General features: G+C 44.7%; 3 protein-coding genes and 3 non-coding genes across 10 annotated transcripts in view; 4 read left to right on the forward strand and 2 right to left on the reverse strand.

Moving 5' to 3' along the window:
- Gtpx (phospholipid hydroperoxide glutathione peroxidase Gtpx) overlaps positions 1-4,471 on the forward strand; it is a 6,030-nt gene extending 1,559 nt beyond the window's left edge. For both annotated transcript variants that reach the window (XM_077644537.1, XM_077644535.1), the window contains 4 exons: positions 522-669; positions 1,779-1,924; positions 2,269-2,353; positions 4,210-4,471. In XM_077644537.1, coding sequence (XP_077500663.1) covers positions 522-669; positions 1,779-1,924; positions 2,269-2,353; positions 4,210-4,242 — 412 coding nt within the window. In that variant the 3' untranslated portion in view covers positions 4,243-4,471. The remainder of the gene's footprint in view (positions 1-521; positions 670-1,778; positions 1,925-2,268; positions 2,354-4,209) is intronic.
- Positions 4,472-7,730: 3,259 nt separating this feature from the next.
- TRNAK-CUU (transfer RNA lysine (anticodon CUU)) lies at positions 7,731-7,803 on the forward strand. The gene has a single exon. It is a non-coding gene; the product is annotated as a tRNA-Lys (tRNA).
- Positions 7,804-8,241: 438 nt separating this feature from the next.
- On the reverse strand, positions 8,242-8,332 carry TRNAY-GUA (transfer RNA tyrosine (anticodon GUA)). Its single transcript is given in 2 exon segments — positions 8,242-8,277; positions 8,296-8,332. It is a non-coding gene; the product is annotated as a tRNA-Tyr (tRNA).
- A 2,181-nt stretch (positions 8,333-10,513) lies between these two features.
- On the forward strand, positions 10,514-44,852 carry LOC144110339 (glycogen debranching enzyme). Of its 2 annotated transcripts, XM_077643191.1 has the most exons (23): positions 10,514-10,787; positions 11,522-11,578; positions 13,319-13,480; positions 15,203-15,425; positions 17,528-17,861; positions 19,197-19,415; positions 20,606-20,714; positions 21,596-21,756; positions 24,300-24,484; positions 28,737-29,996; positions 31,777-32,057; positions 33,275-33,408; positions 34,379-34,512; positions 36,676-36,857; positions 36,937-37,039; positions 37,926-38,151; positions 39,039-39,150; positions 39,907-40,042; positions 40,365-40,477; positions 41,800-42,017; positions 43,632-43,729; positions 44,269-44,356; positions 44,445-44,852. In XM_077643191.1, the coding sequence occupies exons 1-23, from the start codon at positions 10,667-10,669 to the stop codon at positions 44,715-44,717; spliced, it is 4,929 nt and encodes a 1,642-aa protein (XP_077499317.1). In that variant the 5' UTR covers positions 10,514-10,666; the 3' UTR covers positions 44,718-44,852. The 2 variants fall into 2 exon arrangements, with proteins under 2 accessions (XP_077499317.1, XP_077499318.1); XM_077643192.1 differs by lacking the exons at positions 10,514-10,787; positions 11,522-11,578 and adding an exon at positions 11,931-12,132.
- On the reverse strand, positions 16,250-16,323 carry TRNAL-CAA (transfer RNA leucine (anticodon CAA)). Its single transcript has one exon. It is a non-coding gene; the product is annotated as a tRNA-Leu (tRNA).
- Positions 44,853-54,201: 9,349 nt separating the features above from the next.
- On the forward strand, positions 54,202-62,116 carry bic (bicaudal). Of its 3 annotated transcripts, XM_077644377.1 has the most exons (7): positions 54,438-54,630; positions 54,805-54,860; positions 56,570-56,683; positions 58,066-58,174; positions 59,154-59,246; positions 59,804-59,860; positions 61,639-61,906. In XM_077644377.1, the coding sequence occupies exons 1-7, from the start codon at positions 54,585-54,587 to the stop codon at positions 61,752-61,754; spliced, it is 591 nt and encodes a 196-aa protein (XP_077500503.1). In that variant the 5' UTR covers positions 54,438-54,584; the 3' UTR covers positions 61,755-61,906. The 3 variants fall into 3 exon arrangements, with proteins under 3 accessions (XP_077500505.1, XP_077500504.1, XP_077500503.1); XM_077644379.1 differs by lacking the exons at positions 54,438-54,630; positions 59,804-59,860 and adding an exon at positions 54,202-54,328 and having other exon boundaries at positions 61,639-62,116; XM_077644378.1 differs by lacking the exon at positions 59,804-59,860 and having other exon boundaries at positions 54,297-54,630; positions 61,639-62,116.
- Positions 62,117-67,598: the final 5,482 nt, after the last annotated feature.

Below are 67,598 nucleotides of genomic sequence, written 5' to 3' on the forward strand. Positions count from 1 at the left end.
TATTTTGCTACCTCTTGGAACCAGCGGTAGCCCAATGCAAATTTCTTCCTTAACTCTCTAGCGTTTCCTGTTCATTTCTCTTATTTTGCTACCTCTTGGAACCAGCGGTAGCCCAATGCATATTTCTCCCGTTTGCCCTACCCAATTTTTCTAGTAGAGCCGCCTTACAAAATTCTAGTCACGTCAGCCTACATTTCGGGACATTTCCAATACCTCTGTAGTTATGTATGCACGAAGAATCGTTAAGTGCGTGCATAACTGTTTTATATTTATGCCACTGAAAACCCTAATACCAAATTCAGTAAGCTTTTATCTGTCTAGGTGCCATTACGGAGCCAAAGTGCAGCTAAAGTATCCGTGTAACTATTAAAGGCGTCTTGCACTATGGCACCAAAGTGCAGCTAAGGTATCCTTTATGTTACCACTTATAGCCAATAAAGGTGTCTTTCACTATCTGTGCTTTTTCGTTTTATTCCGAGGAAAAGGTACATGCATTTGTTTGCACTTCTGTTAATGTGCAGAGGTCACGTGGCGCTCATCGTCAATGTTGCGTCCAAGTGAGGCAAGACCAACAAGAACTACACGCAACTCGTCGAACTACATGAGAAGTACGCCGAGTCTAAGGGTCTTCGCATTCTCGCCTTTCCCTGCAATCAGTTCGGGGGTCAGGTATGTACCAGTGGAGAAAACCCGCTCAGGCTGCTTGGCCCTCCTTTAATATGTCGTACCAAGATTGAGTTTTTTTTTTTTTTCTAATATACAGCAAGCGTAATTGCAACAGTTTTAAGCCAGAGGTGCGATTCTATATTTTATAAAGTGAAGGCTGTTTGTTTGTAGTCTTGATGTATTAGTTTTCCTAGAAGCCAGATGCAAGGAAACCATAAAAATTTCCATACACTGGAAAAGGCAAGCGCTCATGCAAGAGTAAGGCTTGTAGTCAGTCTTCAACCCTTTACTGTCACTACACGTGCCCCACCCATTGAAGGGCAGCAGTTCCGAAAAAGTGCGAAGCTTTTTATGCTTTGAAGCCATGGCTTGTCATGGTGCCTGATACTAATGCTCATATTCTTGGAAATGAAGTTGCGTGAATTCAGTGGAAGTGAAAAAAATTTAAGCACAACTGTGTTTCTCTTCTAGCCAACACAAGTTCAGCTGATGGCTTTAATGAACCCAAAACTGACAGAAGAAATCTGTGTTTGGTGGTGTATTAGAATGCTATCATCTAAAATAAAATTGTCATCAAAGAACCAAAACAGAGGAGTGGTGATGGTTCCTTTATAAAAAATATAATCGAAAAGATGACCGTGGGCACCATATGCCCCACGGAAAAAAAATAAAATGAAACAGAGGAGGGGTGATGGTTCCTTTATAAAAAAATATAACGGAAAAGGTGACCGTGGGCACCTTATGCCCCACTGAAAAGGGGATGCCTGAACTATCCTGCGGCTGAAAAGTAAGATACGGCACAGACAAGGCTGAATGATGCCGTAAGTTATGGGAAGGAAAGATCACATAAGGAATAAATACTAGATAAGAAGCAGCAGAGCGGTAGGAGCAATAAAAAGGGCGCCCTGTAAGAAGCATTGTAGCCAAACACGCCCCCTTCCACTATGACGAAAAGGGTGCACTATGAGGTGTTCCAGATAGTACGAGTGGCAGCGATACTGTATCGCACTGCAGCACCTGACATCTGTGTGCACAGATATAAGGAACATTGCTAACTAGCTTCAAAGCGTTTTCACTGCACTTGCAATGTTTTTTTTTTTTGCAATTTTTAGGAGCCCGGAGATGAGGCAGCGATAAAAGAGTTTGTGAAGAAGTACAACGTGCAGTTCGACATGTTCAGCAAGGTGGACGTCAATGGAGACAAGGCGCACCCCTTGTGGAAGTACCTTAAGCACAAGCAGTCTGGGTTCCTAACGGAGTGAGTGCAATCATCACACTGAATAACTGGCCATGAACGTAGTTATTCTGCACTAGTGCATTCCTGGTGCAAGTATGCACCTGTAAGCTTGTGGCATCCATATCTCATGTCTGAAAATGTCACTGCACTAAAAAGACAACCACATTAAAGATGGGACATGCACAGGACACGTGGTTGTCTGTTCTTTTAGTGCACTAACATTCTTTCCATCATGAACCATTAACAAATTGCTGCTTTACCCCAGTGCATCCCTATCTCCTGTTGTCATCTGGTATTGTAAAAACAGAGCCTGGCCTCCAGCTGCTTCTATAGCTTTATTTTTTCTTTCATGCTGTTCTGTTCAGTGCCATCAAATGGAACTTCACGAAGTTCCTTGTTGACAAGAATGGGCAGCCCGTTCACCGTTATGCACCCACCACTGACCCTGCGGTGAGGCCCAATATTTTTTTTATATTCTTGTCCTGCGTGTGCCTGGGCATAAAGCCAGTGAATGGTGTGAATAGGCTCATCTTCATGGATAGGCTGTTTCTTGTATACACAATGGCATGCTGCTTTTTGCCTTGTTGCCGTGCACAAGAGCTCCACTTCGACAAGCTACGAAGCATAAAAACAACAAAGTAGAGGTGTGCAAACAAATTTTTTGGTTGCGAAGCGAATATGAATAATAAAAATTAGTTGCAGTCAAATCGAATATTTTCAAGTGATTTTGAATGCCAGTACAGCCAGTTCAAACTAAAGGCAAGTGCTTTTTCATTAAACACTAATAAAAGAAACATGTTGGAAACAAATCTTGTTTCATCCTGCATTATTCTGCAAAAGTATTATTTTGCATTGAATTGCAAACAAATTTTGCTTGCAATACAATGCGAAAAATACTTTGGATAACAATTGCATTGAGTGGAAAAACTGTAATGTCATAGTTTGACTTTATACTTATATGACAAAGAAGCCTGCTGAATGCTAGCATGAATGTATCTGCAGATACTATCTCCTTACTGAAGGGGTAAAGTGGTGATTATTGGAGGGGCAAGGCTTGGGCACTGCTGGCAAAACACAGCAAGCTGGCTCGCGAAACGGACATAAGCTACAACATGTGCGATATCACCGGACTTCAAGCCCCATGATGGACACAAACACCGTCGCAAACCAAAGGCGCGAAAGCAAAACTACGCTTTAGATGGCCCCAGTTTGCGGGCCACATCGTATGCGGTATGGTAGCTCTGGTTGGCTTCGAGGTCGATGTGTTACAGCGATAGCTGTTTAGCGCTCGTCCTTGGCGTTCTCGTCGGCATAACACGTGGGTGCGTCAGTCAACCTGAGTCGCATAAGCCTACGAGTGGTTCTGCTCGGAACAGCCACCTGACAGTGCAGGGGTGCATCACGTGACTGCTACACCAGTACGCCAGGACTGTATACCCAAAACTAAACACCTAAACAGCTATCGCTGAATCTCCTTGCACAGTCGTAACCATGCTGCGAGTTTTTGTCATACTCGTACACTTCTTAGGCCTCTGTGACCCAAAATAAGCAAGCAGTTTTTAGATTCTAGTTAATGAAAACAGAAAACTGTCATAGCGGTTGCAGTGTCTCTTGTCCTAGTGTTCTAGACTAAGAAGATCGTTGCCAATCAGGTTCACGACCAGTTGACTGCCTGGCGCAATGCAATGACGTGCTGCATGGTGTTGCACTTAGTTTTCCGATCCCTGCCATAGGTTCTCTGAGTGGCTATCAGCACACTGATTTTATGCAAGGCCTAACATTATCGTTCGCAGGCTTTTACCGCATGCTGGCGGCCAGTTATGCGACGCTTTTACCGCGTGCCGACAGCCAGTTATGTGAAGAAACACAGGCTGGCACATTTTTATATTAAGCCTTCCTTTTTTTTTTTTTCCAGTCCTACCATAGTTATGTGAGGGGTGGGCAACCTAACTTGTGTTACTGCTGTTTGGAAATCTCTTGATGTTTGGCCGCAAGTTGAGATGAACAGGAATTTCAAAATTTCTTAATGTTTAAGAGGTTTCGAATAGTGACAGTGCGAATTGAATAATGAATACTATTTGGAAACTATTGCAAGTTTCACACGCTGCTATAACAAAGAGCAACGTTAGCAGATAGTGAAATATAACAGTGAACAGAAAAGTTGCTCTGAACTATTAATGCAATTTACTCAGCACAAGTTCGAGAGTGAAAAATCAAATGAAGATTGCTTCTAGGCTGTGCATTTACCTTCTGTATGATTTATGCGTGTCGTCTGAGTGAAACTGCTTTTTTTTTTGTTATTCCAGGACATAGAGCCCGATCTCCTGAAGTACTTCTAAGCTGTTGACGGCAGGCATGTCGAGGTGTCCACAAGTGCGGAAGCTTCCTGGGCAAGAGACCATATGACGGGCAATCTACAAACTGCATCCTGCGGCCAGTTTGCCTTGATGTTTCTCCACTGTCTTCGGTCGAGGAGGAAGCCACCTTTGTAGAAACTTCGAAAGCCTTGCTGCTGAAGCTGGAAGCCTATGAATGTTATGTTCAAGCAATAAAGTTTTAGATCTAGAATGTTTTAGACCGGACATGTCTCACTGCTGCTCTGGAAGCAAAATTGCGTTTGCTGAGCCGCTGCACGAAAATGTTTAAAAGCAATTTATGGGGGGGGGGGGGGGGGGGGGGGGGGGGGGGGGGGGGGGGGGGGGGGGGGGGGTTGAGTGAAACAAAATAGTGCGAGAATCTCGGTGGTTACTAAAATTCATCTAGGCAGTGCCTCTTAAACGGACAAGCAGTTCCACAACCCCCATTGAAAATATGACCAACCAGGATGGTTATATACAATCGCTATCACCACTTCTCAGTTTCAAAAGTATTCGAAAAAAGATGGGCACCTTTGGTTGAGAGATTCAGCTCAACACAACATTTTGGTATGCCTAGAAGCTTTCCAGGCCTGTCACACTGTTTTGCATGCTGTGCTGAATATTATCAACTCCTGGTACTTCAAACCTGGAGGCAACCGAAAATTTGCTTGAATTAAGGCTATTCTTTTGTACAGCACTATACACTGACAGTGGTAAATGTCCATTCATAGATGTTCAGCATCCCACAGTGGACAGTATTGTGGGATGTGCTAACTTAAAACAATAGGAAACAGGCAAGCCTCGTTCTGGTGATGCATTCTGACCAGATAACTTTTCTTGGCGTGGGCAACTATATGTCTCTTGCAGTGTTGAGAAACAAGCACAGCACCACCATGTTTACTTGTTTTTTTTTTACAGGATTTTTACAGGGTAGCACATTTTGGGAGATGGTTTCACTTTAAAAAATGTGTGCTTACTGCTTGACTAAATGAATATGAATTTTTTTTTGCAAGACCTTTATGGCTATATTGTTATTACTGATACACGACTATTCTACCTGTTAAAAAGACAGTTTCATCAGAGCTGGGGAGCCTGAGCTTCATTGCTTGGCTTGCTTGTACAGCAATAGTAGCTCAGTTTTCAGCTGAAGAAGTCATGCTCTGCTGAGAGGTCAGCATGTTGACACATGTACGTTTTGCTTCCTGCACATAGTTAATTGGTTCTAATGTGCAATGTGTAGGCATGCATGCACTCATTATGTTAAAATAAAAAAAGTCCCAAATTTTTGTTAGGGCTCCAAGAGTGCACCTGGAAGCAAAACTGGAATGTGTAGGCACATTATTAATGTACAGACTGCAAGTATTACGAGCCTATGCAAATAGCACAGTACTGCCCTAGAGCATTTTGTGGTTGTCCTCAAGTGGGAAATGGCACACATAGCCAAAGCGGAGTATTGCCGACATGGGCAGTGACTAATGCTCAAAAGGGCCTTGTATTAAAACAAGATTATCTTCTTCTGGGCTCATGTGGGCAATATTGTGTTCTATCGACTCTACCATGCCCACACTGCAAATCAGGAAAGCGCTTAGCTACCATAAATGCTTTGCATATAATACATATAACCTTGTGTGCATCCCTGAGTACCACTCTTAGAATTAGCATTTTTTGGTGCGTGTGCCGTAGGGAATGGTGCAGGTATGAATAATGCCTGTACGCAGGCCCACATACTCAGTATATACAAACAGAATTATATACAGGATGATTCACCGCAAATAACCCATCATAAGCATATATAGTAGACGCATGACAGAGGTGAAATTTTCAAAGGACTGCTTCAAATATTCATTCTTTTGATCTGCAGCACGACACTGGAATAGACTTCCAGAAAATTGTTATATATTCAATCGTGAACAATTTTGATCCTGCCCTGAAGAAGTGTACAAAAATCCAAGCTAATGATGTTGTTGTTATTGCGTAACTCTTGCCACCAATATATATTTGTGTGTGTACGTGTGCGTACTGATTGTGTATTGTGCAGAACAGCACACTGGATGTCAGATGTATGGCTTTCTGCGTATTTTGGCATGTCATTGTATGTTTTATAATGCCCCCTATCTGGGCACAAGTGAATAAATAAAATAAATGAATAAAACTCAATGCTAATACTTTTAATTGCTCTGGCAGGCGGCATACATTTCTGCGTACAGTATCATAAAATCAGCCCTTAATCAGACATTTCATTTTATCTGTGCTTGCAAACAACAAAAAAAAGCCGCCTGTTACAGTTGACTGCGATCCTTTAATCATTGTTATTATCACTACTTACGAAATGGCAAGTGGGCTATAATACCATGGCATTATGGTAAAACATATTATTGCCCTGAAGCAGGGTTTGCGTATGCTCTGAAAATCATATGTAGTAAAGCCCATGGTCGATTAAAAATATCTGTGCGGTAGTGTGTATCTAATTACGGCACAAAGCAGTTAAGGATGGCGACAATGTTTAATTGTCGTGTCTAGGAGCGCGGGAATGATGTGATCAGGAGGCGGTTGGCTAATGCTGCCACCCTTGGATTTATTAGGGGGGGGGGGGGGGGGCAGCCCCCTTCCCCCAAACGAGGAATGTGCGAATGTTAGATGTATACAAATGGCAGTTTTTCGCCGAAATGGGACCTACCACCTGCAACCACTCCTTCAAAAGCGTCCACCCCTGGCAGGAAGTCGCCTAAAAGGCAGGAGGAACTTTGCTGATCTTGAAATTGAGACATGTATGCACCAGTGCTCCGAGTTAGCTGGTTAAACTGTATGTATAAATCACGAATACACTATTGGCTTTTGGTTTTGGGGGAAAGGAAATGGTGCAGTATCTGTATCGGCGGACAGCTGAATCGTGCCGAAAGGAAGGGATAAAGGAGGTACTAAGAGAAGAAAGAAGTGCCGTAGTGGAGGGCTCCGGAGTAATTTCGACCACCTGGGGATCTTTAACGTGCACTGACATCGCACAGCACACTCCTTGTACAATGTTCTCTGTATGCCAATTGAGAGTCCGACGTCAGACACACGGGCGACGACTGCGCGTCATCGTAGTCGTAATGAGCGTCCTTCCACAAAGAGTTTAGCGTAAATACGATAACAGTTGGTTAGTCTGGACGCTGGTAATGCAAAGCAACTTTGCGCCTATCCTTGCGCCAGCGCCTTTTTGAGCACGTATTGCCGTTGACGTCGTGCGAAAAACAAAAATTGGTGTAGTGAGGGGAGGGCAGCAGTGGGACTGCCAAAGAGTTTCGGAAAAGTGGGATTGCAACAAATATAGGATTGAGAAGGTATTCACGAAAGCAAGGCGAGAACCTTCGCCCAAACATCTCCTATGCACTGCGTGTTCTTTCCCAAAAAAAAACACAGCGACTTTTTTTTTTGTAGTTTGAAAAACCTTACACTGATATAGTCTTTTTTGACCTCAGTACATGTCCGCCCGGCTAGCTCAGTCGGTAGAGCATGAGACTCTTAATCTCAGGGTCGTGGGTTCGAGCCCCACGTTGGGCGCATTTTTTTTACTTTTTTTTTATAAGCATCTGAAAAATACAAAGCGCAATTAACGTTACATCAGTCATTCATTCATTCATTAGTAATTTGCGGAGGTACTGGCAATGTCCGAAATGCAGCTCGATGCCCACGGAAGCTCTCCAAATGTCAGCCCCGCAGTACTAAATTTTAGCAAATGATAAATAGATTGAATGACCGAACAAAACGACCGCTGCCTGCATTTGCGTAGTCAGAACAAAATGGCAAAAGCTTGCTACATCTTGTTGAGTGCATGCGCCAAAGGCGGTGGCGCCACGCATGGCCTCTTTCATTTGTCTCCAGCAGAATTTGAACACTTGGGTGTATGTGGCGCTGCATGTGCTCTTTTTTTTTTTTTGCACGGCAAAACAAACTATGAGAAAAAATACCACAGGGAAGGAAAGGAGGAAAAAAATTCCATCCGTCGAGCCGGATTCGAACCAGCGACCTATGGATGTCCGCAGTGCGTAGCCTCTACAGTCCACCGCTCTACCAACTGAGCTATCGACGGCGACGAACTGGCTTACTCATTTTTTGAATCAGCTTGCCGTAGGTGACTAATGTGAGAAACAAGAAATTTTTTTTTTTAGAAAGGGAACATATATTAGGCCATTATTTTTGCGGTTACATATAAAGGAAGTGCACTGGAATTACAGTCGACCCTCGTACTCGTGGGAGCACAGCGCCAATTCGAATAAACCGGTTGTTCGCATTAAGCGATTTTTAATTATTGGCTGTTCACTACATGTGCCGCCCGTCCAAGATCGAGTTGTCCATATATCCGTCTCTATAAATCCGCCGCTTTCAAAAGAAGGCCACCGGGGAACATCTGCTCAGGACGGGGAGATTGCATGCAATGTCACAGTTCCCACTCTTAGTACATTTTTTTTTTATAAAAGCCACGCCCGAAAAGGATGCGAACGCTCGGCTTTGGCGGGAAACAACTTTTGGGAGTTCCGTTTTGGCGGGAAAAATGGTTTTGTTCCTTGAGGAAGGAACCTGGGAAGAGCTGATCCGGAGCCACGACCCGGATCAGCAAAGACTCATCATCCGCCAAGCGGAGACAGCTTACTACAAGGTTCCCTCCGCGGTCTCCGGTGCTGAGAGTTGGCTGGGAGGCACCGCCTCCTAATTACTGCGCCCAGACCGTGAGGCCCCATGATGACGGGAATAAAGTTCATTCATTCATTCATTCATTCATTCATTCATTCATTCATTCATTCATTCATTCACCGTCTGGCCATAGTCCTGCCTGGCTTAGGGTGCGGAACAGCCGGAGGTACCGAAAAGGCTCTGTAGCAGAGGTTGGTGGGGATGGGTGCGATTGGCTGGTAGTTACCCCCCCCCCCCCTTCCTTCCTTCTAGCAATGCTCAAGTTCCCAGAATCTCCCGTGCTGTCACAGCTTGCTGTGAAAAGCAAGCAAACTTTTCAACGCCGTTGTTGGATGATGCACTCTGTAGAGGTTAAAATTAGTTGCCTAAGGATACGTGATATTTACAGGCTTCTGTCCTAACCTGCCACACTCATGCATAACGGAAAATAGCGCAAAAGACGGGGACAAGTGAAGAAAACAACAGGACCAGCGCTAACTCACAACTGAAGGTTTATTAACAGGAAACCAGGAATATAAACAGCGCAATCAAACCTTCAGTTGTGAGTTAGCGCTGGTCCTGTTGTTTTCTTCACTTGTCCCCGTCTTTTGCGCTATTTTCCCTTAAGTATGTATCACCAACTCGCCCGTCTTGCCATTGTGTTGAACACCCATGCAGTCTCCTCCTCCTACTACACCCAGTATACCTCCACCCTACCCTACCATCTCCTACCACACCCAGTATCCCTGGCTACCTGCCCCTCCTGGGGCAACCCGCGCCCACCCACAACCATCTCTGGATCCTCTGGGCGTGCCCCAATCCTCCGGGTGAGCGCTATGCCCATATTCAACCCAACACCCGATTACTGGGAGGCCTGCTTAGTCAGTGTCACTCTCGACGAGTTGCGATGGCTACCCCAGGGGGCTTACATGGTCGCCACTGCCACTTGGGCCTCGCACTGAGAAACCCACAGAGGGATTGATTTTTTTTATCTCTTCCAATAAAGTTATTTCCTCCTCCGCCCGAGCTGCTGATGATGGTGATGATGACGATAATGCGCTTTCTTTTTTGTTCGCTGAATATTTTATTAGACATGCATTTAAAAGCGGAGATGGAGGATGAGAAGGAATTTAATCCACACTTCATGAAGAAACCTGCGAAGAGAGAGTATGAAGCGGTTGCATTCTTCTTCTTTACTCCATGCATTCTCTTTGTCAACTTCGCTCTTGATAGTGTGGTGGATGATTTTTTTTTTCTGACTTGACAGAACGTGTTGCTCTCCCACGTGGATATTTTCAGCTGGTCCTAACATGATATTCCGATTGACACCTCTAGAAAGGGGAATTTATAGAACAACGCCCCTCTGGGGTCAGCTGTCATGCAGTTACCGACTCAGAACTTTTCCACAGCCCCAGTTCAACTGATCCCAGCTGGGACTACCGTGTGCGTATGCATGTATTTTCCACAGCCCAGTTCAGCTGACAACTGATCCAAGCTGAGACTACCATGGGCGTGGACGTTCAGATTTATATGAAGGACAAACGAAGACAAGGAAGATGGCTGCATGTTAGGCGGTCGCGGACGATCTCACGTGCGCCTGCCGCGGCCGTACGAAGGAAGCCGACGGGTGCGAGCTGTGCACCAGCATGGCCGCCGATCTGTAGGGGCCCGCTCACTCTTGCCCCGAGTGCACTGGGGCCGCGGGATCGACGCAGCCGCTCTAAATTGGCCGGCGATATGGTCCAAGCCGAAGATGACAACTTCCAGCTCCGTGGCGCATCGCAAGTCCTCATGCCCCTACGATGAAACCTTGAATTCGGCATCTTACAGCAGTGGCATCTTTGTCACGCTCGCGTCTGCCAGGGAACGCAGGAGTGAGTATGCTCTCGATTGCGATGCATGTCCACCCTGACAGGGGTTGAATGCGCTCAAGCAACTCCACAATTAAAGTGGGCACTGAGTAATGAATGCTTCGTTGATTAATTGTGAGCAACACTATAGAGGCGCTGCAGATTGCTGGCAGCGTTTGGAGGATTGCCACCCTCCCACCATTTTTCTGCTTTACGGAAATAAAGCGGCCGCCGTGAGTGCAGTATTGTGAGTAATAAACATCTTGCCTGTTGCACTGATATCGGAGACAACAGCCTTCTTTTTGTGGGACAGAGGGAGTCAAGAAAGCTACGCTCAAGGCAGAAAAGAGTAAAAACAGCGCAAAAGAGAACGGAACACTAATACAAGAGTCGATACACCACAAGCGCTGACAAGCAACTGAAGTTTTAATGAAAAAAAAAACTCTCTCTCTGCGACAGCTTACTGCCTTTTTACTCTCATACAGGCGTAATAGTGTTTAGAGTGTAGGAAAAATGCAGTGTGTATGTTACATGTTCCGCCTCAAATTTATTTCACTGTGCTACCTTTCTCGTGCGCGCGGTCCGCAAAACTGTGTAGGGACCACCTCTAAAACCATATTCAAGGCATATAATGCAAGAACAAATGCAAAAACCACGCAACCGGTGCGTATATACATCGCATTATGTGATTCGCGAGGTCGCTGCGTTCGTCTGCATGCCTCACGAAGTTCATGCAGCTGTTACTTCTTGTCTTCCAGAGCATCTTATGAACCAGTTTTTCGCGAGGAGATTTTACCGAGAATACCGAAATCCGAGTAAGTATATAACATCGAGCGTGCCGAACGAAAAAGATGTTGTCAGGATCAAAACTCAAAAAGACCGCTGAAACTTAGTTTCGTTTTCGGTGCGAGACCAGGACCACCAGGACTACCTGTATGACATACGCCTTCGAAGCAAACCTTGTCATCAGAGAAACAGGGCAGTCTCTGTGCAATAAGCGATACGAAGAACGAGGTGTGCGCGTTGACAGCTTCTTTAAAACTATTTCGTTATTTCGTGAGAGTGTTTAACAGGAAAGAAGCGTATAATTTCAGCCGCGAATGCGGAGTAGACCGGTCTTGATCGTCTCTCTTATTTGTCTAGTACATCGTTAGTTTCGGGACATTTGTTTACTTTTGCCGCCCAGCTCACGTGAAGGAAGCTTAGCGGGGTGACCTTTGAGGTTTTTTTTAAAGGCGGCCTCTCTCAACTGTCAGCTGGGCTTGAGTGTGTTCACCCTCGGAGGAAATCTAGAACACCTAAGAATGCATGCCCCGTAACTTTTACTTTCCCTGACCTCTCGGCGTCCGCGCGATCACCCTTGGCTGAGGTACGTGGGTGGGTTTCGCTCTGTGTCAAATCTGTTTGGTTGAGCGTTGCCCGGCGCCGGTTCTCCTGGAACGCGGATTCGCTCTTGTTCAAGTAGCCGATTTTGAAAGTGAACGCTATTATAGTCGCTATGAGGAATGTCACTAGTCTTCATCGTGCTTCGCAGTAGAGTGACATAGGCAAGGAAACATTGGTGAGTGGGAGCGGCTATGGTATCGCTCGTCCTTGATCGTTTGACGTCTCCGCTAATCTGACGTTGCCTAGTGATGATATCGAGGTCAGTACACAATGCAGGGTTGCATCTCTTTTTTTGTCGCTGTTCGGTTCGTCTTCGCAGAATCGCTGCATGTTAACATGTTGGCTTATAGTTTATACCTATTAACTGCTGGATGCTCCAGTGACGGCTATCTCCCGACTGCTCTGATTAGAGCGTAGTCGCTGCAAATAAACGTGGTTAGCGCGTACTACCTGCGCTGTACGCTACGAGATTGTTTGATTGATTGCTATTTTGCGTCAGCGTCTTCTTAGAGCATCTGTCTGGAACGTTTGTCTCCTAACGAAGTGCGATTTTTGGGGTTTTAACTCGAGTTAGCTGCGTTTCGACACCATGCAGATCGAAGTGTAGCAGTCATATGCGGCTGCGGTTGTATTGTCAAGTGACTACGCAGTTAAAATATTCTCTAAATGTGGATATACGCCTGTCACCTTTCGCACTACGTACTTACGTTTTAAAGGAATTGCGTGCAGTGCCGTTTACACCGCGATCATTGGACGCCGGTTAATTAGAAGAACGCACGGCGTGCTTTTCAAGCACCATATCTTCGGCTTACTGTGCACGCAGAGGTTAAGCATTAATTTAATGACATTCACAGGGACGTTGTAGTTGTGCCGCCTTATCCACTACAGCAATAGTGGAGGGTGTCGCGTTGAATTTTTTCACTCCACGTTACGGAAGTGGACAGCTGCTCTTTCAAGTGCCAATTAAGACATTAATTGCACGGGCGTGCGATCACATTGCGTTACATCACTTATTTGTTTCAAAGATCATTTTTTGGTTGGTGTTATATTACGGAAGGTTACAAGGAAACGGAAAAACAAATGAATCGTTCACACTTAGCTTCATAGTTGTTGGCCGGTCTGGATTTCATCCTGCAGAAAAGTAACTGTCCTTTGCTTCTGCTGTACAGACCCCCGTATTGTAGCGTCTCTGGAATCCAACGGTTTGTTGGAACACGCCATGCACATTGCCAACTGGTCTGAGAATGAATCCACAAGGCCAACCTTCCCCATCAATGTTTTCCCACTCAACAATGGTGTCCTGGAAAGCACCATCTACAGGCTCGCCAAGGGTAAATAACATTTAGTTGTTTCCAGTACCAAGTTCTGAAATGGATTGTTTGCTGTGTTGTTCACGTGAAACTTTCCACAGCTGTTTCATACTTTTTTCTGGTGAGTCAGCCATCATGAGCATGGGTGCTTATTCTTCAACTGGTGTGTTTGGGCACAAACTTTGCATAATTTTTTTATTGCCGTTGGAGGAGAATCAGCTGTGCTTTTTGAGTGATTAATATTTGGTCACTGAAAAACTAAAGCAACTACAATACAACAATTCTTCTATAATTTTGAGTGAGGAAGTAGTAAGTGGGTGATTAAAACGCAAGAAAGGTTCTGACGAAAACTGTGAAAGAACTCGGTTTGCTGGAGAACTGGCAGAAAAACATTTTATGGTGAACGTCATTTAATGATGTGCACATCAGTACATGTTCCCAATGTCGTCTTAGTGTTATATGCAATGCGGAGAATTTTTAATAGAAAGCTAGATGCTAGGTATTGCTCAGCTAATTTTGATCCAAAGTGAGAGGTGTTTGACGTGTCTTGCTGTTGCTTGTAGCTCAGGCAAGTATGATAAACTTAATATATGGATCTCAGTCATACTCTTTGGGCAAACATATCGCTTCCTTGTCCAGACTTAATCTACTGCTCTGTAGCTGGTTTATTTAGAAAGCTATGCATTTAAAGATAAGAATATGTAAGGGCTGACTAGGCTTGATCTCTAATATCCATGATGTTCACCGACATGTACTGGCATCACAGTGCTTGTGTCCTCTATGTTTTTTTCCTGTGGGAGTAGTAATCAAATTCTTGCAGCTCTGAGAATTGGCTTAAACCTTTGCTAACTATTATGTCTATATAGACTTCAAATTCTCAAAGGAGATACCAAGGAAAAGTATATCTGGTTTTTGTCCCGTTTTAAAATATTCACATTAAATATGCATCAACAGATGGTGCCAAATGCATGCTGTTAATTTTTGGATAGTAGTTTTCACACCTGATGAGTCTTGTTGCTCGTTAGTTTCATAAATATATTACAGGAAATGGAATTCTTTTCTCTCCGCTTCTCTTGAGCATGGGTGTGGTATTGTGGTAAGACTCAAGTTTCAGGGGCACTGCAGTTGACTGCTTTTTGGCAGTGAGGAGGATGCGGACCACAAATACCTTAAATTTTAGGTGGTACTGAAAGTAGTGACAGTGACTCGATCCACAAGGTGAAGATTAGACTCTGACTTTGAGCCTAGCACTACAGGTGTAGCTCTGCCTTCTGATGTTATGGATTGACTGTCTGTCGAATCTTTTTTTATCAAAACTGAAGTGCTTAATATTAGTTGAACCAAGGTGTTTTTGTTTACACAAGGTATCCAGGTGTCATCTTTCTTTTCTTATCAATCTATTTTGTTTTGTATTTGTGATCTTGCCTGCTGATGCAACACTGCACACTTGCGTAAACCACTTTTGTCCCTTCAATATTTATCTGCCCTAGTGGGCGGACCATTAACATGTCCTCATTTTTTTTCTTAATGTCTTGTAATGCTTTTTTCTTTACTATGTACGCCCACTCCTGCCTTAGTCCTTGTGCAAAGGCTGGCAGTACCTGTGAAATAAATAAATAAAACGGGGAGACCATTCCAGCTACCTTTTCATATGCCTCACCTCTGTCCTAACAACTCGCATGTGAAATTCTGGAACCGTTTTACTGCACCAGTCTGATGCACATACCAACTGTTTCCTTCCAGACACCAAAGTACGCTTCATCCTGGGTCCTTCACTTTTTGGCAAAGACGTGAAGTTGTTCATAAATGCACCACTTGCCGCTGGTGCAAGCTTCTCAAGGACCCAGTACAATCCTGTCAACTGGTGCCATGACAGCCACAACCCTAACGATGAGACTGCATACTTTGCCGATGTCAGCTTCAGCCTGGCTGGCAGCTTTCATTACTACTTCACAATCAACAATGAGTAAGTTTTGTGATGAAGTAGCTTTTGATCTGCTATAACCGTCCCATTAGCTCATACTGCAGATGTAGAAGAAGGTGGGAAGATGGGTTATATTCACTTGCAATAGCAGCATCTGATAAGATATGCCATTTTTTTGCAAGCCTGTGATCATTGTGCAGGGACACAGTAAAATACTTATCTGTAATATATATATATATATATATATATATATATATATATATATATATATATATATATATATATATATATATATATATATATATTACTGCTTCTCTGCACAATGATCACAGGATTGCAACAAAACAGCTTATCTTATCAGATGCTGTTACTGCAAGTGAATATAACCCATCTATATATATTACAGATAAGTATTTTACTGTGTCTCTGCACAATGATCACAGGCTTGCAACAAAACAGCATATCTTATCAGATGCTGTTACTGCAAGTGAATGTAACCAATCTTACCACCTTCCTCTAGTTTATATATATATATATATATATATATATATATATATATATATATATATATATATATATATATATATATATATATATATATATATATATATATATATATATATATATATATATATATATATATATATATATATATATATATATATTAGCAGACAAGATAAAGTAAATGAGGGGCCCGTTTGACAAACTTATGAAGGGAGCCAACAGTCACCGAAGCAAAGGTGCATAGGGGAACGTTATTTATTATTATTTTTTTAAATGTGTAGTGCTTATCAGTGAGATAATATTACTTAGATTAATAAATCGCTTAAAGAAAATTACTTATAAAGCAGCAGAAAAAACAACCATGCCGCCGGTGGGATCCGAACCCACGACCTCCGAATATTGCGTCCAGTGCTCTTACCAACTGAGCTACGGCGACGGCTGTCCAATCTGCTGCTCTCGTGGGTATTTATGTTTATTTAGTGTACGCGAACCTTGAGAGTGTTCACCAGCGCTACACATTTAAAAAAATAATAATAAATAACATTCCCCTATGCATCTTGGTTTCGGTGACTGTTGGCTCCCTTCATAAGTATATATATATATATATATATATATATATATATATATATGTGTGTGTGTGTTGTGTATGTATGTATTCATGTATGTATTCATGTATGTATTCATGTATGTGCGGTCATATGGAGGGATACACCTGTAATATCAAGGTTCCACAGAATGCAGCTTCAGCTTTCTTCATGTGATTTCTATGTCATATAATAATTATCGTCTTATGGTGCAAGTTGAGAAAAATGGTAAAATTTCCAGGTTTTACTGGGGAGCATGCAAAGTTTGAAAAGAAAAAATTTCATCCTCCCAAATAATTAACAATGCAGTTTCTGTCGAGACCTTATTGTATCTCCAGGTTGTGGCTCAAGGCTTGTTTTAGGGCTTTATTTATACTGTCTTTATCTTGTTCCTGTCCAAGGATGTCATTATGTAAACAAATCGGTGTGTTATAGACATTTTAAAGCACATGCAAAAGAAAAGCCTATATTTGCACTGACCAGTGCCATACTAGAGCAGCAGTAAAATGCCGAGACGTCGACCTAATAATTGGTTGTTGGGGAAAGGAAATGGCGCAGTATCTGTCTCACATCTCAGCAGACTCACCCTAAGGGAAGGAATAAAGGAGGGACTGAGAGAAGAAAGGAAGAAAAAGGTGCCGTAGTGGAGGGCTCCTGAATAATTTCAACCACCTGGGGATCTTTAACATGCAATGACATCGCACAGCTCATGGGCACCTTTGCGTTTCATGGAGGCGAAAGGCAAAGGCGCCCGTGTGCTGTCCATCTCAAAAACTACTTTTTCTGTTCATTTCGCATTCCTGGTTTGAAATTGTTCTGCGGACGATTTTGCACATTTCGGCACTTTATTTTAGTACCCAATTTTGTGCGTACTGTGTATTCTGGATGGGCATTTGACAGTATATTTGATGCATGTACAAATGTACCCTCATTTCATCGGTATTAGAAGGCCCAATTCCTTTAATATGATAGAACATGCCTTCATTTCCATCATAATATCGCAGCATGTGCTGGCCAGTTGTTGGTCTCTTCAAAGGCGCGGCCTGACGCTCGCAGGAAAGAACATGCAGGCTCGGGCTACTTCCTGGTCGACCCTGTGCTGCGGCGCGGCAAAGACCAGGAGGTGCTGTCGCTGGACTGCATCCAGTGCCAGACGGTGCTCACCAAGTGCCTGGGCTCCTTTGACAGCTGGAAGCAGACGCTGGAAGTGAGCCGCGAGAGCGGCTACAACTTTGTCCACTTCACGCCCATCCAAGAACTGGGCGACTCGCTGTCGTCCTACTGCATCCGCGACCATCGCAAGCTGAATCCCATGTTCAACAAGCCAGACCGAACGTACACCATGAAGGACATGCAGGAGCTGGTCACCATGATGTGCGACGAGTGGAAGGCAGGTGTCGTTATGCGTGGCTTCGCTCTAGCTGTCTTCAGCCGGGGGTAAAAAAAAAAATTGTGTTGTATAGTATGAAGCTTAATAGGATAGAACGTTGGGCCAGTTGGTGTAGCAACATAGTTAAAAAACTTTGCGCAGACTTAACACAGGACGGGAGGGAGAAACACGCACTCGCACGCACGCACGCACACATGCGCTCGTGATACCCACAGGTGATACAATGGGTACAAGCTTTCCCCTGGCCTGGTGCTCGGCTTAATCAGGGTGAAATGCTTGGAAAAATGGATCTTTGACCCCACCTTGAGTAGTGGAAAATACCTTGTGCCATGGTTCTCTTTGGCCATAGATGCCCTTGCGGCATAAAAATTCATAATCATTGATATAATGTGAGATGCAATCTGAAACCGCTGAAGTGAGAAAAAAGAAAACTCATTTAGATTCGTGTAAATATGATAACTGCATTCGCAAAAGAAGGAAATGTTATAAATAGGCCCAGCGCTTTCCGGTTTTGACCGTAAAGCACCGACAAACATCCGTCGTTATAAAAAAGAATTACGATATCAGTTGAAACGGAAAAGCACTGGTTTCTAGGTGTGCTTGGGTTAGCCAACAATCTTTTCTAGCCAACAAACAGACCTACAGACTTTCAATGTGGGACAAATGCAGTCTGATGAAGGTTCAGTCAGAGGTCCAAAATTGCCATTGTATAACTTAGGGTCAGTGCTGTTATTGTTGCTCCGTTTTTTGGAAACTAAATTGTTCAACTACCCCGTTATGTCCAGAACGCCTTTTAACATCTCAAGTACTGATGGTGAAGAAGCATATTCAAAGTTAGGTGCTCTCAGCACAAGTCGACAAGCTTTGCCAAGCCTACTACTACAGCCATCTGTGTATACCGTGCATGCAAACCGAATGAAGTAAAGAAAATTGACGCTCTTGGCATCTGTTTCATCTCTTATAAACTTAGCTTTTTCATCGATAATCACCGCTGTTAGCGTTAGTACCGTACAACTACATGAAAAGCATTGGCTTCCCAAAAAGAAATAAACACCAAAAAGCATCTGCCAATATTTCTCAGAAATAAGCACTTTAAAGTCCATGGCCTAATTATGAACCAACTAACATTTTAAAAACTTGTACTTGTTTACCGCAACCTTGTGTTAAGCACATGGTAGCCTTAGTCACATCTGCATCCTTGACACAACATTGCAACCATGTGAGGGCAACTTCTACAGGTTTTTCTTCTGATAGCTGAACTTTTTGTGACTCCGTTGATGTGTGTTTGGCTAGTGCGGTGACATTGTCATCTTGCAATGCTACATCGTGGTGCAGATTCTGTCGTTGACAGACGTGGTCCTCAACCACACGGCCAATGAGACGCCCTGGATCAGGGAGCACCCCGAGTGCACATACAACCTGGCGAATACTCCACACCTGAAGCCAGCCTTCCTCCTTGATGTCGCCATTCACAACCTGACCCTCGAGATCGCTGCGGGCAAGTGGGAGTCGGAGGGCATCCCCCCAGCCATCACACTCGAGGAGCACCTTGACGTAAGTGAGCCCTTTTAACTGCAATAATTGGCACCGTTGCTAAATTTACAATGCAGATATATGCTTGGCACCACGAATTCTAAGGGTACAATCACGAGTTTGCTTGCTGGATAGTAACAGGAACGAGCCAGCATTCATTGAAACTACGGGAATCATAGGAAGTTATTACTAAAATGAACTCCCAGGACCAAGAACATGTGGTTTATTCGAACTGGCATTTTGATTTTTGGTTTGGTTTTGTGTTATCGAGAGTCAATTGTTTTATTGTTTTGTTTAGTAGAGAAAAGTAACTAGGTAGTTGTTCAGATGAAAGATGTTCTTGGCTGAAGGTACAAGAAATGGCTACATGCTACTGGTGGGAATGGAACCACCTGCAAGCTGTGCTTGTGGCATGCGGTGTTCCACCAACTAAGCTGCAGCGTAACTGTTTTGGCGGGCTGTGTAGGAAGAGATGGTTACAGTGGGTGCACACAGTTGTTGCGCATGTAAAGTTTTCAATTTCACAAGATGAAGCACTGTCTGTTTCTGCGGTTGTATGAAGAAGGCCAAGAGTCGCTGAAACCGAGGAAAGCATATGGGGCGTTTAAATTTTTTCAAATGTTTTATTAATTTTTAAATTTAAGAACATTTTTTTTTAATAGAAACGTTCCCTCTGCTTTCCTTAGTTTCAGTGACTGTTGGCCTTCTTTATATATGTGTCATCACAATCCCCTGGCTGTGCTTAGTAGCTCCTGTTAGCTTTTTGAGGTGGTGTCATGAAGTCATCACTTGCAATCTCATGATGCCTGATGTGTGGACTTATGAGGCACTAAAGTATATATGGAAAGCGTTCTTCACAAATGCTTCGCTAAATATGGAAACTTGGATCTACCACTATGCATTCAGGACTGTACTGTAATTGGACAAATTGCCGGGCTAGTTGGTAATGATCCATTCTTGTTGACAGCGCGTTAAAGCACAGGGACAGAAGAAACACAGAGGACGACGCCGTCCTCTGTGTTTCTTCTGTCCCTGTGCTTTAACGCGCTGTCAACAAGAATGTACTGTAATTGTAGAGTTAATTTTAAATTATATACAATTTGGACATTGCTATACCTAAGCCCAAATCCACCTTAGGTGTTTGCTTATTTGTCCACAGTGTAGAAATGCGTGTGGGGCTACCAACCATATTCACCTTGGCTTGGTTTCAGGCACTGAGGCGTGTTATCAACCTGAACTGGCTCCCGCTGCTAGAGCTGCATGAATTCTTCACCATCAATGTTGACAGCCTTGTAGACACATTCAGAGAGAAGGTTTTAGGTGAGCACTCTGTTCTGTTCTTTAGCAGTTCAGTACCCTCCTCAAGTTTTACTACTCTAAATGTCCTTTAATAATGTGCCAGGTATATATTTTTTTTTTTTAGAGGGGGATGGATTTTAGGACCTAAAATTGATGTGGTACTACACCGCAAGAAAATTTCAACTTTTAACCTTTGTGTGGAATTCATACATCTTTGTAACACCAATGCAGGACTTCTTACGGGGCGATAAAGCAAAACTATTGAAGAGGTGCGTGTAATATGGTGTTTTACGGTATGTGTGCAGTAAGTGGTGCTTAGTGTCTTACTTTGCAAAATGGCCTCCCCATGCTTGGTGTTTCCACAGACGCCTTCTTCATTATGATTTTATCATCTTGCTTCTCAGGGAAATATCAGCGACAGATTGTTTCCAGAATTCTGGTTGCTGCTAATAAGTGGGAAAAAAGGCAACTTTAGATTTGAGCGCTTAGAAAGGAGTGGCGAACTTATTGCCTGTGTTGTAACAAAGCTCAGCCTGCCTGGATTATGTGGTGTTTTGGTTCTGTAAGTGGCTGAAAAATGGATGGAATGATTTTTATGCACCATCTCCCTGAACATCTCCCAGGGGCAGCCGAACCTTTGAAGCATGCGTACTTGCCTGTTCACATTCAGGATAAGAGAAAGATACACATTAAGAGCTATAAATGCTGACGGTACCTTCTCACGTCTTTTTAACTGCCTTCACATTTTCGGAATCTGTTACCAGAGCGCCCAGGGCTCTGACTTTGGCTTTAATTTGATCTGTGTGAGTTGTGTTGTGTATGTGGGGGATGTGTGTGGTGGGCTGCATTTGGTTTTATTTCATCGGTTTGCTGCCCTGCACGGGACCATACTTGCTTTCCAGACATGGGACACCCAAACACGGGGCCCGTGCCTGACGGGGGTAATCTGAAAATACTGCACCACCCGGAATATCGGCGAAATGGCGCCACCGTAGACATGGACAAGGCCTTGCAGATTTTCAACCGCAACTGGGAGCCGAGCAGTCCTGATGCCCCTGACCAGGTATTTGTGCCTGTGTTGCAATCTCTGCACCACGCTGTGTTTTCGCTGTGTCTGTGCAAGTGCACAGAAATCTCGTTATCACTGGATGTAGGAAAACAGTGAATTTGATGGTACTGGATAGAGAATGCCTGGTGTCTGCAGCATTCGTCTTGCTTTCGCCCTTGGAAACAGATGTCACCACGGTTGCTTCAGTTCTGTTTCTGGTTTACAATGAAGTAATTCGAAGCAAGATGGCGAGTTGTAAGTTATTCATCTTAAGAAGGAAGCTTGGTCGTTTTGGTTCGTGCTTCCTTCTCAAGATGAAGTAATTTGAGTAGGGGTTGTCCGAATATTCAAAGTTTTGAATACCAATTGAATACATTTGTTACTCAGTTCTTATCAGTTTGAGAAATTGATATTAGAAAATTTTTGTAAATTCGCCAGCGATTCGAATACTGCCTCAATTTTCGTAAATACAACCGTGGCAAAACCACAACATCTGGGAATACTTTATTCGATGATCAAGTTTAAAGCGCTAGGAAAATAGTACAAATGCGTCCTCTTCACTTTCTTCTCCTATCACATCCTATCACATTCGGACACTGCTAGGCTTGGACGTTATGCGAAATTCCACCAGGGGGCTTTCCCACATTTCACACGTGCTGGGAACAAGCCAGCTCTCCTCGCACTTCGGACAATCACAATGCGGAACTAAGCACATGGTTTTGTTTGACCCTTCCGAATTTTGTTTTATACCGAACACCCACACCTAAGTCACTCGTCCTATCTTAGTCTACTGTGATATGTGGAAAAGCCCACTTGTGGAATTTTGCGTGGGGCTTTCGATAGGGGGCCGGCCTAGCCTAGGTGCTGGTGGCAGGGCAAACCATCGCGTAAAATGCCGCCTGTCGCTTGCAGACACGCTTTATGTTCTACTATTGGAAAAAGCTGGGAATTTTTGTGTGTATATTTGCGACCCCATATTTCACAAAACTAACATGAATCGCTCAAAAACACCAGCAATTCGACACGCCGCATACTTCCATGCTGGTGGTATAGCAGCCCTATTCTTCAAAGAAACACATTTACGCCTTATTAATTATATTTTTTGTAATCCAATGTTCTTTCTGCAAGAAAAACCCTGCTACACTCTCATTTAGCAAATATGACAACGCATGAGAGAAGAAAACAGTTCCATCACCAGACAGCACTTCCCAGGCGCACTATCAAACATTTGGACAATCATCCTTATATCTCGTTTTTAAAAAACGGTCCTTCCTTCTAAGAACGAAATGGCTCTACCAATCTATCCAGCAGGGATTTCAAACATAGCCACCATGACCAAATTCATGAAAGCACTTCTACACTCTTCGAAATAAACTTTGAAAAGTTACGTGCACATTCGTAGGTGCAGTGCCGCAAAGAGCTTTTGCAAGGTGCATTGTAACTCGCGCACCTGTGACATGTGCGCAACGTTAGGTGTGATGACGATTGGCAGGCCCCTGTCGCGAGGCCATAAAGACTCTGGTGGAGTAGTTTCATTTTCTCATTTTTGCCGCCAGCCCATGGCGACAGCTGCTATCAGCTCTGCATTCCTCAGCCATCCAAATCCAGCTGCGCGCTGCTTTCGGGCGCCGACGGACGTGTAGTCTCGTACTTAAACAAAGTCTCGCATATTGTTAAAAAAGTTGCCATGTCAATGTTGTCTTTTCTGCTCCCACAAAACTGCAGTCATTGTGTGCCCTTATCTCAGCCAATAAGAGCACAAAGAAGAAATGCAATGTCAAGCACCAGAGCATGTTCACAAAATGTACTACCAACGTTGTGTACTATCTCCCCCTGTCATGTGGAAAGGTCTACATCGGCCAGACTGGCCAATGTATCAGCAATCGCTTAAGACAGGCACTTCACCTCACTGCAACCGTATAACACAGCCAATCTGCCTAAAAATTGCAACCACTGTCAAGACTGTAAACCCCCCTCTTCAATCATGTCAGAATCATCGGCTGCGGAAGCACTCAGAGCTAGAAATCCTGGAATCATTTAAAAATCAAAAAGTTAGGCACTGAATGCGTCAGCGACAGCTCTGTACAGTTTACTTCAACAGAATTCCATCTCATGAATGGGACGTAGGTTGTCACATGCAAGATAGCAGACCTAGACTATCAAATGTTTTTGTGTTATATTTTGTAGACGCTGATGCCTACGTGTCTGTGTAACCGGCTCGGTTGTGACGACTTTCACCGAGTAAAATTCAGTTGTGCTTCCAGCGTTGCCATGTCTACTTCTTGTGAACACGTCTTTTTCTGCTTATTTTTTCCATGATCATTCACCGACTGGCCCATCAAGCTACACTTCTTGAAGCTGTGCTTAAATTTCGCATTACCGACTGTCGTAACTGTCTGTCAATTTATTTCTTTTTGAGAAGGTTGGTTAGAGTTTCTCTTGGCACATGCTGTATTTTACTCAAGCCAGGCAGGTGTCTACCAAAAATGTTTAGCTTCGCATCATATTCTGAGGCTTCGACATTTTCCTCCATCCACATCGTGGACTCCTCTAATCAGATCGGCAGGTGCTGTGCTGAGTTCAGGCGTTGCCTGGAGCACCTGAATGGCATCGAGTGGAACCTGCTTCACAGCCACCTGCAGGCAGCTGTGGAGAACATCATACGTGGCTGCCGATACCTGCGCATTCAGCCAGACGGCCCCAAGAAGACGGCCGTCTCCAAGACGAATCCCCTGGTTGGCAGGTGAGGTAATGCCAAGTGCAGATAAGGCATTTAACTCATTCCTGTGCCGAGGCTACCAGTATTGCCATTTGAGAGAGAGGGAAAATCCATTCAACCCCATATACAGGGTGTTTTCTCTAAGACTTCACAGAATTTTTAAAAACAGACTTTTTGAGTTAGAAGAGCGCTTTTTTCAGCATAACATTGTCAGTGGTGTAGTACATCCGAATATAGCTGTGACGTGCTAACCAGCTGGCTGGTTAACTAATATTGAGTAGTTCACTTAACTATTACTGCCAGGCTCCTTAATTATTGACAGCCGTGTAGTCCACGGTAAGTAATTGCGATATCTGTTTTTAGAATTTCGAAAACGCAGCTACCCTTGGCGCTGTGGCTGAACGAACTTTGGCTGCATCGCTCCAAAATACATGTGCTTTCGAGCAGCTTGGAAGTAAATCAACCTGTCCAGTGCGCGTAACTCGCCGAAATAGCCAAAATTTGTTGGGCCAAAGAGCCGATGGTAACTGTGTTTTCGAAATTCTAAAAACTGATATGGATAGTGCTTTAAGTGGGCTACACGCCTCTCAGTAATAGCCTAACAGTAATAGTTAGAAAGTTGACTATGCAATTTTAGTTAACCAGCCTACTAGTTACCACGCCTTAGCTGTATTCTGATGTACTACATTGCTGACAGTGCTATGTGGAAAAAGTGCTGTTCTAACTCAAAAACCCTATACTTAAAAATTGTGTAAAATCTTAGGTGAAACACCCTGTATGCCTACCGTCTTACATGTACAACACCTTTTTTTTTTCTGCACAGTAACTCTAAAACTTCATTGTGTAAAAGCTTGCGCTCGCTAGCCTAGGTTCGAGACGGTCTAAACTTTTACTGTGCAAGGGCTGTGTTGTGTATGTTCAGTTTTCTGCATTATATGCGTTTAAAAAAATTAATGTGGATTAGCTCAGCTAATCGAGGATATGCAGAGTGAAAGATGGCGTTCACTGTGTTCATTGGCGTTGGCATTTACAATGTTGTAGACGGCGATGGCATTGAGGAAAGGAAGGGCGCATAACTGGCTCCCTGGATATGCGAACGCCTCATTCGTGCTTTGATACATGTGGCGGTGGTGGGAGAGAGATGTGGCCTGAATGCATTAGCGCTGACAGCGTTGTGGCTGACATGCGGCACTGCAACAGTAGCTGGGCCGCAGCGTTCATTTGGTGATCAATCTCTCGCGATCAACCGTTATCTGCATGCCACCTCCTAGGGTGGCAGGGAGGGCGCGCTGCCTATCCAATGTGCAGAACGCAATCAAAGCAGGCTTTTGCAGTTGAACACCAAAGTCACGTACATGAAAGCGAGATTGAGGTCTCCACTGACGGAGCCGGTTGTGAGCCTTTCCTTTTGTGAAAATGAACGGCCTTTGCAAAGTTGTGAACGCCAATGAACTCTATGAATGCTGTCTGCTCACTTGCTTTGTTTGGTTTTTGAGGAAAGGAAATGGCACTGTAACCATCTGGCATATCTCCTTGGACACCTGGGTGGCTGTAAAGGAAGGGATAAAGATGCACAGGACTGACTAGGGAGCCAGAGAGAGAGAAATATCGGAGGTGTTGTGACATCATGTGTCACGTGCCTCCTTGGAGCACCGCCACGGTGAAATCGCAAGTTCGCAGCCAGTAACGCTTTCGCTTTAAAAGATTCACGAGTCTTCCCTGGACGCCATTTTTGAAATTCAACCCTATCGACCACATTGTAGTTCTTCAAAAAAAAGCAAGTCATTTTTGCGCATTGTTATATGGAAGCCACCGTGCCTGTTGAGAAATGTCATAGTAAAATTGATGTCAGATATTTAAAGTTTTACCACACACAACAGGCAATTGGCTTGGTATCGTACATTGTCGGACTGCTCAAAAGTCGGCGTCGAGAAAATTATTTCCACCAATGAAAAAATGATGCTGAATTGTAAAGTGAAAGAAACATTTTATATCGAAAAATATTTATATTTTAATTTTTTCAAATTTCTGATGTTTTGGGCTAACAAAACGCCAAGTCTGGTGTTTTGAAGCCGAGATAGGTCTGATGTGCGTAAGCAGAGTTATCACAGTATGTGTGAAGAAGCTGGGTTGGTGGAGTGAGTCAGTTCACCTACGATGTGCAGTAATTTTAAAAGGGAAATTCGATGCAGGGAAATGGTGAGAGGGGTTTGCCTTACCACTTCAGACAATGAGTGATGAGTAATACAGTGAGTTTGTTTGGGAGCTGTGTGGTAATTGCTGAGTGGCAGTGGCATTCAGTTGCTGAGCTCTATTTCTCAGGACCAACTGTGGTGATGTGCGTTTCAGTGGATACAAAAGGGAAAATAAAAATGATGGTCGATTTGCATAGTTAGGCCAAATTCGAATTAGGTGTGCTAGCAGATCGGTTTTCACCTTGGTTCCGGGGTTCAGATCCAGTGTTCACAGATGGCAGTGGTTTGGATAGCGACAATGGGTTAATTTCCATGTATGCAGAATCGGTCTTTCTCTGCATTCATAGAAATCTGGTAGTCTTCCTACCCCTCCTGGTGCAGTGGTGCAGCTGTCAAGCGATGTGCCACTGCCCTTCTGTGGCAGGTGCTGCCATCGGTAGGACTTGGTTTGCTTGGGTTTGGCTGCGACCCAGATTGCTCTTCCCGAGCAGCCTCTCATGATTAATTGAACTGCCGCCTGACACGGTGGGCAGGTTGCTATATATATTGTTACGTGACCACCAGCCGAAGAATGAGACGAGTTGATTTAATGGCCGCTGGCCTAGCACAAGCACTCTGTCCTGCACCACTGCCAGCTTCATCTTCGTGACACTACCCGGGGCCACTGAGCGATTGTAATTAGAGGAAATCGACGAAGGGACGCGGGAAATAATGATGAGCTTCAGCAACGGCACAACAGCAATGGCAAGGTGGTCAAGTGCTGGCCGCCACAATGAGAGATGAGTGAATGAGTCCCGGTTCACGTGGCTTCGGGTCGCAGGTCACCAGGAGCCGACGGTCGAGGCCCTTGAATGCACCAAACAGCATGGGCAGGGGGGCAGTGTTCTCACATGTGGGCAGTGTCTCGGGTCGGTCAGGTCGTAGGTTCTGGTAGCGGCGTTGTCGTTCTTCTGGTCCGGGTAGGGGACGGGGCTGGGGTGAGCAGTGAGGTTGGTTCAGGTCTGGTGGGCTGGGGCACAGCCGGGCGGTGCGGACCAGGTATGCAGGGCGCCGAAGCTCAGGGACCAGGATGGCAATGATTACCCCGCATCGCACACCAAGTGTTATGTAATTGCCAGCCGAAGAATAATGGCAATAAGATAATTAAATGGCCGCTGGCCTAGCGCGAGCGCTTCGTCCCGCACCAGTGCCAGCTTCATCATCTTCGTGACTAGGTATATACCTGGGCAGGTAGCCTACCACCCAGTGGGCAGGTGAGCAGCCTGCCACTAATTAGGCTCCAGAGACACAATGGCTAAATGTGGCGATGGCTATTATAAGCGTTAACGCACTAAAAGCAGCTTCAAGTACTGTTTCAATGCACAGAAAAGCATCGCAGGTGGTTGATATTAATCTTTGGGCCCACCACTTTGGCATAGTTGTCTTTCACAGGGTTGCTTCAGTACGTAAAGTTATGCTCCTGCAGATTAGAGGGTAGTTGTGAGGCATGCAAGTAAATTGGTGATATAATGGCCTACTTTTCTGGAATAATTCATTGAGGGCATTATTCAGTGTTGCTGTGATTAGTTTCAGAAAGCCATCTTTGCTTGGTAAATGAAAAGTGCTTTTTTTGCTCTGCTCACATACTTAAGTTTGCGCTATAAACAAAATAATTGAACAGCTTTTAGTACAATTTTGTAATCTTCCTGAAATAATCATGAAGTTACAGAGCTCTTTTCAACATGTGGGGCTTTGCAATTAACTGAATTGCCTTTCTGAAGTAATATTGCTATGTGTGGCTGTATGTGCTCCTTGGTATGATTTCACATAGTCACTCAGTGTAGGAGTGGCATCACAGCTGTGGTTTCAAAGAACTTTGGCCTCTCTGTGGTAATGAGCGTGAGTTAATATGCTGACTAAGACTTCATTAATACAAAGGTACAGTCCCAAAAATTTAAACTACAGTTGACCCCCAATAATTTGAACTCTGAGGAGACCACAGATTTGTTCAAGTTATGTGGTATGTAGGTGCATTATTTAGTGTGCTGTCTCAATTGTGCGAGTTTATCTGTAATCTTTTACTGAAAGCTTGCAACTTGCAGGTACTTTGTGGTCAATACCCATGTGCCTGTCCTCGACGTGAAAGAGGCAGAGAAGCTCATGTTCAGTGACAAGGCTGCCTATGTCATGGCACACAATGGCTGGGTCATGAACGACGATCCACTGCGCAACTTTGCCGAGGCAGGATCGAACGTGTACCTTCGTCGTGAGCTCATTGCCTGGGGCGACAGCGTCAAGCTGCGGTACGGCAAGTCACCCGATGATTGCCCATATCTGTGGCAATACATGAAGGACTATGTATGCGAGACTGCACAGATATTCCACGGCATTCGCCTCGACAACTGCCACAGCACTCCGCTGCCTCTTGCCGAATACGTGCTGGACGCTGCACGTCAAGTCCGGCCCGACCTCTACGTGATTGCTGAGCTGTTCACGTCAAAAGAAGAGGTTGACAACATATTTGTTAACCGGCTCGGTATCAACTCGCTCATCCGCGAGGCTATGAGTGCCCACAATGCTCACGAGCTGGGCCGGCTCGTGTACCGATACGGTGGTGAACCCGTTGGCAGCTTTATGCCGCCACCGATCCGCTGCCTTACGCCGTGCATAGCACACGCAGTCTTCATGGACATCACACACGACAACCCGTCTCCGTTTGAGAAGCGGTCGGTGTACGACTACCTCCCGAGTGCGGCCGTCGTGTCCATGGCATGTTGTGCAACGGGCTCAAACCGTGGCTATGACGAGCTCGTTTCACATCACATTCATGTCGTTGATGAGTTTCGTCAGTATCCTATGTGGTCAATGAATCCAACGGAAAGGCCGTCATGCGTGCATTTGCACTCTGGAATCATCGCTGCCAAGCGGGCGCTGAACAGGCTGCATTATGAGCTTGGTGCGCAGGGCTACACGCAGGTCTTTGTGGACCAGGTCAACCCTGACACGGTTGCCATCACGCGGCACAGTCCGGTCACTCATCAGTCGGTGATTCTGGTGGCCAGGACGGCGTTCCAGATGCCCGAGAAGCCTAACGAGACAGGATGCGTGCCTCCGCTGTGCATACCGGGAGTGATTGAGGAGGTCATCTTTGAGGCACGGACTGTCAAGGTCAACAAGGACAGCAAGTCTCTGGAGGAGAAGAATAAGGAATACATCACCGGACTCACTGATTATCGGCTGGAGATCCGGGAGCACATCTCACTTGTGGAATCCAAGATGGTGGATCTCAGCGATGCCAGTGAGCAGAACCTCCAAGAGCTGGACTTCTCCACCTTCACGCCGGGTTCTGTCATTGCCTTCAGGTAAGTACAATACAAGAAAATGTCGTCCTGTGTTGATCACTAGAAACTTTTGGAAGCTGTTCTTAGGATCTACTATGAGACTATCATTGTCAGTGTACATTAAAGAGTTCCAGATGGTAAAAATTAATCCAGAGCCTTACAACAGTGTCTCTCATAGCCCAAGTGCAGCTTCCCTCAACTCGAAGTCTTTTCTCCTATTTCCCTCTACTTGGGCCTCACGGAGCACACCTCATTTATCTTGGCTGGCCGTGTCATTTTTTCGCATTTTCTGACTGCGTGAATTGTTGTTTGGCCACTGCGATATCAGTCTAGCACCTTAAACTTCAGCTTTTGTTTGATTATACGCACGAGGTATGTCGACTCGGAAGAAGAAAAAAGTTTGAACTCACTTCTCTTATAAGTAGCCATGCATATATAGCTCACTGCCTTTAGGGCCTCATAGGGCAGCTGCGACAGCAAAGCCATTCTCTTTTTGTTTTATTCCGTTAATCCTTTTGGAAACCACTATCCTAGTGTTACCACCTCTTCTTGGGAAGTATCATTGCCTTTATTACATCTTGCATATCTGCACCAAACTGTTGTGTTTTTTTGCTGAGCTTTTCGGGCGACTTAGTGCATCATTATGTTCTTGCTTTTTTTTCTGTTATTTAGTTTAGATATCTGTCTTTTTTTTCCCCTACTTTCCTGTGCATGTAGTACATTATTAACATTACTACAATCAAGCCCACTTATAATGGCTGCAGGTATAACGAGCCCTCACTTATTATGAATGAGGTGGTACTACCATCAAAATATGCATTACAGCAATAGCACTTCATCTCAGATACAGCAAACAGTTGTGGCCGCACTACTCGGTTATAGCAAATGAGAGTAAACTTGCCTCTGCAGTTTAAAAACTCGCTTCCACCAAGTGCAGAGACCAGACAGTCTCTCAGTCCCAGCAACACTGCTCCAGAAAGAACTTGGCGACCCAAAACAACTATAAAAAGGCGGTATTGAAACTGGATAACCACCGAGCAAGCATGCTGAGGCCGAAAAGATAATCATTACGTGTGCACTTGCCGGCTGGGCAAAACATCCAAATTGGAAGCAGAAACGCGATTCAGCACACCTCACACGGGGTAACACATTAGCTTGGGCTGATTAGTAAGGGTTTATTTTGAGAAGAAAAAATAAAAAACAAAAAACAGACGAGTCGCAATTAGAATCATCACAGGACAAGCACTTCGGTCAATTGGGCTTATGTTCAACTGTGTGTCGGGAAAACCATGGAAAAAAATAAAAGGCTGGTCGCCATGAATAGGACATTCATGAGGCAGCTTAAAAGGACATGAGGAAAAAATTAAGTTGGCTTGTACTGATAGATTAACATGTCCAAATGGCAGAGAGGTTATTTGCACTTGAAAAGCTACAAAAGAAATTAAGCTCTGGTATCATTGCGAAGGGCCGTTTTCGCAAACTGCAGGGACATCTAGACCGGTTAAGCAGGTCTCTAAAGCTGAGCTACACCACCATTCATTTCCTAGTATTATTGTTTGGTTGTATGATGTCGTCACATGTTCAAAGAGTAAACTGAAACTGGCGTCACGAGTTGCAATCTTGAGGCAAGAAAAAAATATTCCATTTCTAAATCCAATTTTCTCAGCAATAAATCCATCTTTTGCTGCCAAACAATCGATTTTTACTAAGAATAAGAATTGTGTGGAGTTGTCCCTGCTGCCCATTTTGAGCACCATTTTAACTGCCCCCTTGTTGTCATATGGTGTGTTCTAATATTCAGAGTGAACCTCCACGCGGTGAGCAAGGGCGCTGTGCAGAGCATCCGCAAGCACCTGTCCCACCTGGGCTACATTTCGGGCCCACAGCTGGAGTCTGGCGCTGGCGCAGCTGTGAACCCATGTAGCGACGAGGAGAACATTGCTGCCATCGCCAAGGCTCTCTCCCTATCGGACCTGAACCGGGTGCTCTTCCGGGCGGAATGCGAGGAGAACGCTGAGAACAGAGGCGGCGGAGCTTACAACTTCCCGAGGCATGGCAGCCTCGTCTATTGCGGCCTTCAAGGTGAGTGGCTGCTGATACCAAAAATTCTGGCTCCGGCGGCCACATAGAAATGCAAAAAGTGGCTGGCGGTTTAAAGTGGACACCACTGACACCTACCTCAAAGAGCATTTGAGGTGTCCACTGACCCGGGGAGCGAGTTATGTGCCTTTCCTTTCCACTGGTTTTGACCACCGCCTACTCACAGTGTGATTGAGGTGTCCAATGACCCATTTACACTGGCTACTCAGCTTTGCACTGACACACATTGCTGAAACCCGGGGATTGGGGCTAGAAGTTCATTTGCACTAAGAGTCCCATGTGCTGTGCGATGCGATGCGATCACACATTAAAGAACCCCAGGTGGTCTGTACTCCATTTCGTACATCAGGTGCAGCACTGTCAAAGCTAGCGCTCTTGTTTGCACTGCCTTCATCCTCGATTAAAAAGTAGTGCGTTCCTTGTGGTGAGTAAAAAATAATGAATGGTTTGCCTGCAGGCTTATTAAATAACCTGATACGCTTGTCATGAGTTTGATTAAATGTGCTCTTATTGCTGATGACACGCTGTCCACTGTCGTTTTCTTGTGCCACAGGCCATTTGGCCGCAAAACAAGTGTGGAGTAACGCGCGTCCCTTTATTTTTTCGTGCGGACTACTTCTGTACCTTTCACAGCATTGTACCTGATGTATGAAGCAGAGCATAGTCACATTTTATAAGACAGTACCGATATATCCTACTCGTGGCATTGAACAGTGTATAGGCACATGTACTCATTACGAATCAATAAAGGTGGCAATGCTCATGACAAGTCTGGTTTTTTAAAGCAGCTGAAGAGTCGGATTTTGGCTAATCTGTGTAAAGAGCAGGCTTGTGAATAACAAGAGTATGCATAGAATAGTGAGAGGCAGCTAGAAGCTCTTGAATAACAGGCTGTTCCGTGTTTTCAGACGTAACGTAGAATTATATCCAGCTACGTTGCTTTCATGAAAATAGCAAAGGAGAATGCAACATGATGCTGTGTAATGTAGCATCAGTGTTTATATGCATTGAAGTTTCATTATACATCTCATTCTATGCTGAGGTAATAGTTTTGTTGAAAGTACCATCCCTGCTTTTTAATTACGTACTACGTAGTTCCATATACCTGTTCAAAGCTAAGTGTCATCTCATTTCGCTGCTTTGAAACGAGATCAGGCTTTGACTGGAATCATGTTCTTTTTTTTTTTGTCTTTCCACAGGTGTCATGTCCCTGCTGTCTGAAATCCGCATTAAGAATGATCTTGGCCACCCCGTGTGTGACAACTTGCGCGTTGGCGACTGGCTCATGGAATACATTGTTAATCGCCTGGCTGTGGAACGCCCCACTCTGAAGGCAAGAACTTTTGTGCATGGTATATAGCTGGTGCATTGTACTGCCCACTTACCACTGATGTCAATGTAGGAAGTGAAGCTGTGGACTTATTCCTCGTGTTGCAAGTTGTGCTTTGAACAGGGCTGCTTTGAGGGTTTTGTGAACCGTTTTCATTTGATGATCGCGTTACATTTTGTGGACCTCTGTCTTTTGGTAGCGTAAATGTTCTCTCAATATGACGTAAAACCTTGTTAATACGTTCTAGGTTCATAGATTTCTCGCTTCGCATATTAAGACGGTTTCATAGAGTTGCACCATTCTTCTTCTGGTTAATACATTCCAAGAAAACACGATTTCCAGACTACTACAGTTAAACTTTTGACAAGCTTGGTCGTATAATATGTTTAGCGACCAAAACGCGCAGGTACAAGCATATGAGTTGCCCGAACGTTGGGACACACGACATGAGCTGGAAATTCAGCTGCAAACTTTTGCCGTTGTGGCTTTTCTGCAACACATAGGTGAAAAGGGGTGGACAAGACTTGCAGTGGAGAAACACAGCTGCTTCTTTGTAGTGCCAAAGGGCTAAGGGCCAAGCATTTGAGGGCTACAAGGGTGCACTTACGTACGAGCAGGCAGGGTCAGGAGAATGCGGACTGCATTCTGTGACATTAGAAAAGGAGTTGCTCAGCTTTTGCGTCAAGAAATGTTAATAAACATTTTTATGAAGTGTCAGTTCAACTTCAACCTTCAACAGTAAGTTTTTTCAAAATTGAGCAGTTACTACTAGTACTAAGAAAACACATTTGCAGAATAACTTTTGTCGATCCCATACTAATCACAAGTGCTTGGCGTTAGCCTCCACTAACATTCACACTCTATGGAGTGCTGAGGCCTAACTTCACTTTGATATTTCCTGGTGGCCTTTTTGAGGATGCGAATGATTTTTTTTGTACTGTCAGCCTCATGCTCTTTGTGCGACCATCTGCAGCTTGCCAAGTGGCTGGACAGGGTGTTTGGACAGGTGAAGAAAGTCCCTCGTTACCTGGTGCCCTGCTACTTTGACGCTGTTGTGACAAGTACATACTGCGTGGTGCTGGAGGAAGTCTGGAGCAAGATGTCAGAGTAAGTGGCGTGGTGAAAGCTGGCTGATGATGAGATGATGAGAAGATGAGAAAGGTCTCCCTAACACTGTCATTAAATGGCGCTAGGGTTCGAACACATGAAGCAATTTTACTTGCTATAGTGCCTTTTTGTTTGATACATTGCCAACAAATAAAGGTGTGCTGAATGGTCACAAAAGGTGGTGACGCTCTTTTTGTGGTGACTGGAAATGTTAGCCTGATAGTAGGACTGTGAGGCTACACCAGATGAGGATAAAAATAATAATGATACATACACAAAATTCATGCGCACATTAATGTACACATGGTATTTTTTTCCAGGGAGCATGCAAGTCCCATACTCTTGAGGAGTCTCAGAAGGTTTTTTGCACACAGCACTAAAACCACGTAGTCCAAATATGTGTGGCTGAGCCTATAATCCTGACATAGCCTCAGCTGAGTATTTCAGGCACCTGCGATTCTTCAACGTGCACTGACATCACACAGCACACGGGCGACTAGCATTGAAAAGATTGTTTTTTTGAGGCAAGGAAATGGTGCAGTTGTTGTTTCACATCTCATTCACCACCCAAACTGCACCTTAAGGGAAGGGAGGAAGGTCAGAGTGAAAGAAGAAAGAGGTGCCGTAGTGGAGGGCTCTGAAATAATTTCAACCACCTGGGGACCTTTGACGGGCACTGGCATCACACAGCACACGGGCACCTCTTTCCATTTCACCTTCATCGAAACGCGGCCGCTGCGGACGTTCGAACTGCTAGCATTTCACCTCCATCGAAATGTGATCACTGTGGTCCGGATCGAACCCACATCTTTCGGGTCAGCAGTCGAGCACCATAGCCACTGAGCCAGCGCGGCAGCTCCTTAGCTGAGTCTTCGGTGTTCTATGTGGCAACGTAAAACGACTACATGTGCAAACTAAATGGTCCTTATAAACAACGCATGCTGAGCACAAAGGAGTTCTGGCTTAACTAGTTCATCTTATGCAAGACATAGTATATTCTACATTCAGATGCATCCAGTGGACGCGTGCATTGTCATGCCTATCCGGGCTACGGGGAGTGCAGAAGTTGTAGTTGGTTTGAAGCAGTTGAGAAAGGGGACCGCATGGGCTCTCTGCACCACACCACAGTGCATATTGTAGGTGTCAGGTAGCAGTGGCCATAAACTGTGCCCATTGCTTCAAGAGAGGAGAGCGCGGGAATTAGTACCTCAGGTGAGGCACTGTGTACCACTCTAGGAGCACCTTGTACTGCTCTACCAGCACCATCAGTATTGTGTGGCCAGTGGTTATCGGGTCACAACAAGATAGCATTCCTTAGAGGGGAAAAGACACCAAAATTTTTGTAGTGTATTTTTGCTTTCAGATAATGTGTAAGACATTATTGCCTCAACATGAATCACCATGTGAAATTCGCCTACGCTCAGTACTTAATTTATAATTGCATTTATTCCTCCATGCAGTTCCGGTTTCATCAGTCGAAAGACTGTTTCGACGTCACAAGTGAGCACCAGATCATATGTGGCATCAAAAAACTGCGATACAATAGCTCTTTGTAGGTTTATGGGGGTTTAACGTACCAAAGTGATTCAGGTTATGAGGGATGCCATAGCGAAGGGCTCCGGAAATTTCGACCACCTGGGGTTCTTTAATGTGCACTGAGATCGCACAGTACACGGGCCTCTAGAATTTTGCCTCCATTGAAATTCGACAGAAACATCCGGGATCGAACTGGTGTCTTTCTCGAGTCGGCAGCCGAGCGCCATAACCACTGAGCCACTGCGGCGGCTTTAGTTCTTTGTTTACTTGCTGCCATTCTGACTTCTGGAGCTAGCATAAGAGTTTGAATGAATTAAAACGACAAAGCAGCGGTTATATTGTAGATTTTGTATGCCTCGTGATCTCATACTCTTGACGGTGCAACCATTGTCTTTCTACTGAAATCGAAACAGAAACTGCATAAAAAAAAGTCAGTTACAAATTATTTATTGAGTGCTAATGAATTCTACATGGGGATCTACGTTCACTAATGCATGCATCATTCCAGAGCACAAACACACACCGAAAAATCTGCTGTCTCCGCTCCTTTGAAGCTGTGGTGTAGATTGGTATTACCAGAAAAGGTGTTGCCATTTGAGTGTGGGGGTGATGTGCAACATAACGCAGCTTTGTGAAGCACGGCTCCACCCTGGTACGAGAGCTGGCCCTGGGCTCAGTCATCCTGGGCGGGTTTGTGCCCAACGCCCACCTTCCGGCCCTGTCGCGCCAGCTGGCACCACCCCAGCCGCCGTACCGAATCGACGAAGCGACCAACACTCGCCAGGAGACCTGCACCACTATCTCCGCAGGTGGGTGGCACATGGGTGCCCTGTACCCTTGTTCCCCTCTTTGGCACCATCAGCAGTACATATGGTTGTTTATTTGCAGGGTTGCCACATTTTGCGTCTGGCTACATGAGGAACTGGGGCCGGGACACGTTCATTGCCCTCAGAGGCCTCTTCTTGTTGACTGGCCGGTTCCAGGAGGCAAGGTATGGACAGTTTAGTTTTCTTCAGAAAAATTCTAAGGACGATTACAATTCTCCCTAATGCGAAATTTGAGCACAGCTGTGTCGTGTCTCAGGCTCTTTAGGCTCGGCTCATTGTTTTGCTTTGCTTGGTCGTTGGCACGTTTGGCGATGATATTAGTTCTATAGTAGTATGGTAGTTGATGAAGACAACGATGTGCAATGCACAGTGCGAGAGTCTGTTACAATTTAACGCGAGGCGTGATCGGCTGCGGCGATGACCTAGTGCTCTCGTGCAGTGGCCAGCGAAATCTGATCTGTTCGTGGCATGACGGGTTTGAATCCCAGTCACAGCAATGTTAATTTATTTGTTTTTCTCTTATTGTTTGGCTCGGTTACGTTGAGAGCGGCGACGCGGCTCAACCCACGAACAGGTGCTTAAGAGCTGTGCTCTAAAACACATCCACCCATGTTTGTTTTTCATTCATTTCTTTGTTTTTCCATTTGTTGCCATTGATGGAAGGTGCCTTGAGGTGTGACTTGTTCAGTCCAAGCCTTCATTAAGTGAAACGCTTGTTTTATATTTTTGCTTTGTTTCATGAAGGCCTTGCTCTTTATTCATTCTTTAATTAAAAAAAAAATCTACTGCACCTCTTAGGAATTAGCACGCGGGGCCCACTGCTTTATAAAAAGGATCCAGAGTACTGTAGCTTACCACTTATGGTGGTATTGAGTTTCATTGGTTGGCACTGCACGCTGTAACTTTGTGCATATAGTGTCTTTCATGTAAACTATTGGGGGCATTCTTTGTCCAGATTTTAAAAGGGTGTGGAAAATGAAGGAAGCAGTTGGAGTGCACCTACGATAAACTCGTTTCGAAATGCTGTTCATCGGCTTCTTTGTGGCTCAGGTACATCATCCTGGGATTTGCTGGCTGTCTGCGCCACGGCCTCATTCCGAACCTGCTGGACAAGGGCACGCACGCTCGGTACAACTGTCGCGATGCCGTCTGGTGGTGGATGCAGTCGATCCAGGACTACTGCAAGGAAGCGCCCGACGGCTACCTCATCCTCAAGGATAGGGTGGCACGACTCTATCCAACAGACGACAGCCCGCCACAGGAACCGGGTGTCAAGGTATGCCCCAGTGTGCCCCATCTATTGGCTGGTCATGCCGGCCATATCCAAATGCATACCACAAGGTGCATAAAATGTGTCCAGGAGCATTCACAGACGACAGTTGAAGGAAGTGACTACTGCATTTCGGTTCACATCTTATGACACGCAGGCAATGATAATCTTAGCTTTGCCTTTAATTCAGCGTCATGGAGCAAAGTGACAGGAGAGCGAACTGTGCTGATAACAGAGCACATGACTGGTGCTTCAGCTGGGTGAAGCTTCATAGCGCATCCAATAGATGGCATGGCGGCTTAATCAGATACCCTTGCTGCTTGCAACTGCATTTTGTTTTACAGCTATATCTGCAGGTGGCACGTCAGTGTAATTATGTCTGCAAAGTGGGGGGAAGAGGAGAAAGTGTGCACAAAGGCACATCAGTGAGAGAAGGTGAGAACACGGGGAAACGCTGAGCGATGTCAATGTAGCATTATCAGTGTGTGTTGATTGCATTGTGGCATGCTGTCTTACTATGTGACCAGCATACCAAAGGATAGCTTGCTAACTGCATGGCTTTTCAGTGTCCTCGAATACGATGCGCGAGTTTTGAACTACTGAGTCAAGTTGAGTGCTTAACAGCATTAGGTACTGTTTCAAGGGAAATGCGCATTGCAAAATGGCTGGCTACACTTTTTTGCTTTTAGAGGAGAACGGTTTATTTTATTCATCAGTGGCAAATTCTTTGGTAGGAAAATCTGGCTTCACGATTATTGCATCTGTCAAGGGAAACTGCATTTATATCATTATGTCCGTCACCTCTTCCCAAAACTGCTTCATTATGACTGGGCTCAAGTGCAGTGTCATATCGCAGAGCTGAACGACTTGCCCGCTGTTCTGGGTTGTTGCAGGAGATGCCACTGGAGGAAGTGGTACAAGAAGCTCTGCAGCGCCACTTTGCGGGAATCAAGTTCAGGGAGAGAAACGCCGGCTACCAGATTGACAGCCAGATGACAGACGAAGGTGGGTGCGCTGACATATTTGGTTGCAAACTTGGGCCCAGATTCTAACTCTGACCTCTCGAGAGATTTGCAGCGCTCACCGATTGGCTGAAGCAGTGGAAGCAGTAGTGGTGCATTCCCAACATCTGTGCCCATGAGATACAAAGCCTGAATTTGGCTGCATTTGCGTGAACAGCATTTTTTTTTTTAACTAAGCGCACAACGTGTTCAGTAACAAGTCTTCCTGGTAAATCACATCTGTATTTATGAATTCGCTGAGTAGCGAAAGACAAAACCTTTGCTCAGTACTTTTGAGGGCAGCTGGTACGCAACTGCAGTGACATCAGTTGCTTTGACACCACAAGCGATTGCTGCAGAACTGGTGTGTCTCTGACGCTGTCAATATTGCACATCCCTGTCTGCAGCTTGGAATGCCATATCGCAAAAAATAGAGCTGTGAGATTGAACACGTTTGAGTAGCGACGCATGCCTCTCTATCTTGACGTCTGGTCCTTATTCACATATGGCATTGCAAGCTTTGTCTGCCTCCAAGTTTTCAGCCAATATGTCTCATCAAGAAAACCAGTAGTAAGTCTTTTAACTGTACTGGTGTGCTGTTAGCAGCTTGTTAGTGCTTGGATGGCACTAAAGCTTTAGATCATCTACTGATAGTATGTGCTATGGAACTCTACCAATTTCGTGCGTGTACCGAGGATGGCGTAGATGTTATTACTCGTGTTGGTGCTCTGTATTTACTTTCTCAATTCTTTGCTCGCAGGCTTTAATGTCCAGGCTGGGATAGACCTCAAGAATGGCTTTGTGTACGGCGGGAACCCATGGAACTGCGGCACATGGATGGACAAGATGGGAAGCTCAGAAAAGGCTGGCAACAGGGGACATCCTGCCACGCCCAGGTGAATTATTTGAAGGACAGGGTTTCTCCCGTTGCCACGGTTTCGCTGAACGTGGCTCCTCCATCTCTTCACTCTTTGTCTTCAGTCTCACTACCCACTCTTTTTAGGGAAAATATGCGACAGCTAAAATACAGTTGAGTACGGTTGGAACAGATCTTTTTGCCTGGGCATCTAAACATGTCATGAGGGCAGCTGTGCACCATCTGTTGTAGGTAAACTTGGTCACGCTGAACTCACCCTAGGAACGCGGAACACCCACTTGTACTGCACAGGTTGGAAGGTGTGGTTTATTCATTCGCCCGGTGCGTTTTTTTTCCTCCAGAGACGGATCTGCAGTGGAGCTGGTTGGTCTCTGCAAATCCGCCTTGCGCTGGCTGGACCAGATGTACAAGGATGGCTACTACCCGTACAATGCAGTTGAGAGGACGGAGCACGGTACGGAGATGCACTCGCCATTGGTGGATTTATAGTGGTTTTGTTTTTGTTAACGGTTGAGGTCGGGGGGGGGGGGGGGGGGTTACCTATAGCTGTCCGACCCAGTGCATGGCACGTTCAGCTGAAGATGTGGCCTTTTGCAGCATCAGCTGCTGTAGCCAAACACACTTCCCGAGATCTTTTGGTCATTGTCCACATGAAGTGACATCACATAGCGAGGTCACTTGACACACGGGTTATTTTTCCTGGCTAGGTGGCTCCAAGCACGTTTGAGAACATTAATTGCTTAAAAGTTCATTAGAACTTTTTTAAGTCAGCATGTTCTAATTAGCGTGTGTGAATTTAAAAGAAAGGCCCTGTATCATAGGCTTTGCTTCTTTGGTCACTGCACTCGTCCACAAGGGACTACTGCTTCAGGAACTGGAGATGAACCTCATTTGTTGTTGGGCCAGCTTTCTTTGTAGGATTGTTTTTACGGTTGCACATCACATTGCACGTGGGTAAAATACTTTGCAGCACCCATCAGCGCTCCTTCTACACAGTATGTCGCTGTTACTGACAGTCATGATTTTCTTTTGAGAATTACTATTAGTGTGAAACGCTCGTACAGTCACCAGCATCAACCAAGAATCTTGTCACCGTATGTACATATGTACATTCTTTTGATCGACCTTGTGCCTTTGCCTAACAACCCGAATTACTACCCGAGCTTAACCGAGTTACCCAAGGTAGTAAGTCGGGCAACCTCGTGTAAGTTCGCAGGAGTGCTGCGCCAGGTTTGTAAGAGGTTGCTCGAGAAGAGTAACATGGTTCGCACAGTCCCTACCTGTTGCTGTGATAGAAATAGCCTCCTGCCAGTACAGTCGCGCATCGCTTAAACGCTGTGCCACTGCGCTGGTAATAGTATGAGGACTCGCCGCCATCCATGAGTGTTCAGTAGAGAACGACCAACTCTGCATATACAGGCATTAACCCACTAAAGATATTGCTTCATACCTTTAAGGAAGAGCTTAAGTGTCCCCTTCAATTGAAGAATTAACACCTGCTTTCACTACGTTAAACCCCTACCAGTTTTTTACGTGTGACTTTGTTGAAAAATTTCTGAAGTTGCCCTTTGAGAGCCGCATTATACGCACGGAGTTACCCCACCGCCTACACTAAAATGCAGTGCTTGTACTTGCACATTTACTAGTCTGTTCGCAAAGAACAAGAGGCCTTGTCTGCACTAGTTAGCGAGGCGAACGTGAGACGAGACTAATTAAACCACATTCTGCTCTAATGGAACCTGTGTTCATGACAAAGGTGTCCTTTTTTCTTCTCAGGGGTTACGACCGTGATGACCTTTGACCAGTGGGGGTCGCTGATCAAGAAGAACTTTGAGCCGTGCTTTTGGGTGCCTCCCGAGAACCAACCGGTGTGCCATGACGACTTGCACCCGGAGCTGATCAACCGGCGCCTGATCTACAAGGATACATATGGGGCGATCTGGCCCTGGGCCGACTACCAGCTGAGGCCAAACTTCCTTGTTGCCATGGTGGTGGTGAGCTTTTGTGACGACATTTTGTGGGAAGCAGGGACAAAGTGTGGATGCTCGCTTTAGTGCTTGTTTGCTGGTTTGTTTGTTTTCCACAAATTAAACAAGCAATTCAGACGGTCCAAGGTTATGGATGATCTAACTGTGGCTGTAACGAGACACTTGAGGTACTTAAGTGGGGATGAGGGTGTTGAAAACTTGTTTTTTATTTGTCGAGATAACCTGTTGAAACTTGGCACACAGATGTATCATAGAATGCTGATTTCAAATATCTCACCTGGAAAGAAATTTATGGCAAAATAACATCCAAATTTGGTCATTTCTTATGGGCCTTTATGATAATTTCTCAGTTAAAAAAAGCTTCTTTAAGAATGTGTAGACATTTCCAGAGGTTCACCGCACATCCTAAAGCTTTCCTTTTTCCTTTAAACATGATAGATTAGCAATTAGGCCAAGTGTGGGATAATTACTGCCACATTGCTTTTTCTTTCCAACTTTTTGTTATTCGTTTATGACCAACAAAAGGAATTTATAGCCATTTTATTAGCTTTAGGATGTGCTGTGGGCCCTTGCAAATGTCTGCTTATTATTAAAAAAAGCTTTCTTTAACTGATAAGTTACTATAAAGGCCCTTAAGAAATGACCTAATTAGGATATAGTAATTTGCCATATATTTCCTTCCAGGTGAGATATTTGCTCACCTGGAAGTTTCAGCAAGATATGTTAACAAATAAGAAAAAAAACTTCAGGACCCTCATACCCCCTTAATAAAATATTCTAACAATGCTAAGAAAATTTTGATTAGAGGTCCATGTGACCAGCCTGAACGTCCCGAGACATGTGTGGAGGTTTAAATGTGAAAGATGTGTATGCCAAGCGAGAAGTGGTCATTTTTTATAAGACTAATGCGTTGCTGGAATAGGGTAGCAAGCCTGTGGGCTGTTGGTGTTGGAGAAGTCTTCTCTTTTTAGCGTCTCTGCTGTCGTGAGAAAAAGGATGTTTGCGATGTGTGACAGTAACTGCAGCTTTAGAATTCTAAGCCTTTGAAGGTTACTAGGGATGTTGTTCGCACAAGAGTGCCAGAGGCCGAACAGGGCAAAATAGAAGAGCAGACACTAACAACTGTACATTTGTTTCTTGTTGGCACAAAATAAGTGACTGCTGGAAAGCAAAAAAAAAACATCGAAATGGCATCATTTTGCACAACCATGTGATGTGGATAGTATAGGTGTTATCACCTTTGTGCTTGTACTGTTATTGTGCGTCAGACAGTTGCAGGAAGTAACAGATTTGCAGCAGCCAATGTCGAAATCACTCTATTGGAAAAAGTTGCTCGTAGAAAAATCCAGAGCCTGTTCACAGATACATATTCACGAGCAGCAGCAATGTTTCTCTCTCAAGGAGAACGTGACAGGTGGTGATTTTATCTCTGCTGTTTAAATGTACGTACTTACGCACAAGTTCGTTTTTGAGATGCATTTGGTGCTTTTTACAAAAAAAAGGGAAGAAAGAAGTAGTGATTTGATTTGCTCGACTTCTTGCGAGTTGACAGCCTTTCTCTAAACCTACTTTGGATGTTTCTTATGGTGATCGTGTCCCTTGTTTCACGTGTCATTCTAGGCTCCAGAGCTCTTTACTGTTGAGAAGGCCTGGGATGCTCTCAACATTGTCAAGGACATCCTCGTGGGTCCATTTGGAATGAGAACACTTGATCCAAGGTGAACACTACAGTAAATTAAGAGCGTTGAGAACTGGCACAGTGTGATGCAGCTGGTCGTAATAATTAGCATTGGTTTTGGAAGAAATACACCACTTCCCCTGCTTTTCGACAGTTATGGGGCAGGAAGATTCGTTGAAACATTATTCACGATTGAAGGCATCTAGCTGAATATTGTGAATGTTCCTGAGCACATCATCTTGAACCGATTGAGTGACTGATGTTGCTTCTGAAAAGCACCGCATCTCCTACTTTTCATCCCCCTGGAGGCTAAGGGATTTACAGTAAAAAGGGAACTTCGATTATGAACCATTTTATAAATTCAAAGTATTAGTACAGTTTCCAAAGTAGTTTTGTTACAGGTTTGGTACAGTAAAGTGGTTTCAATTTTTATTTTCTGTGGAACTGGAACTAGAGATGCATTGTCAGTCAGCATACGCACGTGATGAGGCTGTTGAGCATGACTTCATGTGGGTTGCATAACTTTGACTTGTAGAGAGGGTTAGTGATTTGTCAGCTTATTTTCTTCTTCCTTTCCAGTGACATGAACTATAACGGCTACTACTACAACAGCAACGATTCTCATGACTACAAATGTGCTCACGGTTTCAACTACCACCAGGGCCCGGTGAGTTCGGCTCTGCAGCTTCCCATTCTTTGCTGTATCTTTTCTGCGCTCCAGAGCTAAAACCTAACTTATCACTTGTTTCCCACAGGAGTGGCTCTGGCCGATGGGCTACTATCTCAGGGCCAGGCTCTACTTTGCCCAGAAAGTGCCCGACACCAAGAAGGCACTGGCCGCCGCCATCAACGAGGTGAAAGAGATCCTGTCCAACAACTACCAGCTCATCCAGTCGTCGCCGTGGCGAGGACTGCCCGAACTCACCAACCGCAATGGCGACGTCTGCCCGGACTCCTGCCCAATTCAGGCGTGGAGTCATTCCTGCCTTCTGGAGGCCGTCTACGACCTGCAGAAGCTGCCCGCATGATAGAGCATCCCTCGTGGACTGGTTTAGAACAAACGTGTTGTTCCAATCCTTACCGGGTAGGGAGGGTGCTGACAAGGCCATCAAAATTGAAAGTGTGTGGCAAATGTCCTCTGAATGAAATCCTGGTACCAGCTCGCCTGGTGTGGCTTGTTTGTTTGTTCTTTTTTTGTTGTTGTTGGTTCTAGGCGCAATTTAGAAAGCTGTACAGGCTGTTTGTGCACTGGTTGATACTGGTGTTTCAGCCTGAAATGGACTGCTCTTCTGTGGCTTTGTTAGGTCCTAGTTTCAGGTGGAATGGCATAAAGAGTATGAGCAGACCTTGCTTCAGTGAAACATGTGCCAGTGGCTGGAAGTCCTGTGTACAGTTCACCCTCTGCCTCGCATGTGCCCACCTGGGTAGTGAAAAGACTCTGGGTGTCTGAAGCCGTGGTGATGTAGTCAAACCTTTATGTAATAAGCTTCACCTAGAAGGATGCTTTATGTCTTTTCACTTTGCTTAATTTCAAAGAGCCTGCAAACTAACACTGCACTGAATCGTCGACGTAATGATACCTTTCTGCATTGGGCATCAGTATTTGAAGCCTGGTCAATGAAGACAAAACGAGGAATCTTTTGTGCATTATATATTGTTGCTTTATTCTACTCTTGCAGATGTGTTAGAACTACACTGTAATAGGGATCAAAAAGCACTGTTTTTGTGGGCTATTAGTTGGCTGATGTTTTTTGACGCCCCCTTTCTCAGCATGTCCCTTTCGTGCCCGAGGCAGTGAGCAGATGTACATACTAGAGAAACAAACACTCTTGGCATGGCGCTGGTTAGATCTGGTTAGGTTAAATATGGCACAGGTGAAAACTCTCCGCTACAAATAACGTAAATACCTCCAAAAGTAGAATGTGAGACAGCAGCCGCTACAGCTCAGTTGGTACAGCACCACACACAACTTGTGGAGGCCTTGGGATTGGATCCAGTCAGCTGCAACATGTGGCTGTCTTTTCTTCTACCTTCTAAAAATTGTCACCCATCTAAAACTAATAATCTGTTAATTTCATTTTCTAGTCAGTGTTGCCATGCTTTCTCGTATGCTATCTGCAGTTTCAAAGGCATTCTGCTTCTTTTGAATGTATATCCTCTGTAGCCCCTATTCCTATCTGCTTTGAACAGGAATGCCCTTCTGTAAGCTAGAAAGAACAAACAGACCTGGCTGTGCATGATCGGTAGTTACATGTCAGCACAGTGGGAAGGATGTGGTTCGCAAGCTTTGATTAGTTCCTGACGCGGCTTTGACTCTGCCTGCTTCAATCTCTTTGCACTTGTATGTGCTTTTGCGTGTCTTCTGTCATGTATGTCTTCCTTTCTGCACACAATTCCTTTCAAGCACAAAAAAACGCTGTCTTGTCTCGCCTTTTCCCTTTGGCCTCGTGCCATTACGCTGGTTCACTAAGAATTAGGAAAACAAAAATGTCCCACCAACCTGCCTAACGAAAAGTTTTACTGAGAAAAATATCTCGGCGCATGGTTCAGTGGAGCCGTGCAAGGCATTGCTTGACAGTAGCTGCAAGCACTCTCAGGGTATCTTTCACACTGCAGTGAAATTGAGGCTTTCTTATGTCTCGTATGTTGTCAGTGCCGGGGTTTAGCTTCGAGGCTTAAAGAGCAATGGAAGAGGTTTTGGAATTCGATCAGTTTTAAAGAGCCAAATGTGTGAAACATTCAAGTGAAAGCCAGCAAAATTGTTTTGCGTTAGCATTTGAAATAATGGCATCACCTAATAAAGCAGCGTCGGCGTTCAGGCCTCTTTGCAGTGCACAGTAACGGGCAGAGGCCCCGAAAATGACATCACATATGACGGCGCTACGCTTCCAAAGAAGAAACTTTTTTTCATGGAAGAAAACACCATCGAAAGTGAAGGTCAAGAAGCATTGTTTGGTGGCGGTGGACAACGCACAGCAGCATGCAAGCGGAGGCATCGGACATCTGAAATTTCGGCAACAGTGATGTCACTACGAGTTTCCCCACACTTCTCCAATGCAATGAGGAGAAGCCTGAACATCATCGTAGTTTTAATCAACTATAACGTCACCATTTTAAATGATAGTGCAAAAATACTTTGCATGCTTTACCTAGAAGCTTCATAGGTTCGAATTCTTGAACTAAAAAAACCATTTGAGCTTTCCTTTAATTTTATCCACTGCTTAGTTGTTTGTTATTTTATTTTAACAGCTTGAGGTATTTTGTCAACTCTTAGGGCCATTCAGGGTGTGCAGGTGGCACGAAGAAAGTTATATCTGCTTTGGATGATCATTTAAAGCAGATGTGAAGGTTGTAAGAGTAGTGATGGGGACTGTCATGGTGGGGAGGTAGTCCCCATGTTTAGTTGCCTTGAGCACAATGGAATGAGTATACCCTAATGCTATAACTCCCTTACAGTAACTATCATCCAGTGGCCGGTTTAGGACAACACGTATAGTAGGAAGCAAGTAAAAGCAGTTGCTTAAAGCTGTTGTTAATCAGCATATTTTAAAGCTGCTCAGGCATTCTGACAACTATGTAAACCATTCTGAACGTAAAAGCGCAAAAAACACAAGGACACAGACTAAGGCAGACAACATGTAAACCATTTGCTTCTTTGCATAACTACCACTCGAGTTATTAAAGCCTGAGTTAGGCGGTATCTTTTCGGAGCATGACAAATATTTTTGCTGCTGGAACACAAGAACCCTAATGTATTAAAACCCATGACCTAATAAATTTCTGCCTCCAAAAGCAGCCTTGTCCTGTTGAGGTTCTACTCTGTATAGGGTCTTGTTATTCATCTGACATATATTTTCCTGCTTCAGTGTTTCCACCATGCCACTATGACAATGTTTATTATGCGTGGTATCCACTCCCCAGGCTTGCATACATGTGGTAATACAAGTAAGAGCAAGAGCTTTCATATAAGGCAAGTTAGTGCGCAATGTCCAGGAGGTAAGCTTTTCTTGACAGCTTCTACCTTATTCCTCTGAATTTACTCTTCCCTGTAGTTTCATTATATTTTGCTCAGCTGCTTCATGTCATTACCTTAGTGTTGAAATAGCCCATTGACAAGACTCTACACTTACTAGGCGCTGTGCAATATTAAGAAATGAAATTTCATTCTCCTAGATGCATACTCAGATATTCACGTTTGTGGCAATAGCCGTTTTACTCTTTGGTGTCGTTATTTTTTCATGCCATATTCTTTGTGATGTGTCTTCTCCGCGCCAAGTCTGAATGTTATGTTTTAAAGTTAGAGCTCATAATGTGCCGGTAGAATTGAATTGTTATGCTAGCATAAATGTAGCTAGCCTGTAGACAACTGGTATGAAATGATGTGCCTGTAAAGGAAGGAGACTAGTAATGAGAGCTAGTAATGAACTGCCAGAGCAGACCTTTGCTCAGCCTGAGATTTGTGTACTTAATGGCGCCTATGCATGTGGCCGCCTGCACTCTAAACAGAAAGGAGTAAAAAGGGAGTGTTTGAGGACAGCTTATTCCCTTTTTACTCCCATTCAGGCATATTCGTGTTTAGAGTCTGTATACCAATCTCTGTGATTGTTAGGTTTGCTTGTGTCCTGTTTTAACCATGTTTTAGTTAGTACTGCTATATTGTAACTTTCATGGGAGCGGTCCATGGAAGCGATGGTTGCATGCGTGTCAAGAAACTGTGAACGGATCTGCTGTTGATGAAATGCACGCACAATTGCTTTTCTTATGTCGAGCATTTTTTCTTGCATTACCATTGTGCCATATTTTTATTCCTTGCTTCTGTTTATTTACACTCAAGAGGTATCGAGGACAAGGATGTAGAGTGTAATGATGTCTTGCAAGAGGTGATGCGCACTAGTGTATACGTGGGTGTACCTTATTGCCCACCCCCTACCTCATTCGTGTTTTTGGCTTGCAAAACAAAAAGCCTGACTGCGTTTCTTGCTGTTGCAGCCTTTTTGAACGCCAGATGTACTTGTGCACTGGAGCAGGTTCTGTCCAGCACTGGTTTCATGCTCAGAACACGCACTGCTACCCCTTGTTTGTGCTTGGTTTGTCAAGAATTGTTCATTAGTTTTTAACACACTCCCGTAGATCTAAGATGGCATGGATGAGGACTGGCTACGTCTAGCAGATCTGGTCAGATATTCACAAATGCTTGGAGCTAAATTTGGCCGTAGTTTCCCTCGGGGCTGATATTCCAATTTAACATCAGGTGCGTTTATTTGAATCTAGCGACTTAAGTGAAACCGCATAAGGCTGTTGCAGGCTTCACTCGCTAAATTTAGTAATACCCAAAACTGACACTAATGTAAGGTGCAGGTTAATTATGCCGCTGCATGGATTCATCTAGTGTTGGACCTGTAATGTGTTGATGTATTGCTTGTCATGCCCACAGCTGCACGTTCACTGTTGAGTTGGATGTGCTGATACAGCTCTTAGCTTCAGAACAGGACACCAGAGCGGTGTACTCTCACCGCTTGTACCTTGAGTGGTGTTTTTGCGAGATAAGCTGTCACCACCTATGCAGGTGCATCAACAGCACTTTTCTCTCTGCACGGAGCTTTGCTGGCTGCCGCTGAATGTGGCCGCTTGGCCTCTTTGATCCTAGTGGTGTTTGGTAATAACTGATCTTAAGGAGACTGTTTATTAAAAGACGTTCTTAGCATCTGTGCGGCGTTGAGAGCTGCACAAATTGTACTGCCTTCACATAGTGCACTTGCTACTCGGCTAGTTACTATTTCTCTGAAGAACTTTTCGACGTAGAGGTTTCATTACTAGAAATGAGCAGTTTCACTGATGTACTTTCTCTGTTACCAAAGTTACATTATTATTCTTGAATCACTGTTTGTACAGTCGACCTATATTTCAGATTTGAAGGCAATGGAAAAATGTCTCAATAATGAAATGGAGAAAGAAAAGGCACACCTTTAATTACTGCATTACACTACAGGCAGTTTCACAGGGTCGTTTGAGTAATTGAGACTAACAGATTTTTAGAATCTGAAAAATCGGTCAGCGACTATATGAGCATTACAAGTAGAACTGCATGAGTTTGCTGTAATGCATGTGCTTTCCTCTTACTAAGCGCACATAGAATTGTTTGATTCTAGGCCAGCCTTACATGTGAATCACAAGGTTGTTAGTTGGAAATTGCATGAAAGATGTTAGCGTGCAGTTCACAAGTGGTTGGCATTGTTCCCAAACAAACAGGCAAAAAAATCTGAGGCTGCACAGTCTGGTGCTAGTCTGTGATGAAGGTTTTGTTTGTGCCTGTACAATTCTTTGATATATTCTTAATTTCTGTCCAAATGGAAATGGGCTGCGATGTGATCCTGTCCATGCAGCTTGAAAAGTTACTCAGTGCTGTAGTTTTTGTTTTTGTTGTATTTAACCTGAAATTTGGCATATGTGCTGAAAAGGGAGGACAAATTTAACACTGTTCAGGTTAGCTGGCTCTGACTTTAAGGCCACATGAGCTGAATGAGTATTAAGCTACAAGAACCTGGTACAACTAAGATCAGTTTTAAAAACTGGTCTCGATACCTACTTGTAAACATTTCTTGTGCATGTGAATGAGTGCAGGCTGTAATATCAAGCACAAAATTCCTCCCTTCCTTGCTTGGGGCTGCATGTGCAATCCCTTTTGACTGCCATAATCTTACAAAAACACTCTGTGCAATTGTTTCAGAAAAAAAAATTGCTGTTCTGATTTCAGCGTGCCAGATAGCTATATTTTGATATGCTTGCTTAACACTATCTTTTATGGCTTGTTACATTAGCATGTCTATAGAAAGACTTCTTTTTTGCTTCGTGTACCCCTCTAATAAGAAGAGGTTTGGAGAAATCCATTTCTATGGCTGGCTGTGGAGTCTTGCTATGGCTGTAGGCCTTTGAAATGTCTGTGCAATCAGTCTTTCATATGAACTGGATGAGGGATGTTAAATGGTGTTGAGTTTTTAAATAGCATTCATTGCCGTTATTAGTGTTTGCTTGGCAGCATTTGCAGTCTGTGTATTTGGTGTTTTGTAGTGATGGTTGACAGCGAGCTGTTGAGTGACTGCATGTACAATCCACTGTCTAAAGTTGGTGTGATTGTGAGAGAACGAGACTGTTACTGAAGGCTGTTCTTTTTTTTTTTTTTCACTTAGCAATGCTGGAAGATGTTTTTTGCAAGCTCTTTAATTTAACAAACGCTGTGCTATTTTAAATACAGTGTCTTGCCTGTTCAGCTCCTAAGAATGGTTGGTGTTGACTGTGCTAATTTCAGACGGGTGTTCCAAGTTTGGTCATCACTGATGACTGCTGTAGAAATTTGTAATAACACCTAGGTTTTAAGTCCACTAAAGTATTATATTCGTCTCTGAACTCTCCTAAATCAAATTCATAGTGTGTTTACCAGTGCTTTGTTTTGCTGTGATGAGTGAAGTACAAAAGAAATAAGGTAACATTGTTTCAGGCATTTTACTGCTTTCTCTTCAATGTAATGTGTCGCTGTTGGAGAGCTGCTTTGACTGCTTCAGATTTTGTCTTGCTACCCCGAATACTTAACCCTTGAGACGCAACTAATACTCAAGGAGATTGTTCATAAACCTTGAAGTGCTTCCTTGTAAAAGTAAAGTTGCTGATTAAATTCCTGACATAATAGTGTCCACGAACGCATCCACATGACTACTTTTACTACAGTTGAGGACTTTGGGGACATCATGATGGTACGACGACATGAGACAGCGACGTGCTTAGAATAAATGATGGTTGGCTAGCATGCCAGTGCTGGCTTAAAGGGACAGGGCGGACAACTGCATCCAATCTTTGTTCTCGGTAAGAATTGATTCTTTGGTTCTTTCTGGGTATGTTGATGTTTCTCCAGCTGCAAATGACTCATTTTTTTCTGAGAAAATTGCATTTCAATTTTTTCCTATTTCATTCAAACTCTCGATGTCTACACCGAAGAGGACTCCGTTATTGCCGTTTTGAACTGAATTATCGTGAAACCTAGCCTCTGGGATTCCTGTAAAAAAAACTGTGTCAACATGCAGTTTACTTGCAAAAGCAGTCATGATGGTGACATTCGTATTTCATTTTCTGGCCTTTTTTAGCGTATAAGGGCTCAGTTTTCAGTGTAGGTAGCATCTTTTGTCGTTAGAATTCCATAATTTATCGACACCGGCCAACTACAATTTGCCCTCAGTCACACTTTCATTGTGAATTAAATTTACCTCCCGAGTCACGTTAGCATCGAGGGAGTGTTTCAAATCACACTGCCTTGCTGATAGGCACTTAGATGCAGCTGGAAACAAAGCCTTGTTATGTCAAGATCAAAAGAGACTCCATGATCGCTGTTTGGAAATAACTGGTGGCATAGCCTAGCCTCGGAGATCTGCAAGAAAAATATTTTAATGTACTGTTTTCCTTGCGAAAATGGCCACTGATGGCAGTGCATCTGTTTCTTTTTTCTTAACTTTTCTAGCCGACTATTTTTTCCTCAGGGTCCGAAACAAAGCAAGGATGTCCACGTATGTCTATGCACAGGAAACCTGTGTGCTGTGTGATTGATATCACGCAGCTAATGAACCCCAGGTAGTTGAAATTAATCCAAAGCCCTCTACTGCGGTGTCTCTGCATTCTTTAACCTCGTCCCTTCCCTCGCTGTACAGTTCACCATCTAGTGCAAGAGAATTGCTGCTCCTTTCAGGTCAAAGCATTTGCTGTTTCTTTGTTTGTGCTTATGGCTTATGGGAGTTCCACGTCCCAAAGTGACTCGGGCTGTGAGGGACGCCGCAGTGTAGGGCTCCGGAAATTTCGACCACCTGGGGCTCTTCAACATGTTCTGACATTGCACAGTACATGGGCCTATAGAATTTTTCCTCCATTGAAATTCGACCGCTGCATTTAAACAGCTGATATGATCGGGCTGCTAGGAGCAGATCAAGTGAGCCGCCCTGTGTTGTAGTTTGAGATCAATTATTTTTTGATGCAACACATAGGACAGCACAAAGTAGTAGACTATACGAGTGCTGACTCACAACTCAAAAACAGTGTGTACATATGCATAGATTCTTCAAATCTGTCATCAGAGTGAGCAAACATTATAAACATGCTATCTGGAGAAGATATCTGAGGCACACTGACGTGCTGCTGATATGTTCATCAGCACTCTTTCAAATAAAGAATGCTTCCAGGAGCTTACATGACAGAACATCAAGAATTCTGCCCAAGATCATGGCATCATCAGATTTCAACATTTTTTTGTGATAACATTTTGTTGCAGTGCGTTGGAAGCTGGCATGAGTTTGCTTCATTTTCTACAGATGGCTTATGTTAAAGTGCCCTATTAACAGTGCCAGTTTGTTCAATGTCTTCTTGAACCGTAAGCCAGCTAGCCTGAAAGCAAACGCTGCCAAAATTTCTGCGTAGTAGAATCCTATTTGCACAGCAACCACAACACTATATATGCAGCTATCCAAGCCGAAAAAGTCCATTAGTTAATTGATTGGAATTCCAAATGGTATTAACTGGAACCAGTTTGAACAGTCCAAAAACCAAACTGGTTCCAATTCAAATTGAATTCGGCTAAAAGGTACCATTAAATCTAACTGGAATGCCAACTGTTATTACCTGGAACCTATACTGAATCCAGTTGGACAATTCCGAAAGCCTAACTGGTTCCAGTTGGTTCCGTTAGATTCGAATTAGAAAAATTCCATTTGGAACAAGTGGACTTTTTTCAGCTAGGAGAGAAAAGGGATAAAGATCAGCCCTGCACTGGTTGCTAACGAGAACTGCAGTTTCAGTTTGATGAAGGTCCGGGTCGTAGAGAGACGTACGCATGCATTTCATCAGTTTTAAAATATGCTACATGTGCATATCGGCTCCAAAAGCAAGCTAAGCCGGCTCAAACTTGGCCAGCCAAGTGGACTGGTGTTGCCTCCTACCAATAATGACGGAACGTGCAAAAACTACTGAATACCTCATACCATTTTGGCAGCAGACGTCGGCACCTTGGCAGTCGCCTGTTGGTTCTCTCTGCATCTGTGGATGGGTACAGATAGATGCACGTGCCTCGTTACAACTGAACGAAACGGTGGTTGTGCACAACTATGCGCGTTAACACACAAAAACAATTCCATTTCACTTTAGTGGCACACATATGTCTTGCGGCGTCTGATCTAAGTTTCTCAAAATGGCGCCAAAAGACGACAGGTGCGTCGTCTGCTAGTTTTAACGCTAGCCTCGCACATAAGCGAAGCATTTTAATGTAATATTTGTAACACGCCAAAATAAACAAAAGTATATGCAATTTTTTACCTTAATAATTGGCCGATTAAGCTTTATAATTGTTTAATAATATCTCAAAAAGGAAAGTAACGTGAGCCTTATTTGACGCTATATTTATTTTCTAAGAGAACTTGATACTCATTATTGAGATTTTTTGAAATTTCCAAACAATATAACTGTACTAAACATTACTTTTGCAGCACAACTGTTTAGAACGCACTTTATCGCACCAATGTTGCTGTCGACGAGAGTAGGCAAGCCCTCTTTCTTGCGGCTTCCGCGGGTTCATTTTCGCCGCTACCACCGGGGATTTGCTGAAACAGCGGTGAGTTCGGCATTTTGCTCGATAGGCCGACGGGTTGGCAGTCGCGCGGTTAGCTTATATCTGTTTCGGGAACGCGACAGGCGTGCTCAGAGACTCGCAACGTCGACCGTAACGCCGACATAACCGGCACCACCGCGTCACAAAACACAAGTGGCGCGTTAGCCCTAACCACGCCGCACGCCGCAGCAGCACGGGGTTGACTGTGTGAGTTGACCGGCCTTGATCGCTCGCAAATCGCCGCACTGCGCCGTGAAAGATGGCCGTGGGACTTAAGGAAGACGGCCAAGCCTCTTCCCACGCAGGTTTGACACGTGTTCCTTGTCTTTCTTGCTCTGTAATCGCCGTGTGAAGCGGGCGATAGTTGAGTCACAAAGGCCGTCTGCCGCCACTGTATGGGGCGGCCTTTCCTCCTACATTGCGGCGTGACGCGTGGATCCACCTGCAATCGAAGCTGTTTTTGTCGTCTCTCGTCGCAGGCATGAATGCCGACAAGCTAAACAAGCTCCAGGCCCAGGTCCGCATCGGCGGCAAGGTGAGTTTCCACCTGGTTTTACCCACTTGACGCGTCCGAAACGAGCAACCTTACGCAACCAGTGAAGTGTTCGCGGCTTCGTGTGGACTCTTCGTGCGTGCGAATGCCATCGGGTCTTTGTACGAATGCGGTGTTGGCGTTACTTGCCAGCCGCACGTCGCGTTGGAGCCATGAGGCGGAGTTATTCTTGTCCCTTGTCGCACCGTCGTGGTAACGATTCGCGCAACGTGGTTGTGGGGGCGGGTGTCGGTTTGCGCGGCCGCCTGTCTCTTTGGCCGCTTTTGGAAGTTAACTCATGTCGAAAAATTTTCGTCGCGTCATTTTGGCGCCGGCGCGCCGAGTGAGTTCAGAGCGTCGCACACACTTGCCCGGTCGATCGCAGCGGAGCTTGAGTACAGCCTCGAGTAGGCTTGTCGAGAACGCTGTTCTTCGCAGTAAATTAAGTTCAATTTTATGACGGGCATTGAGTTCTCCAATACAGTGCTTGCGCTCGAGCGCAGCTGCATAGACGTGACCCTAACCGGGCAGCTGCGATACAATATATTACTCGTACCGCGGCACTTTGCGCCGGCGCTCTAACGTCTGTGTTCAGGCGTGGAGGGTTATTTGGTATATTGTATTACTCTACTGTATGAAAGTCGGTGGTGTTCGGTTTTGGAGTGCCTGTAATGTGGGGAAACCATTGTTCTTCCTGCCTTGTGCCGTCCGATATGCATGCGTGATTTCTACGAACCTGTGATGCACGTCTGAAGTTTGGTTTATCAAGTCGGAAGACTTTTCGCAGTGGCCCGATAGCTTTGTAGTGCGACCTTCGGTTTGTTTAAGCTGGTTCTGAAACTGGAAAATGTTAAGATTGCTTCTTGGCCAGTGATGCTTCCCGTGATAAAGGTTCCAGGCACAGATATAACATGGCCAAATCACATTGTGGTAAAAAAAGATCTCGTGATTAAATTGTTTCGGGTAGAAATGGCTTTTTTTTTTCATTTGAGATATTGAAGCGCCTCCTATTTCATTTTAAGCATTTATTTTGCCACAAAGATATGTGTGTCCAGGCATTGTGGTAATGCTGCAATAAGGGCAATATGATGTGACCTGCATTAAGTGTGTTATTCTGTTACATGCCACATCTAGCCCAGAATTTTGCGAAGTGCACATGGTGCTGTAAGGTCCAGTTTTCTTAGGTTGCCTGCGGTGACCCAAGGCAAGATTTGGATTTTGAAAGCGGCAGAGGGACCTCTCGATTTTAACCAAAAAAAAATTAAGATAAAAGTGCGATTAACTCAATTTTCAAAATTGGTATAAACCAGAAACAGCCAGTATTCTTGCCATGCAAGGCATAGCTATCTGGCTGTTGAGTGCGAGTTGCTCAAAGTTGGAAGTCATCTAAGTAGGAAAGCCGGGGGCTGTGATGAGATAGTGGTATTGTTGGGTAAGGAGCGCATTTGTGTAATTTGAGGTATTATTCAGCTGGTATGCATGCTTCTGCAGACCATGAAGCACATTCTGCTCACCGCCTAACAAGCACTGTTCACTGTCATCAGAGCTCTATGTCTGTTGAGTGGTTTATAGGATGCATGTAGGACACTGACATGAAACCGTGCATGGGCAGGTCCAACTCCAGCGAATAGGACACATAGCAGGACTCTGTAATTATGAACTCAAGTACAACTGTGACCAGAACTGACCACAACGCATTGTGTTCAACACAGGGCACAGCGCGCCGGAAGAAAAAGGTGGTCCACCGGACAGCCACGACAGATGACAAGAAACTTCAGAGTTCCCTCAAGAAGCTCACTGTAAATAACATCCCCGGAATTGAAGAGGTGAGCGGCTGCAGCTTTTGTTGTATGCTCGTTATTTTGTCTTCCTGCATTTCTCTCTACCTGTTGCTAGTGCTGAGGCTGCCTGTTGACCAGCTAACCTGTTCTCTGGTCACGGAAAGTTGCGTTGTGGTTGTGTGCACTGCAGTTTTCTTTGTGTTGTGCACTCCTGCTCAGGTGTTTGAGAAGTAAACCTTCACAAGGCAACACCACATTGCCTTCAGTACACCATCAAAGTGTATTGGCACAAAATGCATTTGATATCTCAAGGATGCACCCATACACTCTAAACAAAGGAGTAAAAAGGGAGTGAGTAAGCTGTCCTCTACTGCACACCCTTCTATAAAAGGGTGCATGCTAGAGGACTGTTTACTCCCATATAGGTGTGCTCATGTTCAGAGTGTACTACGGTTACCTCATTAGGTGCGCGCATTGAGATGCTTAATTCTCTAGGGTCTATCTAGTGGTGACTAGAGGAGTCTGATCAGATCAGTATTTAAGATGTGCTGCTTGTCATCTTGCTTGAGCATCAATAGAAGTGGAGCTGTACAAGATTTATCTCTGTTTACACTTGAACAGCTTGGCTGAAAGGAGTATAGATGCCAGATATTTTCTTGCATGTGTTGCGTGTTTTCCTTTTTCAAAGGGTGGTGTTTGATAATAGCATTCATGGCTCACCCCGTGGTATTCCCTCTAATGGGAATACCACAAAAATTCAGTATTTTACTATTGAATTTTGTATGCTGTTTTGGTTTCAACTGTGAACGGTGGCTGTGATGTGTGAGAAATGTTTAGGTCATGCGAGGTATGAATAAAACCACAATTTAATTGCTGGTTCGTAGCTTTAATTCACTACAACGCCTAAGCCAGCCTGCTTCAAGAGCTGAAATGACAAGAAACGGCATACTAACAATCATATTGTTTTTGTTTTTCATGCCTCACATGACCTAAACACTTGCACATCACAGATAACGTTCAGTTGTTGAAACCTAAACATTAATACGAAGAAATTAAAAGTTATTTGGTGGTCGTAAGAACATGACTCATTTATTCTAATGTCTTATGCATAACTGTGGAGAAGAAAATATGCAACTAAAATTACGTATATATAATCGTTTAAGGGAGTTACTGTCTGGACTTATGAAATGGTAACACTGTGGCAGGAATCAAAAGAAGGAAGTTGACTTAGCAGAAGATTTATCCAGGGAGGGGCAGAGATAAAGGTGGCCAGATAAGGTTAGGAAATTTTCAGGATAGGGTAGTCCTGCAGTGCATAGTTTTTTTATGGCGATATTTGGCATAATTCTGGCATTCACATGTGTCATGTGTGGACTGGTTTGTGAACATTGTTCTGATTCATTTTGCTTTGTTTTTTCTACTTCCAGGTAAACATGATCAAAGAAGATGGCTCTGTAATTCACTTCAACAACCCCAAAGTTCAGGCTTCCCTGGCAGCCAACACGTTTGCAGTCACGGGACATGCAGAGACGAAACGTGAGTGCCATGTGGTGCTTAGCACCCGCCTTCACTTGCTGGTTAATCGAGCAGTAGATGCTGCCTATGGGGTGGCGGCCACCCCCGCACTACAATTGCTGCAGCTGCCGGTGTACCATCGAGTTCATGTGTGGCTAAGGCTAACCTTTTTCATATGTTGCAGACTGCTCAAAGTTCAGATAGCCATTGTCGTCCAATTTGAATTGCTGGCAGAGCACGTTTTTTAACCATTTTGCTAAGGCTTCAACGAAGGTTCAGCGAAGTTCTTGTGGAGCTCAATGTGGCTACTGGCGATAGCTGATGCTGAGTGTTCTGCACTGACTTCTTTATTTTGTGGCTGGGGGGGGGGGGGGGGGGGGGCTGGGCAGTAACAGCCTCGTGTGACTTATTGTAAGGATACTGCATGTTGCTCACCATTCATTGCCATGGAGATATTATGCCCATTATGGGTAAAATTTGCAAGTATACATGTTGTGCCATTACAACAGAATAACAGGTGGTCAACAGCTGTTGCCAGGGGCTTGTTGCCGCTAGGGCCGTCATTCTCAATGCCAATTTCTTTTAATGTCTGATACTTAAGGATTACATATTACACCACAGTGGACTGAGTTTAGTCATTGGAACCAGAGAAAAAAAAATATCTGGACAGGAAAATGAACACAGCAAGAAATGGAACCGAGGCAAAAAACATTGTTGCAGTAATGCGCTACCTTCATTGCTGAACTTTGCAATTACCCTTTATATGCGCATATAACTGACCCCCATTTTCCAACTCTGCGCTTAGCGGCCAAAAAGAAAAAAAGCTTCATATATACGTCAATGCATACCCTGCTCTGCATTGGCACTGCATGAGAATGCCAGGCTGTTTAGTTAGTGTTTTGCACTGGTACTGGCAAGGATTGGGCTGACGCAGCTGTGTACTTTTTCTTCCGGGACTTCTGATTTCTCACTCGTTACTCTCCTCTTTACATGGTTGCAGAGATCACAGAAATGCTTCCTGGAATATTGAACCAGCTTGGAGCCGAGAGTTTGACCCACTTGAAGAGGCTTGCCAGTGTACAAAGTGCCATGGGTGTGTATATTTGCCGCTAGTGCCTTACATTGCTGTGAACAGGTGCATCCGGGAACCCTACATTTCAGGGTGGTAGTCTACCATGAATAATTGTTGGGTTGTCGTTGCATGTCCCTCGTCCCTTCATTTCTCTCAATTCTCCTCTCATTCCCATTGCCGTACTTGGAAACGATTTTGTGCCACTGCAGTATGAGCTGATAGCTCAAGCTGTCAACTTCTGGGCCTTTTTTATGGGCTGTCTAGAACTGCGCGCTTGTAGAAGCCAATGCTTCACACCATAACTTTTGTAGTGCCGCAGAAAATCTCCAGGTGTGGGCAGGGTGCCTTTTGCGCAGCCTCCGTTCAAAACGAACTTGAAGAGACCGCGCGAATGTGTTCGTCTTAACAGAAGTGCCCCTAAACAAATTATGTGAGACTGCTGGGTGTGTCCAAATGTATGCTGCAGTACAACCTAATTAATTTTGGACCTAAGGGATTGGGAAAAGACATCCGAATGTCGAGTTTCTCTCTTCCACTTCCCACCAATATTGGCGTTTTTTTTTTTCTTCTTTTTTCAGATTCATTGGTTTGCGTACCCAGCATCAGATGCTTTGAAAGGACCCAGTTTGGTAGCTGTGTGTGTCCTTTCTCGCGCAGTCCGCAGCGCTGTGGTCAATTACGCGAGCGGGTGCACCACGCGTTTTTCCGTGCACCACTGCACATGACACACGCACACTATCAAGATATTGCCGTGGTAGATCTCTGCGCCGAGCACAGGGAGACACGAAGGTGCCCTGCCTTTTCCGCAGTGGCTAGAAAGCTTCCCCTCAAGAGCGTGCTCCCGCTAGGCAGCTTCCTTTGGCATGAAGGTGCACGGGAGCTATCTTGTGGGTGTGCGCTTTCTTGGGTGGAAGCATTTTATGCACACACGAATCGAGATATATCGAACTCGAAGGCAATTGCAAAATACTTCGATATATTCCTATTTTTGTATATAACAAATGGCGATAAGCATATCTGTAACTAGAAGTAAGAATCAATTGCAACCACACAATTGACGCATCTTAAGCAAAGTGCCGGCATCGCACTGCTCTCTATATGTTGCTAGGCCTAGCGTGCTTCTAATAGAAGCCACAGCATTGGAACTGGCCACTGCCTGTTAAAAATGGCTTACACCAGTGTACAGTAAATAGACCAATCTCTTAATAAAATCAAGGATAGAGTTAGGGTCTCAAAGCGAGTGACGCAAGCCGGGTGACGGTCGCCACTAGGGTTTAGTTAGGTCGCTTACCGCATGGCAGACACGTGGCGTGGAAAAGGAGCCCAAGAGACCAAAAGCCACCCAAGAGCTAACCCTACATTAACCTCGTCGCGTGGTTTCGCAATGCCAAAGTGCTCGTGCCCACGCAGCCGACCCGTCTCCGCACGCGAAAGTGGCCGTGGGGGGGGCCACTAGGAGAAGCATGACTTGCAGGGGTGCGGCGCGCCGTTCAAAATATTATGTCGAATGTTGTGCTGAACGACAGTTCAAGTGTGCTATAATTTGGCATGGGATTTTCAAGGGATTAGTTTAACTGCCAGTATAAATAATTCAGTATACCTGGGGCTCGAGTGCCTCGCGAGTACAATGGAGCAGTGATAGTGGTTCATGACCGCTGTGAAATTTGTTGCTAGAAGCAGACTTGATCGTCCTTTTTTTTTAAGTGACTGCATTGAAGCCGACGTTTAAAGGAAAGCTGCACGCGTTGTCACACTAATTCAGGATTGGTCGGCAGAGGTGACGTCATACCACAGTCACCAATGACAGCTAGGTATGTGTCGCACACTGCGGAGTCATTAGGGTTGGAGGGATGCCAGCTGCGCAGCAGTGGAAATGTGTGGAAATTTGCCACTGCTCTGTGGTTGGTGTGTCAACTCGTGTGACGGTGCGTGACGTGTTGGGGGGGTGTAGAGGAGTGCTTCTCTGAAGAGAGTCTCCATGACGGATGCTTGCATACCATAATGCTTTTTGTAGTGTTTCCAAGGAAGGCTAAGTAGCTTCTAACGCTGTCTCGTCCGACTTCGTAATGGTTAGAAGTTTGCTTTTTTTTTTTACATTGAGTCCCATTAGAAACCAATGGCCTCTCATTCTTAACGGAAGTCTACTGTATTCCTGATTTTGTAACCAGTTTTATGACTTTGGTACTCAAATGTTAGCTTTCGTGCAGTTTGTAGAATGTGGTGCAAGACCCTGTGTTGTATTTGACGAACAGGATAAACTGGTTGCTAGTTTGCATTTATCAATGTCCAATCGTTTTAAATTGTTTAATCCGTGTTCCTCAAATACAGCGGGCACAGATTTAGTGCCGCATTTTTTTTTCTCACTGCTGAGTTGGTGTTGTTAGTAAGGCGAGGGTAAAAATGTGTGTTTCAGTGAGCCATTCGGAACAAAGTGGGGGTGCCGGTGCCTGCGCCGCGGATGACGAAGACGACGACGTTCCAGATTTGGTGGAGAACTTCGATGAAGCTTCAAAGGCTGAAGTAGTCTAGGCTGTTTGTTCGGAGGATGCAACCGGAAGAAGTGGGACATGCAACATTTTGCAAAGAGCCGGTTTGGCGCAGCAAGTAAAGCATTGCGCTGCAAGAGAAGGCAGAGGGTGCAATTGCAACATCCACGCCTGTTGCTTGCAAATGCTCCTGGCTCCCGCGTATTTTTTTTTTTGTTTCTTCACAATGCCACGCCAGTCTCGTCTCCAGCTGCAGGAGTTGTTTTTTTTTTTTAAGTGTATATCATCATTATTGATAGTTTGCAGATTGCAATTTGTTCTGGGGCTGACTGTGGGGGAGGGGTGACAGTTTTGTGTAAATGGCATTGGTCAGGAAGTGCTGAAAATAAAATGTTGGAAAGTGAACATGCCTTGGCTCTTTTCTGGTATCCATTACGGACTAGATATCCAGGGGAGCCTGGAAGATAGTGGGCTACGATTGAGAAGTAATCGAAGCTGGTAGAAATACAGCAGTGCCGCATCCCTGCCCTGGCGGCGAGAGCTGAAGTTGTAGGGAGCGGCGTGCAGAGGCGCTTTTATTTGTGTGAAACTCTCGACTTCAGAGTTCGCAGAAAGCTGGACGTTGTTATTAGGCGTTTTTAGCATACCGGTGGCTTAAACCGGCTTACCGAACTCCTCCTACACACACGCAGTGACGTTGCAGTGGGTCGTTCTAAAACTTCCTTTATGGTATTTTTACAGTGAAGCTGTATACCTCTACCGTTTATGGAAATTTTCGTGTCTGCAAAAAACGCAAGGCTGAAAATTGAATGCTACTCAGAGTGGGAAAGTACACAACAGCATAGAAATCGTATGTCACTAATCTTAAAGCAGTCATAATGAAAAAAATTGCAAAACAAATTCTAAGATAAAAATTGAAATATAGGAAAAAACATGGCAAATCTCCTTTGAAAACGGCATACACATCAGTACTTGTTGTCATTAAGAAAAACAAGCATCAAACCACATGATGGATTATTGATAAGGCACATGTGAACACCGTTTCACCAATGCAATTCAACCATCTACCAGTCATGGTTCATGCCTTGATTTAATCTTGGCAAAGTATATCTCTACAGTTCGAAATGAAAATCTGTATGGTACTGATATAAAGCAGTTGTGATGTAATAAAGTACATTTCACGTCTTGGGTTTCACTCTTGTCGAGCCACGTGCGTGAATTTTGAAGTGACGTCACAATGGGTAATTGGGTGTCGTTTTACAGCTTCGCTGTCCAACCACATTCACAGCGTGGATTGGAGCCACAATTTTTTTGCCTATCTTCAATGCTTGTGAAGTTCGTTAATCTCGACTAATGCAGTTAAGCACAGGACTTGCTCCATACAAAAGCCAGCAACATGCATTGTGTTGCTTCGTCTTGGAATGCCGCGGTATATTTTTAAACCCTGGCTAAAGTTAGCTGCGACACCCTGTATACCGTGAGTGCAACAACCGAAGTCCTGCCTATGTGCAGAATTCAAAAATATCGCTCCGTGGCCTTTTGGCTTAGCATCACGTAGTGTGTATTAGAAGTACTTTTTCTGTATGTATGTGTACCAAGTCGAGGTAGACGTACTTCGCCGCTGCCCTTTTGATAGACTAGAATACCATTAGCGAGCATTAGTGTTTTCAGATTTGCGACACAGGTAGCGTAAACACCATTCTGGCATCCCGCTTGCGTGTGGTGTCCAGGAGTTTGGCGGTCTCTACGACCGTGTGTCCCATACATCCTGTGACGACAGAAGTGCTGTTACACGTGCATGGCCATGTATTCCCTTACCCCTGTATATCCCCTTAAGGCGCCAATTAAATCTGCTGAAAGGAAAATTGTTCTTTTGAATAAATGACGATCAGTGGACTAAGTAGAAGTGATGTGCAAAAAATTAAGCAAAAATATTCATATTTAAGCATATTTTATTCGCATATACAATTGTGGACATAGCGCCTTAAACCTGATACATGAACATAAACACTGCTACATTTGCCTGCTTTTTCTAACTAATCATTAGACATGAATAAATGTTTAGCTCTGGATATATACACTTCAGGAAATTATTCTGCAGTCCATGACTTATAAAACATAAAAGCAGTCATCCTGTGACGACAGAGAGGAATATTCGGTATTTCGAGCTCCGAACGTGGCTTTTAGATGTGCAGCCTTCAAGTCGGCACCATTGTGTAATTAACGTGTTCAGAAGCTGGGGGCAATGGTTGCTTCTATCATAAGTAATGCTTCAAGTCCGGCTGCATCGAAGGGATCGCGAGTGATCCCAGCACAGGTTGAGAGGGAGCATCTTGTGGCCTGCTTTACGCATGGTTTTTGCAAAAACGAGATCATTTTTAAAGGTCGTTGTTTGATCAGTTTATGTCGGAGACCTGGAACAAATGTGCTGATTATTGTTTTGTAGCCTTGTAGCTTAAGTGGCCAGCTCTGAACTGACCATGGTGTGAGGGCACGGGTTCCCCTTTTTCATCCTCCCTTGTGTAGTTAGTGCTGCCACTTCATATATTTCTCTGTCGGGTTTCATACATTATGATTCTTGCTAAAAACCGCAGCAAAATTTTTGACACGATAGAGAAAAAATGTTCTGACCGTCACTGAAAATGGTTGCTTCCTTTGGATTCATGCGTTCTACAATCTAGCCCAAATGGTCTCGGATCCCTTTTTGAATATCGGTAGGGACCTAAGACCCTCCCTTTTTAAGCACTGGTCATAGCGCGCTGTGTTTGCTGGCAGCGGCTTAGCTAAGTGGCAGTTCTTTGCGGCCATCTGTGGGTCTTCATTGCTCGATCGCCCGCACTTCTTTGGAAGTGCTTCTCCAGCGCCTATTTTCATGAAAAACGCTTCAGCGCTGGAGTCGTCCAACGTTCTCTTTGTACAAGCACAGATTTCAACGCCCGTAAGGAGTAAGCCCATTTCGTACCATACGTGCACAAAAACAGCGCATTCTGGGGAGAAAACGCCACTTTGATATTTTCGACATTCAGGCACTATGCCCACATTTGTGGACGCGCCACTCTGAACGTCTACTGCAGTACTTTTCTTTCGTCCATGACAATGAAAATTGGTGTGCCGTTACTACTTTAACCTATCGACACATTACGAGCCCTAAATTGCATCATTCACGATCATTTGTAAAGATAGAATGCCAAAAGAAAAGCTATTTACTCGTCCCGCCAAAAAAAAAAAAAAAACGGCGTGATGCACATATTTTCTTTTTTTTACAAACGCATTTCGCTCTAGTTGCAAGAGATGGCGCCACAAACTTGACATGGTTAGATGGCTTGAACCAGCGCCTCCTCTATAGAGGAGGCGCTGCTTGAGCTAAACTTCCTAACTCGGCTTTTTTAGAAAAGCTCATGAAGGGACTTTGGCTTGAACCACCGCCCGATTTAAAGGGTTCAGTCTTATCCATCCGGTCAAAATGGTAAGAGCATGGTATTCAAAGGTGGAAATTCGTCTTGCGTACGATTAACACCAGGAATGCGTTAGTGGCAGAGGAGGCTGCTATTGCCCTAGCGTGCGTAAGTACCAAAGCCAAGATCATCTGTCTGACACTAAGGCAACTGTTCACAACTTTTGTAAGGGGGTGGTCTCCAGTCAAGCCGCCAAATTACTGAGAAGATACCCCTCAAGCAGAGAGGTCTCCCTCATATGGGTTCCTGCTAATGAGGGCATTCCGGGGAATGAGGCTGCTCACAGCTTTGCTCGAGACTTATACATCCGAGCTGCTCTGGAAGTGCCCGAGTGGGAATAGGGACCCTCATAACGTATAAAGAAATAACCGAAACACCTAGACTGGATAGGAGAACTCTCACTTCCGGATAGGTCACTTACTCCAAAGGAGTGCAGGGCCTGGAGGAGGCTTCAGGTCAACAGATTCTTTCCGTACGCTATACTACACGATGAAGACACTGGGGAGCCTGAGCTCTGCAGTAGCTGCGACAGAATGACTTCGCAAAATCACTTAATTTGGGAGTGTCAGGATTTTCCTGGGGCTAAATCACAAAGCGTCCCAGACCTTGCCACCTGGGAAGAGCTGATCCGGAGCCACGACACGGATCAACAAAGACTCCTCATCCGTCAGGCGGAGAGAGCTTACTACAACTCCCTCTCCGCGGTCTCCGGTGCTGAGGGCCGGCCGGGAGGCACCCCCTCCTAATTGCTGTGCCCCGACCGCGAGGCCCCACGATGACGGGAATAAAGTTCATTCATTCACGAAAATATGAGGCTTAGGTCGCGTCCACACATGTGGACGCAGCGCCTGAAGGTGATATTTGGCTAGCTTCGCTTCACTCTCCCTTTTCATGAGCGGACGGACAATTAGTGCAGGATGTGGTCACTTGATCGCGAACGCCATCCTGTATAGTGGGGATCGTACCAGTAACAGCTCTAACTGTAAGAAAAGTGACACGTTTGTTGTTAAAGCACAACAGCTCTGCATCACCTATTGTGCACATTGCATCCAAGCCACGTGTGCAATGTCTGTGCACATTGAAGAGCCTAGGTGGTCAAAATTCCAGAGCCCTCCACTACGGCCCTCTGCCTCACGACAACGCGGGTGAGGTTTCCACCGCGAGCAAAAGCACAACTTCACTTCTAATCTTGAAAAAGCCGATGGGTCTCCGAAGCCTCCACCTTTCACCTTTGAGATGAAATCACCTTGGCCGAATTTGACTGCCGGTGAACCTGGGTCTGCTTGGGTGGAAGACCAACACCGTTAGACTAGCCAGCCTTAGAGGGTGTTGGGAAGACAGGCTTGATCTAGTCAAAATGGGATTGGTTCGAACCCGGTTGTGGCGGCCGCGTTTCGATGGAGGCGATACGGTAAAGGCGGCGGTGTGTTAACCTGCCGCAGTGGCTAGGTGGTTAAGGCGCTCAGCTAATAATTAATAATTGGTTTTTGTGGGGAAAGGAAATGGCGCAGTATCTGTCTCATATATCGTTGGACACCTGAACCGCGCCGTAAGGGAAGGGTAAAGGAGGGAGTGAAAGAAGAAAGGAAGAGAGAGGTGCCGTAGTGGAGGGCTCCGGAATAATTTCGAAATGATCCGGGTTCGAACACGGCCGCGTTTCGATGGAGGCGAAACGCAAAGGCGCCCGGGTGCTGTGCGATGTCAATGCACGTTAAAGATACCCAGGTGGTCGAAATTACAGGGTGCAAAGTCATTGCGGCTGCTTTTTAGAAAGCTTAGTTCTGGTGGCTTTCGTCGAAATGGATTGATACGTTCCATATTTCTTCCCCATTATTTTGGGTTCTTATGGTAATTTAATAAATTATACATTTGCTATATTTTTTTTTTCAGCACTGGTACCTGAAAGCGTACGGACCGCTATATAGTCCTGCTCTCACAGGCAGGTACTCCGCAGAAGATCGCCTCGATCACCGGCGTGCCAATCAGGACAATCCAGTACACACTCCGCCAATATCGCGATACCGGCAAGTCTACTGACCACATAAGGAGTGGCAGAACTTGCACAGCTACCTCCAAAAAGATGGTCAAAATTGTGCGACAGAGAATCAAGCAAAATCCAAAGAAAAGTGTGAGACAGATGGCCATGGAGCTTGGGATGAGCGCTAAATCGGTTCACATCATCACAAAATACCGTCTAGGTTTGCGTTCTATCAAACACCAAAAGACTCGTGCATTGAATCGGCGCATGAAGGCTACTCGAGCGCAAAAATGCAGTGCGCTTCTGAAATGCTTTTCCCAGGAACACCACAGGAATGTGCTTTTCACTGATGAAATACTGTTCACCATTGAACAGAGTTTCGACCACCAGAACGACCGAATCCTCGCTGCATCAGCTGAAGAAGCAAATGGCTGTGGCCACGTTACTCGCAAAG

Source organism: Amblyomma americanum, chromosome 11 (genome assembly GCF_052857255.1).
Source record: "Amblyomma americanum isolate KBUSLIRL-KWMA chromosome 11, ASM5285725v1, whole genome shotgun sequence".
Classification (NCBI taxonomy): domain Eukaryota; kingdom Metazoa; phylum Arthropoda; class Arachnida; order Ixodida; family Ixodidae; genus Amblyomma; species Amblyomma americanum.

Excerpts from the sequence above, each read along its gene's own strand:
- bic (XM_077644377.1), top strand. The coding sequence starts at position 54,585 with ATGGCCGTGGGACTTAAGGAAGACGGCCAAGCCTCTTCCCACGCAG. Across the intron at positions 54,631-54,804 it reads CCAAGCCTCTTCCCACGCAG|GCATGAATGCCGACAAGCTA; the intron begins GTTTGACACGTG and ends CTCTCGTCGCAG. Across the intron at positions 56,684-58,065 it reads ACATCCCCGGAATTGAAGAG|GTAAACATGATCAAAGAAGA; the intron begins GTGAGCGGCTGC and ends TTCTACTTCCAG.
- LOC144110339 (XM_077643191.1), top strand. The coding sequence starts at position 10,667 with ATGACAACTTCCAGCTCCGTGGCGCATCGCAAGTCCTCATGCCCCTAC. Across the intron at positions 38,152-39,038 it reads CACAGGAACCGGGTGTCAAG|GAGATGCCACTGGAGGAAGT; the intron begins GTATGCCCCAGT and ends GGGTTGTTGCAG. Across the intron at positions 40,043-40,364 it reads GGACATCCTGCCACGCCCAG|AGACGGATCTGCAGTGGAGC; the intron begins GTGAATTATTTG and ends TTTTTCCTCCAG.